This window comes from Nicotiana tabacum, chromosome 10 (genome assembly GCF_000715075.1).
Source record: "Nicotiana tabacum cultivar K326 chromosome 10, ASM71507v2, whole genome shotgun sequence".
Taxonomy (NCBI): domain Eukaryota; kingdom Viridiplantae; phylum Streptophyta; class Magnoliopsida; order Solanales; family Solanaceae; genus Nicotiana; species Nicotiana tabacum.
In genome coordinates this window covers 159146166-159218254 of record NC_134089.1, presented here as the reverse complement: position 1 = coordinate 159218254, position 72089 = coordinate 159146166, and the positions used below count along the sequence as shown (strand labels likewise).

The window sequence follows — 72089 nt, the reverse complement described above, 5'->3', positions numbered from 1 at the left end:
TGCATTTTCTTGATATTTCAGAATACTCTATACCTGACTAATAATGTCATAGGACTTAACTAATAGCCAACTTCATGCCATATTCCCTATCTTAACAATTCAATCATAACTATACTTTAATGAAAATTTAGAAATTAACCTTGTTACAACACTTATACAGTCTTCAATAAAGGACATTTATCTTACAGTCATCCTGTCAACATATACTACTTATTTGATCAAGAAACAAAACTGAATTTTTAGCTAAAGAGCTCAAATGAATAGAAAGTAATATTACAACTCAAACTTTATTTATTGTCATGTTGAAACCCATCACAACATAAGTTTAAAAGATGTGTACCTGGCAATGAAGGAAGAAGGAGTTAAAATTTCAGCAGTAGCAGCAGTAACAAATTCAGCAGAATAGCAGTAGTTCCACAGATTTGAGCAATAATACGACCCGAGAAAACCAGATGCACAGTACATTATTTTTTAAAGACACTTCAGATTTTAACTGAACAGTGGAATCAAATAAATTTGAACAGATTCAACGAAAGAATAATATTTCAGATTTCAATTTCTTTTCAGTTTCAAATTCCCATTTTTCTGATTTTCTGTTTCTGCTGTTGTATCTGTGTGTGTGTGTGTGGCTGTTCTCTTTTGTCTCTTTTCTGTTTCTTTTTTCCTCTTCAGATTTTCATTTTTTGATTTTCTGCTTGACTTTCCATATTCAAATCTGACTTTTCACTCTCTTAAAATCTGCTAAATCAGATTTTCTTTTGAACTCCTGATTTTCTTCTTAAAATCTGCTAAAATCTGCCTTTTTTCCTCTCTTAAAATCTGCCTTAAATTCTGTCTAAAAGCTCTCTTTTTTCCTTGTTTTTCTTTCTAAAAGAGCTCTCTTCTTTCTCTCTCAAAGACTGATCTTTTTCTCTCTTCCAATCTGCCCTTAAATCAATCCCAATCCCCCTCTATTTATACAGGGCTGTCCTGTACCCTTCTAGTGCTGCCTGGACCCTTTTCTCCTTTTAAAAATCAGAAAATTTTCCATTAAAACTGCTTTTGAATACTTTAAATCTAAGTGCTCTTATCCTGATTTTTCAGCAGCCCATTACCCTTTGTTTCCCATTAGTATCTTAAATTATAGCCAACCAACATTCCACTTTCAGTCCACTATTCTATCACATTACCCTCACTATTCTGTCCCAAAAAATGTCCCAGATTTCCTACTGTAATTACTGTTATTACTTCCTTAAATTCAGAATCTAACAATACAGATTTTAAAATCTATTTAAGAAGCTATAACCAATCCTAAAGTTTTATACTGAATCCTAACTAAGAATGTAACCTTCTAACACAGTTACATCTAATCAACATTTGTAAAATCACACTGAATTCAGAACTAACATCATAACAACATATTACTGAAATTATTATAACAATTCAGACTGGACTTAACATTGAACCAAGATCAAACACACACAGGAGCATTGTCAATATACTGACAATGCCCTGTTCAGAAAACAATACATACACATCATACATTTGAATTTACTGATTTGTAAACAAACATGATTTAATTGACGAGTATTAATCAGTTGATTATTTACAACATTTGTCCATAATCAGTTTAAAACAATAGAAGCAGATTGTTTCAATCAGCATTATCATAAATGAGAATTCATAATATAACTAATCGACGAACTTAATCGAGTCGATTACTTACATTGTGAATAATCACAACCAACAGAAACAGTTTCATATTTTGATCATATAGACGGGCATGATACAAAGATGACAGAATTAATCAAAACAAAAATATGAAAAATTAACAAGTTATTAAAACAAACGAAAATACATACAGAATACACAAACAGAAATAGAAAAGTACCGCTGAATTTTAATCAGACTCGAACTCAACTTGGCTTCGGATTTTGTTTGAAATCAAACAGACCTTAGTCGAAGTATTTTCCACTGAAAATACTTCGACTAAGGTCGATTAAACCTCAATCTTTATTCAATCTGGACAGAATCCAAAAGTCTGGTATTTTTAGGGTTCTTGAAAGTTCGATTTGGGACTTAACCATTTCTGGTCAGATTCGAGGAGAACCAAATACGACACAAGGGTGAGGGAAGTCTAGGGGTTATTTGGTGTCACTTTGGAATAGGTCTGGGTAAGTTCTTGTTTGGTCCGAATCTTCAAAAGAAGATTCGAAGAGTTCTGAGAGGATTCGAACCAAACAAACAACAGATTTATACTTAGGGTGGTTAGGGGAAGCTATGGTGTTATTTTGGAAGCCATTGGAAAGGTTGGAGTTTTCAGACCCACCTTCGATTTAGTATTCGAAGAGTTGGGGTCTGATTCGAAGGGAACTAAGGTCAGATCTGTGTAGAGGATGTTTAGGGGGTTCTAGGGTGTTATCTTGGTGACCGACGGCGTTGTTGCCGCCGGGTTTCAGGCGGTGGGATCCTAGGGCAGCTAGGGTTAGGGGTGGGTCTGAGGAAGATGATGATGAACAGTGGAGAGGGGGGTTTAGTTACGGGGCCGGGGTAGGGGCTTGGGACTTATATAGGGGTGGGGTGGATTGATATTGTCCGTTGGATTAGGCAGGATGGACGGCTAAGATCTATTCACTTAACCAAACGATGTCGTTTGGTTTAAGTTAGGGGACGGGTTGAACCGGGTATTAGATCGGGTAAGGGTCTCGGGTTAGGGTGATGAAATCTTGGCCGTTGGATGGCTTTGATCCAACGGTCTTGATAAAATGTGACCAAACGTCGTCGTTTGGTCTTGGCTTTGAATTGGACCGGACAGGCTGTTTGGATTGGGCTGTGGGGGGGGGGGGTAATTTGATTTGGGCCTGGATTTTAATCCAGGTCCGATTTTTATTTTACAACTTATTATTATTATTATCTTTTTTATTCTATTTTATTATTTATCATTAAAAAATCCTAACAAAATTTATAAAATAATTTTTAACCTTACACAAAATATTAATCACTTCATAACAACTATTCAACATATAGATAAAACATTAATCACACTGTGAAATATAAAAAATAGAACAAAAATGCATATTTTGGTGATTTTATTTAAATTATCTTTCAAATACATAATTAAATCCTATATGCATGCAACATGTATTTTATTTTAATTTTCATTTTATTATGACAAAGTAAACATTTACGGACATAACACAAATATTTAACACCACGCAAATTCAAGAATTACACAGTAAAAGAAATTTATTTTATTTTTTGATTTATTTTGGAGTAGTTTTCGTAAGGCAAAAATTACGTGCTCACAGCTGCCCCTCTTTGTGCGGAAACTCGAAGAGTTTTCGTGCAAAGATAAAGTGAGCGGACACGAGCGATTTTTGCCCGTTCAAATACTCCGTGGGAAGCATTTTTTGAAAGATTTGATCGAACCTCTGCTTCAAAGGTTTCCTAAATATCCTTGGCTATAAAGGAATCAAGTCAATGTAGTTCGGGAAGTTTTGGGTAGCTGGGACTACCATGGGACTGTGATGTTACTGCTGCTTCGTGCTGTTTTTACTGCTTGCTGACCTCCTTATTACACCTTACTTCAAAGGTAATACAAAAATCTAAACTAGACTATGATACATGAATTATAAAAATCTTATCTAAATCATGCCCTTGCGTTTCTTGTTGTCTTGATATCTTGGTGACTCTTGGGCATTTGACTTATTTCGTTTTCCTTTTCATTGCGTCCCGTATTTTTTCATCTGTTTGGGACTCTTGTTGTTTCTTGCTGGGGATTTTGTTGGATTCCTCTGCTTTATTGATTCTAAGTGTGCTCCTTTTTCATATGAGCGGGCTTTTGATTTCAACACTTCAATTGCATTCCCTCGTTCTCCAGGTGGGTGCCTTGACTGCTTCTTTTCTTTCTTCATCCTCGTTCTCCAGGTGGACGCCTGACTTCTTTTTAACTTCTTCATCCTCATTCTCCAGGTGGACGCCTGACTTCTTTTTAACTTCTTCATCTTCATTCTCCAGGTGGACGCCTGACTTCTTTAATTCTTATCCTCGTTCTCCAAGTGGACGCCTGACTTCTTCAATTCTCCATCCTCATTCTTCAGGTGGACGCCTGATTTCTTCAATTCTTCATCCTCATTCTCCAGGTGGACGCCTGACTTCTTTAATTCTTATTCTCGTTCTCCAGGTGGACGCCTGACTTCTTTAATTCTTATCCTCGTTCTCCAGGTGGACGCCTGACTTCTTTAATTCCTATCCTCGTTCTCCAGGTGGACGCCTGATTTCTTTTTAATTTCTTATCCTCATTCTCCAGGTGGACGCCTGATTTCTTCTTTTCTCATCCTCATTCTCCAGGTGGACGCCTGACTTCTTTAATTCTTCATCCTCATTCTCCAGGTGGACGCCTGACTTCTTTAATTCTCATCCTCATTCTCTAGGTGGACGCCTGACTTCTTTAATTCTCATCCTCATTCTCCAGGTGGACGCCTGACTTCTTCTTTTCTCATCCTCATTCTCCAGGTGGACGCCTGACTTCTTTAATTTTCTCATCCTCATTCTCCAGGTGGACGCCTGACTTCTTTAATTCTCATCCTCATTCTCCAGGTGGACACCTGACTTCTTCTTTTCTCATCCTCATTCTCCAGGTGGACGCCTGACTTCTTTTTTCTCATCCTCATTCTCCAGGTGGACGCCTGACTTCTTTAATTCTTCATCCTCATTCTCCAGGTGGACGCCTGACTTCTTTAATTCTCATCCTCATTCTCCAGGTGGACGCTTGACTTCTTTAATTCTCATCCTCATTCTCCAGGTGGACGCCTGACTTCTTCTTTTCTCATCCTCATTCTCCAGGTGGACGCCTGACTTCTTTAATTCTCATCCTCATTCTCCAGGTGGACGCCTGACTTCTTCTTTTCTCATCCTCATTCTCCAGGTGGACGCCTGACTTCTTCAATTCTCATCCTCATTCTCCAGGTGGACGCCTGACTTCTTTAATTCTCATCCTCATTCTCCAGGTGGACGCCTGACTTTTTCTTCTTTACCAGGTATTTCCTGACACAAATATTGTCTTTGCCCCTGTTTTAAATCAAAGAAAACTTCGTTAGTTTAAAGCAACTGGGGTATTCTTGCCGATGGTGAGGATTCTTTTCGTCTCTTTTTTTATTGCCTTGGAATGGTTGAAAAAGACCGTTTTGTCCTTGTAATTGATCCTTGACTATAGGATTTCCCTCTGTATGTTTTCCTTCAAATCCTTTTAGCCGTGATCATATGTCTCTCCTGACATTGTTGATCCACTTTTGATTTCACTTTTCTTTCTCCCATATCTTATTATTTTTATCTCCCGCCTTTCATGGCCTTATTTTGCATCATGTAACCTTGATTCTTGGTAGTATACCTTGACACTCCTTCTTATTTGTTTGGAATAAAACTTATCTCAAAGCTTTAGAAAAGTAAGATTATTAGTGACGAAACGCGCTGATTTCGACAATTATAGAATGAAAAGAAAAATCCAAATTTGGATGACTGTCGGAGAAGGAATAAAACTTATCTGATTGGAGTTATTGACGCCAATGATCAGGGTATGCATTTCGGATTAATCAACCCAGTCTTTTAATCAATCTCCTCTCAATTGTCTTATTTTTGTTTTCCCCAAAATTTCCATAATCCAACTTCATTTTTCATTTCACAAACCTGTTGGACTTGCAATATCTCAAAGAGTTTTCACCGATAAACCTTCCTCATTTGTTCATTTCTCACTTCCTTTTCACCTTATGGTGCCTACGAAAGTTTTCACCAATAAGACTCTCTCATTTTTACTTTTCTCTCAACTCCCATCGCCTTATGGTGCCCGTGTGGGTTTTCACCTATAAGACTCTCTCATTTTTTCTTTCCTTTCTTGTTTATACCAGAGTGTTATGAACCATCTTCATTTGCTTGACTCAACATTTTTCTAAAATTGGTCGAAAGGTCTTTTTGGTATGTGGTGGGAAATGGAAAAAAGGTATTAAAAGCTAAATAGCTTTGATATGGGTTTAAAATTACAATTCTTGGAATCTTTTTTTTTCTTATTTCCAATACAATTCTTTGCCCCAGTTTCTTGATTTGGGGTCTCTTGATGTTTCTTTTTGTGCACATTGTGTATGTTGTGCACCCTATGACCGAGCCGTGAGGCGCCTACGTATCCTTCTTTGAGGAATCAGGTCAAACGTAGTTCACTAAATAATAGTGATAGTGATTTTTTATTATTATTATTATTATTATTATTATTGTTACTTCAATTTGATTTTCATCGATTCCAAGAGAGGGTAGGAACGAAACAAATATGGCTCAAAAGGGGAAGCAAAGGGTATAGTGTTTGGATAGCAGAATAAATTGCCTTTGTCATTCCAATCTTCGAAATAATGCTAAATACAAACATTCAAAAGTTATGCGTAATATCTCTTTACCGCGTCAGAATTGATCGCCATGTCCATGCATTTGCCTTCAATATCTGTTAAGCATAGTGCACCATTCGACAATACTCTGGTCACAATGAATGGTCCTTGCCAATTCGGGGCAAATTTGCCTTTCGCCTCAACCTGATGTGGAAGAACACGTTTCAGCACATGCTGACCCACTTTAAACTTTCGTGGACGCACCTTTTTGTTGTATGCTCTTTCTATTCTTCTTTGATATAATTGACCATGACATACTGCGGCCAATCGTTTTTCATCAATCAAGTTTAACTGTTCCAGATGGGTTTTGACCCATTCATCATCATCAATCTTTGCTTCGGCGATGATCCGAAGGGAAGGAATCTCAACTTCTGCAGGAATTACTGCTTCAGTGCCATATACCAACAAATAAGGAGTTGCTCCTACTGAAGTGCGAACAGTAGTGCGATATCCCAATAATGCAAATGGTAATTTTTCATGCCATTGTTTTGAACCTTCTACCATTTTCCGAAGTATCTTCTTTATGTTTTTGTTGGCTGCCTCTACTGCTCCATTCTCCTTGGGCCGATATGGGGTAGAATTGTGATGTGTAATCTTAAACTGTTGACATACTTCCTTCATTAAATTGCTGTTAAGATTAGCACCGTTATCTGTGATGATCACCTTCGGGATTCCGAATCGACATATGATATTTGAGTGGACAAAATCGACCACAGCTTTCTTGGTCACTGATTTAAATGTTTTGGCCTCAACCCATTTGGTAAAATAATCAATGGCTACCAGAATGAACCTGTGCCCATTGGATGCTGCCGGCTCAATTGGTCCAATCACATCCATGCCCCAAGCAACGAAGGGCCATGGTGCCGACATTGTGTGCAATTCGGATGGTGGAGAATGAATCAAATCTCCGTGTATTTGGCATTGATGACACTTGCGCACAAAACTGATACAATCTCGCTCCATGGTAAGCCAATAGTAACCAGCACGGAGGATCTTCTTTGCTAATACATATCCACTCATGTGGGGTCCGCAAACTCCCGAATGTATTTCAGACATGACAGCTGTAGCTTGTCTGGCATCTATGCATCTTAATAATCCAAGATCTGGTGTTCTTTTATACAAAACTCCTCCGCTTAAGAAGAATCCATTTGCCAATCGTCTAATGGTCCTCTTTTGATCTCATGTGGCTTGTGCGAGATATATCCCCATCCTGATATACTCCTTGATGTCGTGGAACCATGGTTCACCATCAAATTCTTCTTCGACCATATTGCAATAAGCGTGCTGATCGTGGACTTGAATATGTATTGGATCTACATAAACTTTGTCCGGATGATGCAACATTGATGCCAGGGTAGCCAATGCATCGGCAACCTCATTATGTATTCTTGGAATATGTTGGAACTCCACTGATTGAAACCGCTGACAAAGATCATGTAGACATTGTCGGTATGGTATGAGCTTCAAGTCTCGAGTTTCCCATTCTCCTTGAATTTGATGGACCAAAAGATCCGAATCTCCCATGACCAAGATTTCTTGGATACCCATATCTGCGGCTAGCCTTAACCCCAAAATGCAAGCTTCATATTCAGCCATATTATTGGTGTAATAAAATCGCAATTGAGCCGTAACAGGATAGTGATGCCCTGTTTCAGAAATGATTATGGCTCCTATCCCGACTCCTTTCATGTTAGCGGCTCCATCAAAGAAAAGTTTCCAGCCAGGTTTTTCAATTCGCTCCACCTCGTCGATATGCATTGTTTCTTCATCAGGAAAATAGGTTTTCAACGGCTCGTATTCCTCATCGACCGGGTTTTCGGCTAAATGATCGGCCAGTGCTTGAGCCTTCATTGCAGTTCGAGTCACATAGATGATGTCAAATTCTGTGAGCAATATCTGCTACTTTGCAAGTCTTCCCGTTGGCATAGGCTTTTGAAAAATGTATTCCAATGGATCCAACAGAGAAATGAGGTAAGTAGTGTAGGATGACAAATAGTGTTTCAATTTTTGAGCTACCCATGTTAGGGCGCAACATGTCTTTTCCAGATGAGTATACTTAACCTCATAAACTGTGAACTTCTTGCTAAGGTAGTAGATGGCCTGTTCTTTTCTGCCAGTGAGGTCATGTTGCCCCAATACACAACCAAATGAATTTTCCAAAACTGTTAAGTAAAGAATCAAAGGTCTTCCTGGCTCTGGCGGGACCAACACGGGTGGGTTCGACGAATACCCTTTTATTTTATCGAACGCTTCTTGACACTCATCGGTCCATTTGACCGCAACATCCTTTTTCAACAATTTGAAAATTGGCTCACAAGTTGTTGTGAGCTGAGCAATAAACCTGCTGATATAATTTAACCTTCCCAACAAACTCATTACTTCAGTTTTGTTCCTGGGAGGTGGCAATTCTTGGATGGCTTTGATTTTTGATGGGTCTAGCTCGATGCCTCGTCGACTGACTATGAATCCTAGCAACTTTCCAGATGGAACTCCAAATGCACATTTGGCAGGGTTAAGCTTGAGGTTGTACCTGCGAAGTCTTAAGAAGAACTTCCTCAAATCCCCAACGTGGTTGGCCTGATGTTTTGATTTTATGATCACATCGTCCACGTATACTTCAATCTCCTTGTGTATCATATCATGAAACACTGTGGTCATTGCTCTCATATAGGTTGCTCCAGCGTTCTTTAAACCGAATGGCATTACCCGGTAGCAATAAGTTCCCCATGGTGTGATGAATGCCGTCTTTTCTGCGTCTTCTTCATCCATTAGAATTTGGTGATACCCGGCATAACAATCCACGAAAGATCCTATATCATGCTTGGCACAATTGTCGATCAAAATATGGATATTGAGTAATGGGAAATTATCCTTTGGACTTGCTTTGTTGAGATTGCGGTAGTCGACGCATACTCTAATTTTGCCGTCTTTCTTTGGTACAGGAACGATATTAGCCAACCAAACAGGATATCGAGTGACTCGAATGACCTTTGCTTCCAATTGTTTGGTGATTTCTTCCTTAATTCTCACACTCATGTCAGTCTTGAATTTTCTCAGCCTTTGCTTGACAGGAGGCACCGTTGGATCGGTGGGCAATTTGTGAACCACTAAATCAGTGCTCAGGCCCGGCATGTCGTCATACGACCATGCAAAAACATCTTTGAATTCTATGAGTGCTTTAATTAACTCCTCTCGGATTTTTGGTTCGAGATGGACACTTATTTTAGTTTCCCGGACATTAGTCGTGTCCCCTATATTGATGTCCTCGGTATCACTCAAGTTAGGTTTGATTTTTTCCTCAAAGTGAATTAACTCTTTACTAATCTCTTCAAAAACCTCATCTTCATCATATTCTGATTCATAATCACAATATATTTCTTGAATTATTACTTCGGAACCAGATTGATTTTTAAGACTGGGCTGAGGATTCCTCATGCATGCCATATCACTAGAGCCAGCGTAAAAAGAACTGTACAGAAAAAAGAAAAAGAAAAGAAAACTATCAGGAATGACAATAAAAAGGAAACTGCTTTTTATTGGATGATGAAAGATAACAAGGTTTGCACACTTCAAACAAACTGTAAGATAAGCTTTGGGATTACAACCCTGAAGTAACCCAAACAAACTTGAAAGAAAATCAAAATAAACTACCAAGACTCCTTTCGAATGGGGAGAGGAGTGGCTTTCCAATTATTAAGCTTTGTTTCTGGCCCAACGAATTGAACTTCCGCATTGCTACACCCTTCTTCGCTTTCCAACATATTCACATCATCAAACAACTTCTCGAATCTTTCAATCAACTCCTCCTCAGGATTGACCTGGGATTTAGGAATTGTTGTTATCGGGTGATTTCTAGCACAGGTCTTGACAAAATATTTTGACAGATGTGGGACTGGTTTTGGAAGATCCCATGCCTTATGTTTCAACTTTCTGGCCTTTATCACGTCATTTACGGTGGGTATGAACCCCAAACCGAATGTTCCCCAGTTCTCGGGGAGAGATACTGGTTGTATAATTCCTTGCAAAGATAAGCCCAGGCCTTTGCCGGGTATAAAACCATTCTTTAACATTTCATAAGCTATCATGACTGATGCAGAGGATATCTTTGGATTCAGAAGGTATTTCCCCTCTGGAAGTTTCTCTACCGACATTGTGTCGGATACTTGGTATACCCATGGTCCCTGGTCATTTTCTGTTCCCTCGACCGGTACAATGGTACTGCTGCGAGCATTTAAACTTTCTTCCCCATGCACAACTATTTCTTGATGATCCCATTCAAACTTGACAACCTGATGTAGTGTTGACAGGACTGCTTTAGTAGCATGGATCCATGGTCGGCCCAACAACAAGTTGTAAGAGACAGTTATGTCCAACACTTGAAATTCCATTGTGAATTCAACTGGCCCTATTGTTAGTTCCAACACTATGTCGCCAAATGAATCTCTGCTTCCACCGTCAAACCCCCGTATGCAGATACTATTCTTCTGGATCCTCTCCTCTTTAATTTTTAATTTGCTTAAAGTGGAGAGAGGGCAGATATTTGCACTTGACCCATTGTCAACCAATACCCGGGTTACTACGGAGTTTTCACATTTCACGGTGAGGTAAAGAGCTCTGTTGTGCTCAGTACCTTCCACAGGTAATTCATCATCAGCAAATGTAATTCTGTTTGTCTCAAAGATTCTGTTGGCTATTTCTCCTAAATGATTTACGGAGATCTTTTCAGGAACATGAGCCTCATTCAGGATTTTCATCAAAGCCAGACGGTGCTCCTCTGAATGAATCAGTAATGACAACAATGAAATTTGAGCGGGCGTCTTCTTTAATTGATCCAAAACAGAATAATCATGGAGTTTCATTTTTCTTAAAAACTCTTCTGCCTCTTCTTCCGTCACAGCTCTCTTTATTGGTGTTGGATTGTTTTTAGTTTTTCTTAACTCTTCGGGCATAAAACATCTTTCCGAACGAGTCAAGCCTTGCACCTCACACACTTCTTCCTTGACTTCTTTTCCTTTGTACATTACAGTCACCCGTTCGTAGTTCCATGGGATGGCTTTGTTATTGATGAACGGCAGCTGGATTACAGGTGCGATAATAACCCGATCTGTACGGGCTCCTTCCACGAATACAATGGGTTTGTTAGCAACCCCTGGTACTATCACTTTCGGCCTTTCTTGTTTTGCGGCAACTTTGCTCGATGATCCCTCCTCGATTATCATAGATGGTCCATCACCATTTCTGTTCTGCTTAGGTACCGGCTTCTCCTATGTTAACTGCTTATCTGATTTGGCTTCATGAGACTTGATCGTCATGACAGTTTGTGACGGCTTCTTTGTCTCCCCATCAGCTTGTATGATTTCTATCATATTAGCCTCTTGATGGGCTGGCATTGGATTTCTATTGATTTTTGGGGCTTCGGGTGTTTGAACCTCGATTTTATTAGTATCAATCAGCTCTTGTATTGCATTTTTTAAATGCCAGCATTTCTCCGTATCATGGCCTGGTGCACCGGAGCAATATTCACAGCTAATGGTGTAATCCAGATTCTTTGGAGGAGGATTGGGTAGCTTGGATTGTATTGGTCTCAGCATGTCTAGCTGTCTCAGCCTGTGGAACAGACTAGTGTAAGACTCTCCCAATGGAGTGTAAGTTTTCTTTTTCTGTTCTCTTTCCCCCTGAACACTGGCCTCGGCCTGAAACCTGGTCCGGGATAGGCTCGTGGGTAAGTACTTGGTGTGGCAGGAGCACGCCAATTGGTGTGAACAGGTGGCTGATTTTATGCTTGAGCATGGTTAATGGAGAAATGAGGCTCCGAAGGGTGATAGTAGTGTTGGGATGAATCATGGTGGTAAGCTGATTGGCGAGGTCATTGTTGATTATAGTAAAGCGGTGAACCTCTGGGTCCCGACCAAATTCCTGAATCAACTACCGCTACTTCCTCCCTCTTCTTTCTTCCGATTCCTCCTACCCCGCCTTGAATAGCTTGAGTAGTTGCCTTAATTGCTGAATAACTCATAATTTTATTTGTTTTGAGACCTTCTTCCACCATACCTCCCATCTTCACTACTTCGTTGAATGATTTTCCAACCGCTGAAACCAGATGGGCATAGTAAGTTGGCTCCAAGGCTTGGAGGAAGTAGTCTACCATTTCGCTCTCCTTTATAGGAGGATCCACTCTTGCTGCCTGTTCTCTCCACCGAAAACCATACTCTCTGAAACTTTCATTGTGTTTCTTCTCAAATTTTGTCAAAGATAATCGATCTGGGATGATTTCCAGATTGTATTGGAAATGGTATGCGAATGCCTGTGCCAGGTCATCCCAGGTGTACCATCTCCCATGGTCCTGGCGTGTATACCACTCCAAAGCTGATCCGCTTAAACTTTGACTGAAGTAAGCCATCAATAATTCATCCTTTCCCCCAGCTCCTCGCATCTTGCTACAGAAACCCCTTAAGTGGGCTACTGGGTCGTCGTGCCCGTTGTATAGGTCAAATTTGGGCATCTTGAAGCCAACTGGTAATTGTACATTGGGGAATAAGCACAAATCTTTGTATGCTACACTGACTTGCCCACCTAATCCTCGCATGTCTCTGAACGATTGTTCTAAACTCTTGACCTTCCTGAACATCTCTTCTTGTTCAGCATTTTTGGCTGGCTTTTCAATTTCGGTTGGGAGATCAACACGAGGAGCAGTTGAATTAATTTCGGAGTCTTTAAGGGTGGTTTCCGGGGGGGTAATATTGGTTGTCCTGGGCCTGGAATGTAGGTTCACTAGGAGATTTGTGAAATGTAGCAGGGGGAGGTGCTACGAAAACAGGAGTCATAAGTGGAGGAAAGTATGGAACTGGTTTTGGAGGTGGAGACTGTGGTGTCTGAGAGGTGGTGCCTCGGTAGTGCTGGTAAATGGGGAAGTTTGGGGATAATTCAGTGGTAATATTATCCTGAGTTTGGGTCATTGATGGAGCAGGGTTATTTGGGTAAGATGGGGGTAACTGTCCTGTAGACCAGGCTTGGTACATCTCAGCCATTTGCTGCTTGAGTTTAAACATCTCTTCTTTCATTTTCCCGACATCCATCTCCTCTAGCTCCATACCTGTGTCAACATCTGGGATAGACATACTTTCGGGTATTGGTCCTTTTGATCTTGTGTGATAGTGATAATATGCCAGTATACTCTTTAGAGAAACTAACTGCTTGAATTCTGGCAATGAACAAACTTGTTAGTTTTGAGAGTTTAACACATATATAATCACACGTTGAGATGCAATGCTCCTAGACAAATAATCTCTTTCTATTATGCATTTGCTCGGCTGCTTGTGTCGTCCCAGCTTTCTTGAAATTTTTATTGTTATTCACTTCTATTTATTATATATATCTTTTATCGTGGTGGTCGAATCTTATAGAGATTGCCTACGTATCATGCCCTTACATGAATCAGACCTTGCGTAGTTCGGACTAAAGGCAATCACTTTTATTCATTATACAAAGATGGAATTACATTTGAAAACTTTAAGAAAATGGCTTGAAACACACACACTTAAATCAAAATAAAAGATACAATTCTTAACATCTCACAACGTGCCCCACTTTCCACTTGTGTTATATATTATTAGACTATTTGCTCAATGTGGGGCTTGACATGGATGACCTTCCAGCGTACGATACATCCTTTCCAACTCCATTGCTAGATGACGAGCAAAAGTGGGTGCATGCTCTGTAAACCTTTCATAATCCATTCCTTGGCAATTTACGTAACTTTGAGAAGTGTAGATTGCCAGGTCGTGGATTTGTGCCCTGAAATCTTGGAGACGTTGGTCTTGGTTCTGCAATTGCTGCTGACGAGTGGTGGCTATATCTCTGACACGGTTTTCACGATCTAGAGCTGATTCTAACAGAGCTCGGAGTCTGGCCTGCTCTAATCTTGCTTGCGCTCTTTCCCTGTCGAGGTCTGCTTGTTGATGTTCTCTGTTGCATCTTCTTACCTCTTCTAGTTGTGCACAAAGCTGGTTTTCTGATTGTATCCAATGGTCTTTTTCCTTCTTGAATTGTGCCCTGTCTTTTTCGGATTGCCTATCTTGGCGTTCCTTATTAGACATGGCTTCTTCGTTTAATTGTTGGATCCTTTCTTTTGCTTTGCTCAACGCCCTTTCGTTTTCTGCAAGAATAGAATCATAATCTTGCATTCTTTCAAAAAGATTGGCGATGGTTTTTTGATCCTTCCAGCTCCTCTTTGGTGTTTCAGAAACTCTTTTCATTTTTTGGGATCGAGCATGAAGATTTTCACTTTCACAAGCTAGACACTTCTTCTCGCCTTCGGCTTCTTGTGCTTGCAAATCTTTCTCCAAACTGAGGCTTCTTAGATTTTCTTTTAGATCATGGATAGTTGCTTTGTACCCTTTTTCCTTTTCTCCCCAGATCAACCGCTCTTGGATCTTATCATTAAAGTTTTGAATATGGGGTCTTTTTGTTGGCCTTCTTAGCTCAGGTTCTGGTACATCATCCACGCGAGACCGTTTCTCGAACCACCTTGCATATCCAGGATTTATCTCACCCTTTGTAGTGTCTGGGACTTGAGTATCACTTTTCAAGTATCGACATCCATTCCACATCTGCTGAAGTAGAGCCTCGGGAATAGTGGCTTCTGGGTGTGTCACACCTTCTTTTTCCGCACCCGAGGGGGCGCAGGGGGAGTTTTTTTCAATTAAAGGACAATCGAAACGGGATTTGCTTATTTATTTCAGAGTCACCACTTGGGAGATTTAGGGTGTCCCAAGTCACCAATTTTAATCCCGAATCGAGGAAAAAGAATGACTCTATATTACAGTCTGCGTACCAGAAATCCGGATAAGGAATTCTGTTAACCCGGGAGAAGGTGTTAGGCATTCCCGAGTTCCGTGGTTCTAGCACGGTCGCTCAACTGTTATATTCGGCTTGATTATCTGATTTTATACAAATATGAACTTATGTGCAAATTTTAACTTTTTACCGCTTTCATAATTATTATCATTATTTTTACAAGGAATTGCAACGTCGTGAAAACATATCTCAAACCACGTCACATCAATGTACACGTGGTTGTTGACATATCTCGACTCGGTTGAGATTTGGATTTGGGTCACATAAATGTGCACCCGAGTTAAGGAAAATAAATTATTAAAGGCGCACTTAAAGCAACTAGCGTATTGTTATTTTGAGGAAGGCCATGAAATTCGCTAAACGGCCCGTCCCGAATTCTAAGTATTTTAATATATATACATTTAGAGGGCCCCGCACTTTGTACATTTTTGTTTGTCGAGGCTCGTCTCATTCCTTAAAAAAAAAAAATTGCAACGTCATGGAAATGCATCTCAGACCACGTCACAGTCAATGTACCCGTGATTAGAGACACATTTCGATTTCGTTGAGATTTGGATTTGGGTCACATAAATGTGCACCCGAGTTTAGGGAGATAACATTATTAAAGGCGCGCCTAAAGCAACTAGCGCATTATTATTTTTGGGTAGGGCCGTGAAATTTGCTAAACGACCCATCCCGGAATCTAAGTATTTAATACATATATTTTGTGAGGGCCCCGCAATTTGTCCCTTTTATTTGGCGAGGCTCGTCTCATTTTTTTATTTATTTATTTATTATCATTATTTTTTTTCTAAAAAAAAGGATGCCATTTTTACGTCTTTAACAATACTAAACCTTACGGCTTCTTTACAACCAAAATCTCATAACTTGTCAAAAAATTAATAAAATGAGTTTAGTGAACGAGTGTTTCGGAAGTAGTCACAACCAGTACTAATGCTAATTTTGTCCGAATGAACTAAGCAAAGGACCCCGAACAAATTAACGTCAAACTTGTGTCCTAGAACAACTAGTCAAACTTAATTAAATGACATCAAATAAACAAGAATCATATAACTCAAAATGAGCAAAAATGCATACAATGAAAACATAAGCAGAAAATTATCATACCAATTTCTATATTGCATTTTCGAACATTTGACGTAACATTTTCTTATCTAATACTTGAGGTCTACTAACCTTTGAACCACGGCAAACTCAGGGCGACAAACACGATCCCGACGGGACTCAAGCGGGACTTCACTGAACAAGAAACAACAACGAAAACCCCGGAACAAACTCGGCGAACCGGACCTCGACTCAACTTTTGGACTTTGGACTGGAACTCGACTTCAACTCGACCTCACTGACGGACTGTTTGGTCGATGACTGTAGGATCAACGGGCAGTGTTTAATGGCCGGAGGCGTCGCTGGACCTGGGGACGATGAACAGTAGTGGTCGTCGGGGCAGTGGTCGAGGGCTGGATTATGGTGGTTTGGACAGTAGGGTGATGGTGTTTCGACGTGAGGGAGTCGATGGGGAGCTGGTCGCGACTGGTTTTTTTTTTGGGTAGGGTTGTTGCTGGTGGTTTGTTGGCTTGGGACGTGAGGTCGAGGAGCTGGGTAGTGATGATGGTGAAGGTGAGAGGAGGAGGGTGGTCTGTTGGAGCAGGTGGTCGACGAGCAGGTGGGTTTGGACGTGAGGTTGTTGACGGAGTGAGTAGGGTTTGTTTATGGTGGTTTCACGGTGGGAACGAGGGTGATGGTGGTGATGGGAGCTGAAGGTTTATTGATGGAGGTTCGTTGGAAGCTTGGTGGTCAGTGGTCGACGATGGCGGAGCTCGCAACGGCAACAATGGCGGATTCAAGGAGGAGGAAGGCGATGGTCGTCACTGTCGCGACTGGTTTTAGTTACGACGGGGTGAGGGCTGCTGACGGGTTGACGACGATGGTTATGTTTCGGCAAGGGGGAAGTGGGGAATGGAGTTTGGGAGGAGGAGGGTGATGGTTTGGTCGTGGGACAGTAGGGTTTCGTCTTCTTCTTCTCAAAGAAGAAGATGAACAGTATACCTTGCCAAAATTTTCAAAATCCTCCCTTCCCCATCTTTCTGTCCGTGTATATTAGCCCATTTGTCCAGAAAAATGAGCCCCACGCGTGGTTGGGTTCAAGGTTTATGTCCCCCACGCGTGGTGGGGTTCCCCATGTGTCCTGGACACGGTTTATTATGGGTTAGGTCCGAAATTAGGCCTAAAACCGGGTAGTTTGAACCCGAATATTATTCTTTTGCCCGGACCCGAGAAATAGGAACATGTTGCTTAATTAGTCCTATGTAAGCAAAATAGCTACCAAAAATAAGACTAGTATTTAAACAAAACTATATCCTTTTAAATATTTTTTCAAGATTTAAAATAGCTACAAAATATTAATAAAACTATTTTTTGTAATTTTCGTTTTTAAATATTAAGATAAAATATGAGGTAATATATTTGTATTTTTCAAAGTTAAAAATGACTATAAAACCTTAATAGAACTTTATTTTTTGTAATTTTCGAAATTATATAAAGTACAAAAATAAAGTGCAATTTTCTATTTTCAAGTTTATGAGAGATACATAAACTAAAATTTATATATATATTTTTTTTGAAATTTTTCTTTTTGCAACGAAATAAAGTAAAAATAGTTAAAATAGCTATACTAGACCCAATTTCACATATTCACGCTAAAAATGTGAAAATTCTCGGGGAGGGTCAAAAATCACGTGTTTACAGCTGCCCCTCTTTGACTGGAAACACGAAGAGTTTTCCGACAAAGAACGACTAGACGTGTTTTTGACCCGACCATTACTTGGACGGACTACACCAAGGAAAGGGAGGGAATGTGACCGAGCCCTGGTATCTGAGCTGCCTACATATCCTTGGTTATACAGGAATCAGGCCACGTGTAGTTCGGGATGAGAGAGATAGTGAAGTGTACCGAGGTGAAGAGCCGATCGAGGTGCCGTTCCGTTGAGGTTCCGGTCCGCGGTCCTGTCATTACAACAAAAATGAAAACTGAAAAAGACTAACTAAGCCTATCAGCTACTAGTTACAAGGATTCCTATCTCTTAAGTCTTCTGAAACTTGGTCTTGAGTCTTGAATGGTGCTTCATACAGACTTTGGATTTGAACCTTGATACTTGTTAGTTGTAGGCGCTAGTTCTTGAGCAGATTACATCCGTTCTCCACTTCCGTGCTTCGGATTCATTCATTTTTTTTTCTTTTTCTTTTTTTTTTCTCTTTTTTCTTCTTGTTTTTGTTTTTGTGACCAGCTTCTGTTGATCATCCCAGACTATTGATTCGCGTTCTTGAGGCGAGCTTCTATCTTGGATTGAATGCTGGGGATTTCTGTTGTAATCCTTCTGCTTTCCAGTGGGTCACTGCTTGATCTTTGACAGGCGGACTCCTGACTTCTTCGATCTTTGACATACCACAAACTCCGTTCTACAGGCGGGTCCCTGACAATCAAAACAAACAAAACAAACAGAATTTCCTAACCCAGTTTGCACTGGGGAGGTTTGTGAGTCGTTAGCAAAATCGTAGCCCACTGATACTACTGATGCAGTGCTGAGAGTGAACTAAACACTAGATTAGGATGTATTCCCTTGTTATACAGGTGGGCGCCTAACTTCAATGCTTGAAATGTAAGGACTGAAATGTATTCCTCTATTCTATGGGCGGGCTCCCAACTTCAACACTTGTAATGAAAAAGACTGAAATGTATTCCTCTCGTTATACAGGTGGGTGCCTGGCAAGAAATTTAAAGACTGGAATGTATGCCTCTGTTCTTTGGGCGGGCTCCCAATTTCAACACCTGAAAAGTAAAGACTGAATGTATTCCTCTCGTTATACAGGTGGGCGCCTGGATTTAGGAAAATGACTCTTTTTTCAAAATGTTTTTTTTAGCATCTTAGGAGAAAGATTCATCGGACTAAGATTTTGATCCTAGGAGAAGGTTCGTCAGACTAGGTCTTTATCTTAGGAGAAAAATTCATCGGACTAAGATTTTGATCCTAGGAGAAGGTTCATCAGACTAGGTCATTTTTGTTGGTATCTTAGGAGAAAGATTCATCAGACTAAGATTTTGATCCTAGGAGAAGGTTCATCAGACTAGGTCATTTTTGTTGGTATCTTAGGAGAAAGATTCATCAGACTAAGATTTTGATCCTAGGAGAAGGTTCATCAGACTAGGTCTCTATCTTAGGAGAAAAATTCGTTAGACTAAGATTTTGATCCTAGGAGAAGGTTCATCAGACTAGGTCTTTTCTTTTTGGTATCTTAGGAGAAATATTCATCAGACTAAGATTTTGATCCTAGGAGAAGGTTCGTCAGACTAGGTCTCTATCTTAGGAGAAAAATTCGTCAGACTAAGATTTTGATCCTAGGAGAAGGTTCATCAGACTAGGTCATTTTTTGTTTCTTGGTTATCTTAGGAGAAAGATTCATCAGACTAAGATTTTGATCCTAGGAGAGGGTTCATCAGACTAGGTCTTTATCTTAGGAGAAAAATTCATCGGACTAAGATTTTGATCCTAGGAGAAGGTTCATCAGACTAGGTCATTTTTGTTGGTATCTTAGGAGAAAGATTCATCAGACTAAGATTTTGATCCTAGGAGAAGGTTCATCAGACTAGGTCATTTTTGTTGGTATCTTAGGAGAAAGATTCATCAGACTAAGATTTTGATCCTAGGAGAAGGTTCGTCAGACTAGGTCTCTATCTTAGGAGAAAAATTCATCGGGCTAAGGTTTTGATCCTAGGAGAAGGTTCATCAGACTAGGTCTTGCTTTTATTTTATTTATTATTTTTTTTTTAACAACAACTTAGGAGGAAATGCATCTCCTATGGGTAACATAAACTTAGGAGGAAATGCATCTCCTATGGGTAAAAACAAAACTTAGGAGGAAATGCGTCTCCTATGGGTAAAACTAAACTTAGGAGGAAATGCATCTCCTATGGGTGAAACTAAAACAAACCTAGGAGGAAATGCGTCTCCTATGGGTAAAACTAAACTTAGGAGGAAATGCATCTCCTATGGGTAAAAACTAAACTTAGGAGGAAATGCATCTCCTATGGGTGAAACTAAACTTAGGAGGAAATGCATCTCCTATGGGTAAAAACTAAACCTAGGAGGAAATGCATCTCCTATGGGTAAAATAAACTTAGGAGGAAATGCATCTCCTATGGGTGAAAGTAAACTTAGGAGGAAATGCATCTCCTATGAGGCGAAACTAAAACAATCTTAGGAGGAAATGCATCTCCTATGGGTAAAACTAAAACTTAGGAGGAAATGCATCTCCTATGGGTGCAACTAAAACGAACTTAGGAGGAAATGCATCTCCTATGGGTAGAACTCTAACGATTTCAAACTAGGAAGTGCGTCTCCTATTAATGAAACCTTCGCTTTCTCTTCTTTTTTTTTGAATTATTTACTTACCTGTCTTGTCTTCCCTCGAAACTGTTGGGGATTATTTAGACGGGGATGACTTTCCTTTTCTTTTTCTTTTGTTTTTTTTTTATCTTTTTATTCTTTTTGTTTTTCTTTTTATTATTATTTTTTTATTCCTTTTTTGTTTTGTTTTTGCATATCTTCTTCCTTCAAAGACTACCTCCCTTGATTTACTTACCTGTTGGGGGGTAAAATGTTATCAGCTGGGGGTACCTGACTTCCAGAAAATTTTCTAAATGGAAGGAAAATTTTCTGCCCCAGTTTGATAATATCCCTTGTGGCATGCGTTTCTGCATCAATGCCATTTCCTTTACCTGTTTCAAATCAAACAAAATTTGTTAGTTTAAAACATGGTGGTTGGCTGTGATACTCCTATTGGGATTGCTTTCCCTTTCTCCTTTATTGCGCTGTGCTCCACGACTTGTTGGGGATGATATTATGTGCTGGGGATAATCCCTTCCTGCTGGGGATATCCCTCTTCTTTTGTGGCATAGCTTGGAAACTGGCATTTCCCCGACCTTTTAGTCTAGTATGGATTTCGCCGAATCATGCTCACTGCTCTCCTTGATTTGTTCACGGGCCTTGTCTTTGAGGTTTATAACCTTGGTTTTGGCAAGGATATCCCTCTTGACGCTCGTCAATCCTTTTGTCAATTCCCTTTTGCTGGGGATATCTTTATTGACACTGGCCTCGCGCTTGTTCCTTGCTGACTATACCATTTGGATGTACTAGTCAGATCTCATCTTGAAAAGCTGATGGCATATTTGAAGTCATTTCATACTTGTTCTGGCCCGACAGACTCTATTGGGGAATTTTTCTATGAAAGGAGAAAGATAAAAGAAACAAAATAAAAGACAAAGGAAACGAATGACTCTTTTACAAAAGAAACTATAAATAAAAATCTATCAAACGCAGATACCGACTCTAATGGCCATGACATGCGTATGTGGCCTATCCTCTGCCGTCAATCATCTTTTAAGATCTTCAATTGGCGACTCCCCCTCTGATTCTTAATCTTATTCGACTTGTAGTGCCCGAAGGGTTTTTACTATCAAGTCTCTCTCATTTTTGGGTTCTTCTCTCAGCTTTCATCGCCTTATGGTGCCTGTGAAGGTTTTCACCAATAAGACTCTCTCGTTTTATATCTCTCTCCAGCTGGGGATTTGGAGTGTTGCTGGTATGACTCTTTCTGTTGGAGATTAGAGTCCTTTCTGCTGTGGAACAGAATGTTATGTTTGCCGGTAAGACTCTTCATTTGTCTGACTTGGCATTTTTTGAAAATTGATCAGAAGGTCTTTCTTTGGACCGTAACGTGGGTTTTGGATAGGGCTAGAAAAAAAGGGTATAAAAGGCTCATTAATTTTGGGTTATTAGTTACAACCTTCGGAATTAGATTTATTTACAACAAACGCAACCTTTGCCCCAGTTCCTTACTTGGGGATATTTTAATTGATTTTCTTTTCATTTTCCAAAACTATGACCGAGCCGTGAAGCTCCTACGTATCCTATTTGAGGAATCAGGTCAAACGTAGTTCCCAATTCCTCTTTTTCATTTGATTTTCTCTCTTTTTTCGTTATCATTTTTCTTTTCTTTTCTCATTTCTCCTTTCTTTTTGTCGTTCATTTTTTCTTTCTCTCTTTTTTTCTTTTATTCTTCTTTTCCCGTTTTGTTGTTTTCTTTTCCTTCTTTTCTCTTAACTGTCATGCTTGCGTATTCCATTCGTTGCTACTAATTCCGAACGAGGGGTATGAAAGAAAATAAATAAGGCTCAAAAGGGGTAACGAAGGAAAAAGTGTTTGGGTAGCAGAACAAAATGCCTTCGTCATTCCAGTCTTCAAAACATGCCAAGCGCAAACAACACAATTTAAACTTGTAGTCCCTCCTGATGGTGCTGGACTTGACAATTATGTTAAACGTCTGTTTGTTCAGTTGTCACTTCTAAAGCACCGTTGGGTGACACTCTCTTTCTCATTATTATGAACGAACCTCATGCCAATTTGGCGAATCTTGCTTTTAAACGGTTTTCTTTTTGTTTAACTTGCCCCAGTTCCACATGACTCGAGCTCTGAATAATCTCAAACCGTCCTTATTTTCTTTAAATGGTTTGATCGCCTTTCTGTGGTTTTATGATTAACTTTAAAGACTAGGCCCAAACTGTGTGCGCATGTCATGTCCCTAGAATCGGCATGGAATCAAAAATGATAAAAGGACTAAACAAAAAGATGACTGGAGATAAATAGAAGACCGGATTTTGTATTAGATTACCGGTGAAATGGCTTGAAAAAAAAATAAAAACAACCCGGAATAAAAATCCTAAACAACCTGGACAAAACTTAAACAAACCGCTATGACAAAATGGAAAGATAAGAAGGTTTGACACAGGACAAAAATCCAAATTACAACCTTAATAATCCGGACAACAGAAATGACAACAAAAATAAGCCACCACAAGCTTCTCTCTTTCTAACCAAGGAACGGAGCGTCCTCCCACTTTATCAAACTTGGCATCTTAGCCACTGAGCTTTGCATTAGTATTGTCAAGACCATTGCCAGCTTCAATATCATCAACCTCCGTCAATAAGTTCCCGATGGGATTTGAGTGCTTCTGCTATCAGGCCCAATCCTCGCAGAGTGTGTATCATGAGATGCAAGTGAAGGACTCTGAGTGTCATTGTCCGGCTTACCACAAACCAACCACCTTAACTTTATTTGCGAAACAAACAGGTTAGAATGGACTCAGTCGGTCCTCATTATTAACAACATCTTTTTTCTTTTCTCTTTTTGATTTTTTTTCTTTTGATGTTTTTTTTTCTTTTTTTTCGCTTTTTCTTTTTCATTCTTTTTTTCATTTCTTTTTTCATTTCTTTTTTTTTTATTTTTTTTTCATTCCTTTTTTTCATTTCTTTTTTTGCTGTGGTCGAATCTTATGGAGATTGCCTACGTATCATGACCCCGCATGAATCAGACCTTGCGTAGTTCGGCCCAATAAAAGATAAGCAACAGTAAACATTTTTCCATTTTCATATTAGAACAAACTGAGTTTCAAAGGTTTGAAGATGACCTACAAACTGGAAACTCAAGCAACCCACATTATTCTAATCAAGAGATTTATAAACTCAAAAACAAAAGGCTAGCTCCCTTTCTCTGTTCGACAAATGCAACCAAACAGTTATTTTTGCAAATGTGGCCCCTTCCAATTTTCACATGAATTTTGAGGCCGGGGAGGATTATTTTGACACTTTAAAACTTGTCCATTCTTTTACGAAAATAACCTTTCGACAACTGAAAGATACACTAAGGCTATTTCGGCAAGAACGGTTTAAGACGCGGCCGAAGCTGGCTCGGCTTATTATGACAAAATTCAAACGGTATTCACCTGACCGTCGACTCTTTTTTTTTCAAATTATAATAAAAACTTGGTATTGCAAAACACGGCCCTTCAGCGTCTCGGGGACGAAGCTTTTTAAGGCTGTGTGGGTCCATATCTCAAAATGACCCAAAGGTGGCTGTTTATGCCAAGTCAGCCTTCCGGCGTCCCTTTCGGGAACATTCGGCTATTTATGACAAAACAGCATCACCTGACTTATTTATAACTCTTTTTTCATCGTTTTTCAAATTAGAAAAGTCAATATTGCAAACACGGCCTTTCAACGTCTCGGGGACGAAGATTTTTAGGCTGTGGGGGTCAACTGGACCAAGTCTTAAAAATGACCCAAAAGTGGCTGTTTATGCAAAGTCAGCCTTCCGGCGTCCCTTTCGGGAACATTCGGCTATGTCTTGATAAAACAGCGTCACCCGACTTCTTTATGAAATTTGACATATATATTTTTGCTATTTTTTTGTAAAAGGGGAAGTTGGACATCACCCGACTTATTTATGAAAAAAATCTTGACATGTTTTTTTTTTTATTATTATTATTATTTGTTTTTTGGCTTTTTTAGCAAAAGGTGGGGTTGGACCCGATGAGGGTTGCCTACGTATCTCACATCCAGTGAGAATCAAACCCGCGTAGTTCGGGCAAATAAACTATTTTTGAGAAGACCCTTTTTCCATTTTCTATTCTTTTTTTCTTTTTTTTATATATATAGCAAACAAACAAACTATTATCTTTCATTCATAACGAACAAACTAACTAACGTAAAACATAAAACATTCCTTCTTTTTTTTTCATTTGTTTTTCTTATTCTAAAGAAAAAGAAAGATGTTCTTTTTTTTGGAATTTTTACCTTAAATAAAAGAAATGCTTTAAAAAAAATATTTTTTGAATTTTGTTTTGAATTTTTTTTCCCGATTATATGTATATTTATTTTGGAACAAATAATAGAATCACGTTCAACGTCCGACTCTTTTTATTTTTTTTATTTTTTATTTTTGGCATTTTCATAGACAAATAAAATAAAAATAGAACATTTTAAAAACCAGACTCTTTTTCATTTCCATTTAATGGCAAAAAACTATTTTCTTTTCTATATTTTCTGAAAAAAAACAAGACAGAACAATGATCATTTTTTTTTCTATTTTTCCTATAACAAGCCAATAAGACATTTCTTTTCATTTTTCTCAAAATTTCGGCAGAGTTTCGATACTACTTTGACATTGGTTTTTTTTCTTTCTAAAAATAAGTAGTTATATCTCTACACTGCCATTTCCTCATCTTTTCACGATTTTCTAATTTGTGGATGATGATGAAAACATACACAATCTTTCTTTTGAATTTTCGATGTTTTTTTTTTTGCTTTTTTTTTTATATATACTTATATTTTTTTTTTATATTTATTATATTTTCAAAATGGGGCGTGGGGGACATAGGGAATTTCAAGACTTCTCGGATTCCACAAATGTGCCTTTTCCCAAAAATGAAGCGTGGGGGACATGTGGATTCCAAGACTTCTTGGATTCCACAAATGTTCCCCATGTGCTTTTCCCAAAAATGAAGCATGGGGGACATGTGGAATACCAAGGCTTCTTGAATTCCACAATGTTCCCCATGTGCTTAATTAATATAATAGCATGCTTATCAACAATCGTGCAACTTTCTTATTTAACGTGATCAGCATGATAAGGAGTGTCATTTGTCCGCAAATATCATTGGTCCGCCAAATGACCCATTCACCTTTGAATAAATACAACATGTAGCACTTAGGATGCCAAAAGATGGTCTATTATTTCCAGGTTGCTTGTCCTAGACGGACCCAACCCCTGTGTTGAGTCCCCTAAGTCAAATGCAACGTGATGCAAATAAGCGTTCCTACTAGGGATCCGGCATGAAGCTGAGTTATTCTAAGTTGATAACCTGGGTATTTGTTCTAGACCTGGCTTACCCGAGCGGACAACTCGAGCCAAGGATGGGAGCTGTGTACCGGTAACCAAAGGGCCATCCGGTTTTGCAACTCCTCCGAATCCTCGTTCTATTTTGGTATATGACACTAACAGAAAGAAGCCACGACCAGCGTGCACTCCTCAAGAGGGAAGAGAGGGGTTTCGGCACAGCTTATATATACAGTCCAAATAATATCAAAGCGGTAAAAGCAACATTTAGCACCTTAGGCTCAAACATGTAAAAAAATCAGATAATAAATAAAGCTAAATAATAACAATTATTTCAAGCTCGAATTCTTAACCCTGAACCAGTGGTTCTGGGTCATTTGTCCCCAGCAGAGTCGTCAGAGCTGTCACACCTCCTTTTTCCGCACCCGAGGGGGCGCAGGGGGAGTTTTTTCCAATTAAAGGACAATCGAAACGGGATTTGCTTATTTATTTCAGAGTCGCCACTTGGGAGATTTAGGGTGTCCCAAGTCACCAATTTTAATCCCAAATCGAGGAAAAAGAATGACTCTATATTACAGTCTGCGTACCAGAAATCCGGATAAGGAATTCTGTTAACCCGGGAGAAGGTGTTAGGCATTCCCGAGTTCCGTGGTTCTAGCACGGTCGCTCAACTGTTATATTCGGCTTGATTATCTGATTTTATACAAATATGAACTTATGTGCAAATTTTAACTTTTTACCGCTTTCATAATTATTATCATTATTTTTACAAGGAATTGCAACGTCGTGAAAACATATCTCAAACCACGTCACATCAATGTACACGTGGTTGTTGACATATCTCGACTCGGTTGAGATTTGGATTTGGGTCACATAAATGTGCACCCGAGTTAAGGAAAATAAATTATTAAAGGCGCACTTAAAGCAACTAGCGTATTGTTATTTTGAGGAAGGCCATGAAATTCGCTAAACGGCCCGTCCCGAATTCTAAGTATTTTAATATATATACATTTAGAGGGCCCCGCACTTTGTACATTTTTGTTTGTCGAGGCTCGTCTCATTCCTTAAAAAAAAAAAATTGCAACGTCATGGAAATGCATCTCAGACCACGTCACAGTCAATGTACCCGTGATTAGAGACACATTTCGATTTCGTTGAGATTTGGATTTGGGTCACATAAATGTGCACCCGAGTTTAGGGAGATAACATTATTAAAGGCGCGCCTAAAGCAACTAGCGCATTATTATTTTTGGGTAGGGCCGTGAAATTTGCTAAACGACCCATCCCGGAATCTAAGTATTTAATACATATATTTTGTGAGGGCCCCGCAATTTGTCCCTTTTATTTGGCGAGGCTCGTCTCATTTTTTTATTTATTTATTTATTATCATTATTTTTTTTCTAAAAAAAAGGATGCCATTTTTACGTCTTTAACAATACTAAACCTTACGGCTTCTTTACAACCAAAATCTCATAACTTGTCAAAAAATTAATAAAATGAGTTTAGTGAACGAGTGTTTCGGAAGTAGTCACAACCAGTACTAATGCTAATTTTGTCCGAATGAACTAAGCAAAGGACCCCGAACAAATTAACGTCAAACTTGTGTCCTAGAACAACTAGTCAAACTTAATTAAATGACATCAAATAAAAAGAATCATATAACGCAAAATGAGCAAAAATGCATACAATGAAAACATAAGCAGAAAATTATCATACCAATTTCTATATTGCATTTTCGAACATTTGACGTAACATTTTCTTATCTAATACTTGAGGTCTACTAACCTTTGAACCACGGCAAACTCAGGGCGACAAACACGATCCCGACGGGACTCAAGCGGGACTTCACTGAACAAGGAACAACAACGAAAACCCTGGAACAAACTCGGCGAACCGGACCTCGACTCAACTTTTGGACTTTGGACTGGAACTCGACTTCAACTCGACCTCACTGACGGACTGTTTGGTCGACGACTGTGGGATCAACGGGCAGTGTTTAATGGCCGGAGGCGTCGCTGGAAATGGGGACGACAAACAGCAGTGGTCGTCGGGGCAGTGGTCGAGGGCTGGATTATGGTGGTTTGGACAGTAGGGTGATGGTGTTTCGACGTGAGGGAGTCGATGGGGGAGCTGGTCGCGACTGGTTTTTTTTTTGGGTAGGGTTGTTGCTGGTGGTTTGTTGGCTTGGGACGTGAGGTCGAGGAGCTGGGTAGTGATGATGGTGAAGGTGAGAGGAGGAGGGTGGTCTGTTGGAGCAGGTGGTCGACGAGCAGGTGGGTTTGGACGTGAGGTTGTTGACGGAGTGAGTAGGGTTTGTTTATGGTGGTTTCACGGTGGGAACGAGGGTGATGGTGGTGATGGGAGCTGAAGGTTTGTTGATGGAGGTTCGTTGGAAGCTTGGTGGTCAGTGGTCGACGACGGCGGAGCTCGCAACGGCAACAATGGCGGATTCAAGGAGGAGGAAGGCGATGGTCGTCACTGTCGCGACTGGTTTTAGTTACGACGGGGTGAGGGCTGCTGACAGGTTGACGACGATGGTTATGTTCCGGCGAGGGGGAAGTGGGGAATGGAGTTTGGGAGGAGGAGGGTGATGGTTTGGTCGTGGGACAGTAGGGTTTCGTCTTCTTCTTCTCAAAGAAGAAGATGAACAGTATACCTTGCCAAAATTTTCAAAATCCTCCCTTCCCCATCTTTCTGTCCGTGTATATTAGCCCATTTGTCCAGAAAAATGAGCCCCACGCGTGGTGGGGTTCAAGTTTTATGTCCCCCACGCGTGGTGGGGTTCCCCATGTGTCCTGGACACGGTTTATTATGGGTTAGGTCCGAAATTAGGCCTAAAACCGGGTAGTTTGAACCCGAATATTATTCTTTTGCCCGGACCCGAGAAATAGGAACACGTTGCTTAATTAGTCCTATGTAAGCAAAATAGCTACCAAAAATAAGACTAGTATTTAAACAAAACTATATCCTTTTAAATATTTTTTCAACATTTAAAATAGCTACAAAATATTAATAAAACTATTTTTTTGTAATTTTCGTTTTTAAATGTTAAGATAAAATATGAGGTAATATATTTGTATTTTTCAAAGTTAAAAATGACTATAAAACCTTAATAGAACTTTATTTTTTGTAATTTTCGAAATTATATAAAGTACAAAAATAAAGTGCAATTTTCTATTTTCAAGTTTATGAGAGATACATAAACTAAAATTTATATATATATTTTTTTTGAAATTTTTCTTTTTGCAACGAAATAAAGTAAAAATAGTTAAAATAGCTATACTAGACCCAATTTCACATATTCACGCTAAAAATGTGAAAATTCTCAGGGAGGGTCAAAAATCACGTGCTTACAGGGTGTAATTCGATTACTTGCATACTCAAATCTTCATCCTCAGGAACTACTTGATATCTCCCTAGTTGTCTTAGGACTCTTAGTGGCGCATACGGCTGAATGCTTCTCAATCCCAATAGTAGTAGATAACTATTTGAGGTTGACATGTGTATTACTTCCCTCATCGGGAGCCATCCCAAAGTCCATTCAATCTGATTTGCCGTTAAAGCCTTTAGATGAGATACCCATGCTTCTATCCCTTCTGGAGCCTGATAATTTTTTGTTCTTTCCTCATAGCTCTCGATGCAATTATCATTGTTTGACCCATACTGTATGATCTTGGGCTATTGTTGGAGATGCTCCATTACCCACATTTGCAACAAAATTTTGCATCCTTCGAAGACTTTTGTTCCTGATTTACATAAAGTCAAAGCCCGATAAATGTCTGATAGAATGATGGGGACAAGGGTGTGATTTTCTTTGGTGGTGAGGATTTGCACAACTTTTGCGGTGCGAATATCAATTGTTCGCTCTTTGTTTGGGAAGATCATGATTCCTAGAAAAGCCACCATGAAGGCAAAGCGACGGTGAATCTGCCAAGTGTCTTTGTTTTGCTTGTTAGTAAGGCCTTTCTCATGAATTTCGAACCCATTTGACTTTTCGAACCTTGAATACAAAAAGTTGAAGGAACAACATCCATTGATGACATTGTTTTTCCTGATTTGACTACTGATGTTCAGAAGACCGAAGAATCGATGTGCCGAGGGAGCCTTTGTGAATATCAAGCTTTGATTTCTTAGACTTCCGTCAAAACCAGCATATCCAGCTATCTCCTCTAATGTAGGAGTAAGCTCGAAGTCGGAGAAACAAAAAACATTGTGAACAGGGTCCCAAAAAGTCACTAACGCCGCAATTAGATCATCACGGGGTTTAACTTTCATAATATCCGTGAGATTTCCCAAATGCTTGACGACCCATTTTTGACCATCTTCGCCTAAATCTTACCACCACATTTGGAGCTGAAATAGAAACTCTTCTGTATTTGTGGATGGGGGGTTTTGCGTGGTGCTCATTTTGTATCTGAAATTTAATTTAATAAAGTTAACACTCATTTTAAAAATAAAAATAAAAATTATTTTCAAAATTTTATATTTTTTTTATTAAACGCTTTTTATTTCAAGATTTCAAAACTATTTTTTTTTTGAAATTTTTAAAACAACCTATTTTATTCCTCTCTTCTCACCATGATTTCATTTAAGCTGGTCAACAAGCATGTTCGAGGCAAATGAATGCACAAGTAGCAAGTAGGATGCATCATGATGGTCTTTTCATTTTGGGTTCACCTGTCCTAGACAGACCCAACCCCTGTGTTGAGTCTCCAAGGCCAAATGCATATGATGCAAATATTCGTTCCTACTAGGGATCCGGTACATGGCTGAGTTATTCTAAGTGTAAAACCTGAGGTTGATTGTTCTAAACCTGGCTTACCCAAACGGACAGTTTGAGCCGAAGCAGGGGCAACGTACCGGGAGCACGAAAGTCTGCCCGGCCTAATTACTTGTCCCAACTCCGTCTTATTTGGTATGACTTTAACAGAAAGGTGGGTCACGCGCACGTGTACACCATAAATTCAGAAGACTCAGAAAGAAGGGGGTTTCGTAGTAGTTGTATATATTCACAATTCAAATAATATTAAAGCGGTAAAAAAAACATTTAGCATGTTAAGCATATAAACAGTTGAAAATCATATAGTAAATAAAGCCAATTATCGCATTTATTTAAAGCTCGAATTCTTTAAACCCTGAACCAGTGGTTCTGGGTTATAACATTTTTGTCCCCAGCAGAGTCGCCAGAGATGTCGCACCTCCTTTTTACCGCGCTCGCGGGGCGCGTGGGGAGTTTTCTCCAATTGAAGGACAGTCGAAACGGGATTTATTTAATTATTTCAGAGTCTCCACCTGGGAATTTTAAGGCGTCCCAAGTCACCAATTTTTTAATCCCTGAATCTAGGAGAATATGACTCTGTTTGTTATTCTGCGAACCAGAAATCCTGAGTAAGGAATTCTGTTAATCCGGAAGAAGGTGTTAGGCATTTCCGAATTCCGTGGTTCTAGCACGGTCGCTTAACTATTTTTATTATTGGCTTAATTATCTTGATTTTTACTAAATACGTTTTTATTGCATGATTTTACTACCGCTTTTTACTTATTGTTTACAATTATATGGACGAATTACGCGTACGTATATTCGTATTATATACTTTTTATAATTACCGGGGATCGTGTCACGCGTACGTGTACACAATAAAATTGTCCATGTTATAGTTTTTATAAAAAAATATATGTTCGAAATTTAAAATAAAATCAGGAACATCATCACCCTTTTTATTTAGACAATGAACTGCACACCTCGGATTATATGAAATTATTTTGACATCCGCGGAGAAATCCTTTTTATTAAAATATTCGCTCGAAATTACGCATACGCATAATCCGAATTTGTTTTTTTTTTTAATATAGTTAGGGTGCGCGAACGCATCCCTGATTGCGCAAAATCTTTGTTAATAGTATTATGGCCTTTTCCCTCGAATTGTTTATTATATCATGAGAAATCTCCATTTAAGATACCCTTGAATTCTTGAAAAAGAATTTGCAATTTATTAAATGTTGCCCGTCGATTATAATTTCCGGATATAAATTATATTCAGCCAGACTATTCAAATTCAAAGAAAAGAGTAAAAATATGATTAACACTATTTTCGGCAAATACAACATATATATCCATATGCCCAATAATGAATTGTATATGAAACTAAAAATGATTTATAAAGGGAAGAATATTTTTCAAGAACTTTTATTATTTCTATTTAGTGCAAGTTTTATTTCTACTTATCCTTGATATAAAGTGTTGCGATTCGTGTTTATATATCTCATCTCATTCTCATATACTTGTTTTAATCTAATAGGCGAAATTAATTTATTTACGATAGTAGATAGGCATCAAATTGATAAGAAAGGGAATTATAAACCGATTAATAATATTGCCTTACATGCAATATAGATGTACGTCTAAAACATTCATAGCATTTTAACATCATAATCAACTCATCATCCATTAATGGTTATATATATACCTGTTATCATGCCATATATGAACGTATAACTCACATCATTCAATCCATAACTAAATCAGGTATTAGAATAAACTAGCAATATGGTTTTTGACATTTTTATACTACTCTTTATTCAACTAACAACATCAAACCTTTATTCACAACCAAACAATCAGGCGTACACTAACCATGCATTTTCTTGATATTTCAGAATACTCTATACCTGACTAATAATGTCATAGGACTTAACTAATAGTCAACTTCATGCCATATTCCCTATCTTAACAATTCAATCATAACTATACTTTAATGAAAATTTAGAAATTAACCTTGTTACAACACTTATACAGTCTTCAATAAAGGACATTTATCTTACAGTCATCTTGTCAACATATACTACTTATTTGATCAAGAAACAAAACTGAATTTTTAGCTAAAGAGCTCAAATGAATAGAAAGTAATATTACAACTCAAACTTTATTTATTGTCATGTTGAAACCCATCACAACATAAGTTTAAAAGATGTGTACCTGGCAATGAAGGAAGAAGGAGTTAAAATTTCAGCAGTAGCAGCAGTAACAAATTCAGCAGAATAGCAGTAGTTCCACAAATTTGAGCAATAATACGACCAGAGGAAACCAGATGCACAGTACAGTATTTTTTAAAGACACTTCAGATTTTAACTGAACAGTGGAATCAAATAAATTTGAACAGATTCAACGAAAGAATAATATTTCAGATTTCAATTTCTTTTCAGTTTCAAATTCCCATTTTTCTGATTTTCTGTTTCTGCTGTTGTATCTGTGTGTGTGTGTGTGACTGTTCTCTTTTGTCTCTTTTCTGTTTCTTTTTTCCTCTTCAGATTTTCATTTTTTGATTTTCTGCTTGACTTTCCATATTCAAATCTGACTTTTCACTCTCTTAAAATCTGCTAAATCAGATTTTCTTTTGAACTCCTGATTTTCTTCTTAAAATCTGCTAAAATCTGCCTTTTTCCTCTCTTAAAATCAGCCTTAAATTCTATCTAAAAGCTCTTTTTTTTCCTTGTTTTTCTTTCTGAAAGAGCTCTCTTCTTTCTCTCTCAAAGACTGATCTTTTTCTCTCTTCCAATCTGCCCTTAAATCAATCCCAATCCCCCTCTATTTATACAGGGCTGTCCTGTACCCTTCTAGTGCTGCCTGGACCCTTTTCTCCTATTAAAAATCAGAAAATTTTCCATTAAAACTGCTTTTGAATACTTTAAATCTAAGTGCTCTTATCCTGATTTTTCAGCAGCCCATTACCCTTTGTTTCCCATTAGTATCTTAAATTATAGCCAACCAACATTCCACTTTCAGTCCACTATTCTATCACATTACCCTCACTATTCTGTCCCAAAAAATGTCCCAGATTTCCTACTGTAATTACTGTTATTACTGCCTTAAATTCAGAATCTAACAATACAGATTTTAAAATCTATTTAAGAAGCTATAACCAATCCTAAAGTTTTATACTGAATCCTAACTAAGAATGTAACCTTCTAACACAATTACATCTAATAAACATTTGTAAAATCACACTGAATTCAGAACTAACATCATAACAACATATTACTGAAATTATTATAACAATTCAGACTGGACTTAACATTGAACCAAGATCAAACACACACAGGAGCATTGTCAATATACTGACAATGCCCTGTTCAGAAAACAATACATACACATCATACATTTGAATTTACTGATTTGTAAACAAACATGATTTAATTGACGAGTATTAATCAGTTTATTATTTACAACATTTGTCCATAATCAGTTTAAAGCAATAGAAGCAGATTGTTTCAATCAGCATTATCATAAATGAGAATTCATAATATAACTAATCGACGAACTTAATCGAGTCGATTACTTACATTGTGAATAATCACAACCAACAGAAACAGTTTCATATTTTGATCATATAGACGGGCATGAGACAAAGATGACAGAATTAATCAAAACAAAAATATGAAAAATTAACAAGTTATTATAACAAACGAAAATACATACAGAATACACAAACAGAAATAGAAAAGTACCTCTGAATTTTAATCAGACTCGAACTCAACTTGGCTTCGGATTTTGTTTGAAATCAAACAGACCTTAGTCGAAGTATTTTCCACTGAAAATACTTCGACTAAGGTCGATTAAACCTCAATCTTTATTCAATATGGACAGAATCCAAAAGTCTGGTATTTTTAGGGTTCTTGAAAGTTCGATTTGGGACTTAACCATTTCTGGTCAGATTCGAGGAGAACCAAATACGACACAAGGGTGAGGGAAGCCTAGGGGTTATTTGGTGTCACTTTGGAACAGGTCTGGGTAAGTTCTTGTTTGGTCCGAATCTTTAAAAGAAGATTCGAAGAGTTCTGAGAGGATTCGAACCAAACAAACAACAGATCTATACTTAGGGTGGTTAGGGGAAGCTATGGTGTTATTTTGGAAGCCATTGGAAAGGTTGGAGTTTTCAGACCCACCTTCGATTTAGTATTCGAAGAGTTGGAGTCTGATTCGAAGGAAACTAAGGTCAGATCTGTGTAGAGGATGTTCAGGGGGTTCTAGGGTGTTATCTTGGTGACCAGCGACGTTGTTGCCGCCGGGTTTCAGGCGGTGGGATCCTAGGGCGGCTAGGGTTAGGGGTGGGTCTGAGGAAGATGATGATGAACAGTGGAGAGGGGGGGTTTAGTTAGGGGGGCCGGGGTAAGGATTTGGGATTATATAGGGGAATGGTGGATTGATATTGTCTGTTGGATTAGGCAGGATGGACGGCTAAGATCTATTCACTTAACCAAATGACGTCGTTTGGTTTAAGTTAGGGGGACGGGTTGAACCGGGTATTAGATCGGGTAAGGGTCTCAGGTTAGGGTGATGAAATCTTGGCCGTTGGATGGCTTTGATCCAACGGTCTTGATAAAATGTGACCAAACGTCGTCGTTTGGTCTTGGCTTTGAATTGGACCGGACAGGCTGTTTGGATTGAGCTGTGGGGGGTGATTTGATTTGGGCCTGGATTTAAATCCAGTTCCGATTTTTATTTTACAACTTATTATTATTTTCTTTTTTTTATTCTATTTTATTATTTATCATTAAAAAATCCTAACAAAATTTATAAAACAATTTTTAACCTTACACAAAATATTAATCACTTCATAACAACTATTCAACATACAGATAAAACATTAATCACACAGTGGAATATAAAAAATAGAACAAAAATGCATATTTTGGTGATTTTATTTAAATTATCTTTCAAATACATAATTAAATCCTATATGCATGCAACATGTATTTTATTTTAATTTTTATTTTATTATGACAAAGTAAACATTTACGGACATAACACAAATATTTAACACCACGCAAATTCAAGAATTACACAGTAAAAGAAATTTATTTTATTTTTTGATTTATTTTGGAGTAGTTTTCGTAAGGCAAAAATTACGTGCTCACATTCATCACGGCCCGCGGCGATGGAATTGCAGCGGAGCCACCCTCTGAAGAGTTCACTCCAGGAGGATGCCCGATCTGTGCTGATTTCAAGATCGAAAGACTTCCTCGGTGCCAGGTTGATGTGAGACAGTCTCGAGATATATATGTACTATCACTGATGATCTCCTCCCTAAGGTCAAAGAGGAATGTAACTAGACTAATAAATACGTGGTGGTGCCCTCGCCTGAGAAATCAATCATTACCCACGTGGAGGGTTTTTTAAGTGTTTACACTTGCTCCTTCACGTTAAGTTCCTTAGACCCGATCATCACTGCCTTCTGCAAAAGGTACTAAGTGACCCTTGGTCAGATTCACCCTTCTTTCTAGAGGATAGTGATTCTTCTTTATTTTATGTAAACAAAATCGAGGGATGTGCCTTTACCATAGATCATCTTATGCGCTTGTACAATTCCCGCTTATATCAAGGGGGATTAATCAAACTTGCTCATCGGGATACCAGGGCCCCATTCTCGAGTATAGATAAGGATCGGGACCGAGTCTGGATGGGCCGATTTGTTCGAGTGAGGACCTCGGACTTGATCCCTGCCAAAGGTATGCCATTTCCCGAGAAATGGAATATGAAGCGTAAGTGTAACTTCTTCTTAAAGACCTTATTTATTGTTTCTTCCCTTTCCTTCCTTCTTATCGGTGTTTTTGTGATGTAGCCAGTGTCTCGGATGCCGGATCCAGTTCCTGAACTCAAAGGGTGGTCGAGGGCCTGGTGTCATAGAGGCTATATTCCGAGTGTGCATGGCGAAAATTGTCTACGGGTCGGTGGGAGGCCCGTAATCATGGTAAGTTTTCTTTTTTGGTGCAATAATGTTTGATTTCCTCCTTGCATTGTCGAATTCTTATCGCTTCCGTTTTCTTATATAGGTATTCCCAAAAATATTGCTATGAGGCCTCCACCGGGTGATGAAGATGTGCCTCTCGAGTACCCTGCTCTGAGGCAGGGTGATGAAAAGAAGAGAAAAAGGGCCCCGAGTTACCCAAACTCAGAAAAGAAAAAACAAAAGAAGAGTTCATGCAAGCCCAAGGAAAGCACTGACGCTCTATCCTCGGACGCAGTCTACCGGTTAAGGGACGAGCCCGAAGAAGAAGGAGAAGAAGAGAAATCTAAGTTGTTGGTCCGTGTGCGGGTAAGTGTCATGATACTAGGGCCCTCCAAACTGGCGGATGCCGAAATTAAACTGTCTCGACATGAGGAGGTCGATGAAGGAAGTCTAGTCAGTGTTCCCGAACCAGAAGGGGGCAAGGCCACGATGCCCCTAGCTAGAGAGATCGAGAGGGAGACCGAGGCTGATATTCCTCCGGCAGAGAAAAATGTCCTGAAAGATGCACTTGGGGTGATTGACATTACCTTATCTCCTCAGTTCTCATATACCACGACCCATGAGGCCGGTATGTTAGAAAGTTGTTCATACGAGAGGCCTCAAGGGGCGACAGATATCCACACCTTTTTAGATGAGTTAGAGTCTACTGCCTCAGAGGGTGTCACTAGGATAACAGATTTACTAGTACCAAAGAAGATACCATCACCGGGAGCTTCCTCGAGCCCAAAGTTAGTGGACCGGTTCCCGACCCTGAGTGTCGACCCTGACCGAAGATGGTCAATAATTTTATCTATCTTGAAGAATTCTCAGGTTTTCTCTACCCCTGTGGGGGTCACTAGCTACCTTCAGTATTTGGTGACCGAAGAAGATCAGGCAGTGATGGACAAGGTGGAAATCCCCTGCCTATTCAATAAAGCTCAACAAGCATTAAATTGGGTAACTTTGTATGTTTTTCTCCTCATGTATTTTAAATTTAAAGTTGTAAATAACCATAACACCTTCCTTTATATTTGCAAGCTTCGGTGCTGCACCATGAGACTTTCCTCTTATACCGGGAGGAATTAATTCATCATGAGGCCAAGGTTCGGGATCTCACTGAGAAGAGGGACACCTACAAGCTTCTCAGTGAGAAGCTTTAGGCCAAGTGAGAAATGGATCGGATGGAGCATACCGAGATGGCCGAGCAGGTAGTTCTAGTACTTCGCGATAGTGAAGATGAAAAGGATATAGTAGCTAACGATCCGATCCTTCATGTCCGATAGAGGCTTGAACAGATCGGGCAGCTCAAGGCACAGGTGGATACGATACAAGCCGAGGCTGAGAAATTTAAGAAAAATATGGACATCCTAGCCTCGAAAAAGGAAGCTTCCCAAGCACAATTAAAGTCGGCCGAGACCCAGCTCCAGGATACAAAAGAGGATATCGGTATAGGTTAAGAAAATTGAGGAGCTTCAATCCCAATTAGACTCGGCTATTTCTGATTAAGGGAATTTGGCCAAGGAACTCGAGGCAGCCAAATCAGAGATGGTTGTGGCCAAGACCGAGGCTGGCGCTAAAGTGGTTCAGTACAAGGCTGACGCCGAGGCGATTCAGGCGCAGGCTAAAAGTATGGGGGAGCATGCAAGGTGGCAAGCTCGAAGGGAAGCCCTCGAGGGGCCCATGCTTATAACTTTGATATACTGGCTGAAATCGAGGATGCCAAAGCAGAAGAAGCCAGAGCCCGGAAACTAGCCTTTCCCGAGGAAATTTTTGAGAACTTAAGTGAGTCTAAAGGTGGGGAAGATCCCGAGGATAAAGATGCTCCCTCCGATGAAGATTATGCCACTTAGGCCTTTATATGTTTTTATTTTTTATTTTTTGCATCTTTTTGAGGCCGTTTTGGCCATTGTAGATTTTTGTATTAGGCCATTCTGGCCTTTGTAAAAATATTATTGGGTAAATATATATAAGGCTTTCTTTCCCTTTCGGCTTTCAAATTTTTCCTTTCCTTCATTACTTGTATTCACAAACGCCGGAATGTCTTAGCATAAAATAATTTAGGTTGTGAAAGTTCGAATAAACCCTGCCTTTACATTATTCTGTTTTGAGGCATTTTGGGGGTTCAGTGTTATCAGAAACATTCTCCCAAAATAGGTAACTCAGATTTTCCAAGAGTAGCCTTTAGAACCGGTTATGAAAAAATTCTTTTTGAAAGCCTATCTTTTGTTACGGTTCTCGGACGTCTCCGAGCCGTGCAAATATGGTCGTAGCCTTTTAGTTCGGGCAATCACCAGTGGGCTTACTTTCTCGAGTTATCCAGCCTTGCCAGAGATAACAGTCCTTGAGTGGGTATGGTCGTGGCCTTTAAAATTCGGGGGTTACCTAAGAGGTCTTATGCCTCCGATGTTTAATAGCTCGATCTGTACGAGTTTGTTTTCGGATGACAGTCTCCAAGTGAGGGAGTAATCATTCGAACTCTGGTTATAATCTTCCCTCGAGCTCATGTACTTAGTAGATCGAAAGTATGAAATTCTTTAAGGGGTGTATAAAGGAAATTTTTCTAAAACATAAGATAATTGCAAGGAAAGTACTTCTCTTTATTCTTATGCAAAACGGTTATACATGCATATATGTTTTATGCCAGGGATCGAGCAATCTATGTGGGCACAGTTCGTTTGACCGTTTAGCCCTTACAACAAATCCTACCTATTGAGACCCTTCTATTATGAAGTAATATCCTCGCAAAAGTCGATATATAAGGGTAATGCCCCCCAGTATTCGAGGTTGATTATAGAGGAACCTCAAGTACTATTAATGTTGTCTTCGACACTGATTCGTAATCAGCCTTTGGTTCTAAGTTAGCACGATCCAATATTGCCTCGTTAAAAACCTTGCTGAAAAACCCATTTGGGAAAAAACCGGTTCAAGGGAAAAAGAGTTAACGTGTGCTTTCAGACCTAAAGACTTCGTGCCGCTCATTGTTGACCACCTGCAATTATTAGTCTAAAAATAAAAGGAAATGAAATGGAGTCGTACCTTAGCAGTAATATCGTTTTAGGTGAGTTACATTCCAATTGCTTGGTAGTTGTTCTCCGTTCATCAATCCGAGCTTATAGGATCCTTTCCGTGTAACCTCGAGAATATGATATGGCCCTTCCCAGTTCGGACCCAATTTCCCTTTGTTCGGGTTCCGGGTGTTTATTGTGACCTTCCTTAGTACTACGTCCCCGACATTGAAGTATCGAAGATTGGCCCATCGATTTGTAATACCTCTTGATCCATTATTTTTGGGCGGCCAATTGAACGAGGGCAGCTTCACGTCTTTCATCCAATAGCTCCAGGCTCGTATTCATGGCTTCGTCATTTGATTCCTTTATTGTATATTAGAATCGGGTACTTGGCTCTCCGACTTTGATTGGTATTAGAGCTTCGTGGCCATAAAACAATGAGAATGGGGTAGTCCCGGTACTGGAGTTCGAAGTTGTGCGATATGCCCAAAGAACTTCGGTCAAGATCTCATTCCATTTTCATTTGGTGTCGGTAAACCTTTTCTTAAGGTTTTGGATTATGGTTTTGTTCATCAATTCGGCTTGTCCATTACCACTAGGGTGATAAGGTGTTGATAAGATCCTTTTGATCTTATGATCTTCGAGAAACTTGGTCACTTTGCTGCCGATAATCTATTTTCCGTTGTCGCATACAATTTTGGATGGCATCCCCAATAGACATATGATGTGCTCCCAAATGAATTCGATGACTTTCTTCTCTCTGACCTTCTTGTATGCATGTGCTTCAACCCACGTAGAAAAATAGTCGGTCATATTTAACCCACTTACCCGGTCCCATGGAAGTGGGCCGACGATGTCCATTCCCCACTTCATGAATGGCCATGGTGATAAGACCGAATGCAACAGTTCCCCAGGTTGGTGAATCATCAGAGCATATCTTTGGCACTTGTCACATTTCTGTATAAACTCTTTCGGTCCTATTCCATGTCGATCTAGTTATAGCCAGCTCTGATCACCTTTTGAACCAATGATTCAGCGCCTGAATGATTTTCGTAGGTGCCCTCGTGAACTTCCCTTAGAACATATTTGGTTTATTTCGTGTCCCAGACATATATTGCTAGTGGGCCATCGAACATTCTTCTGAATAAGGTTCTATCCTGGGACAAGTTGAATCAGGCTGCCTTTGTGCGTAGGGCCCTCGATTCCTTTAGATTTGAAGGAAGTTTCCTGGTCTTCAAATACTCTATGTATTTATTTCTCCAATCCCAAGTTAAGATTGTGGAGTTTATTTCAGCGTGACCTTCTTCTACTACCGACCTCATGAGTTGTACGACTGCCCCCAAATTGAGCTCGTTGTCTTTGACCGACGACCCTAAGTTTGCAAGGGCATCAGCCTCACTATTTTGATCTCGAGGCACGTGCTGCAAAGTCCATTCCTTGAACCGATTCAATGTTACCTGTAACTTGTCTAGGTACCTCTGTATTCATTTTTCTCTAACTCCGAACATTTCGTTAACTTGGTTTACTACAATGTGGGAGCCACACTTAGCTTTGATCACCTCCACCCCCAAGCCTTTGGCCAATTCGATATCTGCAATCATGGCCTCATATTCGACCTCATTGTTAGTCAATTTTATAGTTCTAATAGATTGTCTAATTATATTACCTGGGGGTGGCTTTAGTACGATGCCAAGTCTGGACTCCTTTAAATTCGAGGCACCGTCCATAAAGAGGGTCTAGATTCTAGAAGACGTTCTTGTGTTTACCAACAACTCTCTTTCAACTTCGGGTATTAGGGTCGGGGTAAAGTCGGCCACGAAATCTGCCAAAAATTGAGAATTAATGGCTATTCAGGGTTGATATTTAATATCGTACCTGCTAATTTCTACGGCTCATTTGGCCAATCATCCCAAGAGTTCGGGTTTATGCATTATATTCCGTAAAAAGTAGGTTGTCACAACACATATAGAATGACACTAAAAATATTATTTCAGTTTTCTACAAGCACTTAGCAAAGTGAGTACCAATTTTTCTCGATGAGGATATCTAGTTTCGGCCTCACCTAAGGTTCTACTAACATAATAAATTGGAAATTATGTACCTTTTTCTTCCCGAACTAGGACTCCACTTACCTATATTTTCGATACTGCTAGATACAAGTATAGTCATTAGTCTGCCCTCAGCGTGTGAAGCAATGACGGGCTCGATAAATACCACTTAAGTTCTTCTAAGGCCCATTGGCATTCCGGGGTCTACGTGAAGTTGTTTTTCTTCTTTAGTAACGAGAAAAATCGATAGCTTTTATCGGAAGACCTCAATATGAATCGCCCTAAGGTGGCAATGCGCCCGGTTAGCTTTTGTACAACCTTGACGTTGTCCACTACCGTGATATCCTTGATAGCTTTGATCTTGTCGGGGTTGATCTTGATTTCTCGGTTGGAAGCCATGAACCTGAGGAATTTAACTGATCCGACTCTGAACACACACTTTTCTGGATTCAGCTTCATGTTATACTTCTTCAATATACTGAAGGTTTCCTGCAAATGCTTTAAATGGTCTTTTGTTCGCAGGGACATAACTAATACATTGTCAATGTAAATGTCCATTGATTTTCCTATTTGTTCTTCAAACATTCAGTTTAGGCATTGGTAAATGGCGCCAACATTTATAATCCAAATGGCATTACGTTATAGCAGTATGTTCCATACTTAGTGATGAAAGATGTATTTTCTTGATCATCCGGGTTCATCCGTATTTGGTTGTATCCGGAGTAGGCATCGAGAAAACTGAGGATCTCATGGCCGACCGTGGCATCGATCATGCAATCGATGTTAGGCAAAGAGAAAGAGTCTTTGGGGCATGCCTTATTTAAAACTTTATAATCCACACACATTCTTAGTTTGTTCCTTTTTTTAGGAACTGCTACTACGTTTGCTAACCATTCCGGGTATTTGACCTCCCAAATGAACCCTGTTTTAAGGAGTTTAGTTACCTCGTCCTTGATGAAGGCATGCTTGATCTCGGATTGGGTTTTTTTTTGTTTTACTGGATGGAACTTCGGGTCTAAGCTCAACTTGTGAGTAGTGATCCCCGGTGGGATCCTTGTCATATCGAGATGGAACCATGCAAAACAATCCATGTTAGCTATAAGAAATTGAATGAGTTATTTTTTGAGCTCGGGAATTAACTCCTTGCCTAGGTATACCTTTTGATCGGGTAGATGTTCAATCAGAACAACCTGCTCTATCTCTTCGACCGTTGATTTGGTAGCATCGAAACCATCAGGAGCTATACATGATTGAGGAACCCCGTAATCATCATCTTCATCAGTCCCCTGCTTGTTCGGTTGGGTCAAGGCTGGCATTGGTAATTGCTATTTGGATTCCTATTTTGCTTTTGAACCTGACTCATTTGTCAATGAGAGTATTGATATCGAAATTACTTCATCGACGGCAAATATCTTCTTTGCAGCGGGTTGCTCCCCGTAGACCGCCTTGATCCCTTCTGGTGTTGGAAATTTTAATACCTGGTAAAGGGTCGAGGGTACTACCCTCATGTTGTGGATCCATGGAACATGGAATTGTACCTCATGTCTCCTTCGATCACATAATACTTAGTCTCCTGGGTGGTACCAGCTACGTTCACTGGTAACATTATTTCTCCTTTAGTAGTTTCGCAAGCCATGTTGAATTCATTTAGCACTCGGGTCGCATGCCCGATTTGGTCCTATAGGCCGAGTTGTTCTACGACCCTCGGTTGAATGATGTTGACCGAGCTACCTGGATCAATTAACATAAGTTTAACTCGAGTTTTATTCATGAGTATAGAAATTACCAGTGCATTATTATGGGGCTGCATGATTCTTTCTGCATCCTCGTCATTGAAAGATAAATTTCCTTCTGGTATATAATCTCGGGTCCATTTTTCCCTTGGGATTGATACTTTGGTGCATTTTAACATCGGACATTGAGGAACATCAACCCCTCCGATGATCATATGGATGACGTGTTAGGGTTCATCTTGCTCGTTTTGTTTATTGGAATCTCTGTTTCTAAAATGATTCTTGGATCGGTCACTCAAAAATTTCTGAAGATGCCCATTGTTGAATAAAGAGGCTACTTCTTCTCTTAATTGTCGACAATCCTCCGTTCTGTGGCCATATGTGCCATGATATTTGCATATCTGGTTGGGATCCCTTTGGCTGGATCGGTTTGTAAAGGACGAGGCCACTAGGCATCTTTGATGTGTCCGATAGCCGATACGATGGCAGCCATATCAACATTAAAGTTTTATTCTGATAATCGTGGTGCTTCTTTAGGTCCGATAGATCTGTCGAAGCCGTTTTTGCTCATGAGCCCTCGATAACTCTGGCCTCGATCACTTTTCCTTTCATTTTATGCAGAATTTTGCCTAGATCCACTGTTCCTACAATCTCCATTATACGGCTGGTATCTTTCTCTATATAACCTTAGTTCTCAGTCAATGTCTCTCTTGATTCTATCGACGGGTATGATAGGATAAACGGACCCGGAAGGAGCCCTAAGTTGATCGTCTTTGACCCTGATCTTCGATTGGTACCATTAATGTAATCGGCCCAAGTAACAACAAGGTACTCTATTAGATTCTGCTTCAACTGCTGCGAAGCCACCGAGCTTCAAACATTGAGTCCTTGGGTAAAAGCTTGAACATCCTAATCATCAGCGACCGGTGGTAGGTCTATCTGTTCCATTTGGAATCGAAACACAAATTCTCTGAGCATTTCATTGTCCTTCTGCCTTACCTTGAAAAGGTCTGATTTTATGGTTTCGACCTTGATGGCCCCGGTGTGTTCCTTTACGAAAGAATCTGCAAGCATAGTAAATAAGTCAATGGAATTAGGTGGTAAATTATGGTACCATATCATAGATCCCTTTGACAGGGTATCTTCGAATTTCTTTAGCAGGACAGATTCGATCTCGTCATCCTCTAGATCATTCCCTTTGATAGCACATGTGTAAGAGGTGACATGCTCGTTTGGATCGGTTGTTCCATTGTATTTAGGAATCTTAGGCATGCGGAACTTCTTGGGGATCGGCTTGGGAGCCGCGCTCCGGGGAAAAGGTTTTTGCACGAACTTTTTTGAGTCCAATCCCTTCAATATAGGCGGTGCCCCCGGGATTTGATCGACCCTGGAGTTGTAAGTTTCCACCTTCTTGTCGTTTGCCTCAATAGTTTTTTCCCCGACTTAATTCATTTTGTCAGTTCGTCTAGCATCTTCATGATTGTAGGATTGGAGTCCGATTCTTTCTAGTTTGATTTCCTTGAAATCGATTCGGCCCTGTGAACAACTTCCTAGGATGGCTCGGGCTCGATCCTACTTAGTGGAGTGGATGATTCTGGTTTTGGATCTGGGCTATCGCTGCCTGTTGAACCTGCAACATTTGAAGATCACACGTAGGCTAATCCCGCCATCTTCGCCATCATAAGTGCTTTAAGCAGCTGATCGAACTTCCCCACGGATGTTGCCTTCGGGATCGACGACCCAGTTTGCCTTAATGGTTACATATGAGCTGATTTGATCTGCAGCCGGAACTCTATCGAAGCCAACCGGGGGTATGTTATTCCCTGGTGCCATGCTATCATTTTCTCCGTGGTGGCCGAAATCATTGTCAACGTGCAGAGGTGCTGACTGAGAATTTTGACATTTTGGTCCTGGAATCAAAGATACTCCAAAGAACAAGTGTAAAATAATGTGTGTTATTAAAGTTTATATCAGGTAATCATTATTATCCTTGGCCCCACAGTGGGCGCTAACTGTTTTTCCTAAAAATTGGATAACAATTGAATTTATACGCGGTTTTAAAGATACGTGATATAACTTGATACAAATTAAGAAGACAAATTAATATTGAAATTAACGATAATAAAATAAATGCAAACCACAAAATTGAGTAGCCTTACCTTCTGAGTTTGATCACCCTCGGGCCAAAAAATATCTCAACTAGAGTTAGAACTGGAAAAAAAAAGATGATAAGAACTAAAGATGGTCAGTATAATGCTTTTTTTTGCGTATTACAATGTGTCCTACAAATGATCATAACCCTCCTTTATATAGTGGGGGTGTTCTACTTTTGGTACAATTATATACAAGGTAAAAGAAATCTCATGCTTTGCTAATTAATCAGCATCTTCGTGATACGTGCCGAGATTTTCGCCGTGATCCTCGACTGATTGTGGATATTTCGGCTTTTCATTATTTGGCTTGGTAAGTTTCCATCGATCTTGCTCGGTCTCTGGGTCACGAGCTCGACGATCTAACTTTGTGCCTTAGTTCGATATAACCCGAGCTCGAGCTTTGACCTACCATATTTCAGCTAGGGCTGTTCATTCAGATCAGATATCCGAAATTCGAACCGATCCATTCAATTTCGGATTTCAGATTTCGGATTGGATCAAATTTTGGATTGTGTTTATTAAAATTTCGGATTTCGGATCGGATTCGGACTGGTATATTTTAATCCGATCCGATCCGAAATTCAAAATTATTAGGTAATGTATAAATACTACACTTTTATTTCGGATAGCCAGACTTCCTTTGCATCTTCCTCCAAGTTATTACCTTTACAATTGCTAGATTTAGCTATATTGACATCATAGTACTCTCATAATTGCATAAACATGAATTTTTCTTAATGTATTGCCTTTTTTACAAAGAAAATATACATATTAGTTTGCAACTTTGAGGCATAATACGATCCGAAATCCGATCCGATCCAAACTTTAAAATCCGATCCAATCTGATATAATTCGGATCGGATTCGGATTGCATTTTCTAGAATCCGAAATCCGAAATTCTAATTCAAAATGTGCTAAATCCGATCCGATCCTTTGTCTGTCACGCCCCGGTCTCGATTAATCATACAAAAATGCAGGGTAAGGCTGCGTACAATAGACCCTTGTGGTCTGGCCCTTCTCCGGATCCCGCACATATCGGGAGCTTAGTGTACCGGGCTGCCCTCTAACCCCACTTAACATTATACATTGTCAAAAAGAAAAAAATTCATTAACATGTAAAAGTAAGTGTTATTTTAACCAAATTAATTTGTCAAAAATATGACGCTTTACTAAATATTAAAACACCACAATTTTGTTTTCAAATCTATTTCTTGCTTCAATAAATGATTTAAATTTTTTGAGGAGAGATAAATGGTAATTTGAAGAAATATAAAGGAAATATCAAAAGTACCTTCAGTCAATGAGGGTAACATGAGAAAATTAATTGACATTGACGGAGTATCAAAGATAACCTCAAAACTTATAGTCTTATATGTCATGATATTTTGGTGGGTATAAATGCAAATCATATAAAAAGAAGAGAGGGTGACTAACAAAGGTTGTGGTGGAGTGAAAAGTACTCTTTAATCATTAACCAGCGGTCTCGAGTTCGAGCCCTAGCTATAGAATTTGGATTTACTCGGGCCCCAATACAGGTACCGGACACCAAGTGGGAAATCAAAAAAAAAAAAACTGAGAGGGTAACTAGTACACGCTTCAAAGGACAAGAGTAACTTAAATAGCGAAAAAGAAATAGTATAAGTATTCTGTTTACAGTTAACAAACTTTAATTTCAGCCAAAGTTGTAGTAATAAAAATGTATAGCTCTAGTATGCAGATATTAATTAATAAAATGAAAAATTGCAGGTGATAAGAGCGTTGGGAATGGGGAAGGTAATCCAATCTAAGGACGCCAAGTTTTCAGAGGGAGATATAGTACTTAGCCATATTTGCCCTCAAATTTGCTTCAGAAGATTACTCCTGCAATTGGGATTGCGTTGCCCGATTATCTTAGTTGCTTAGGTATATACCTAATACCTCTCCTCCTCCAATTCTTAAACTTAAATCAAGATCACGTAATTATGTGTTTTTTTTCTTCACCGTGCTATAGGAATGCCTGGTATAACTGCGTGGGTGGGCATAGAAAAGATAGGAAATGCTAAAGCGGGATCGAATGTGTACATATCGGCTACAGTGGGAGGAGTTGGAATTATAGCTGGACAACTGGCCAAAGTAAAAGGGTGTCGAGTTGTTGGAAGTGTTGGTTCGGATGATAAGGCATTATTTATTTTACATCCCAAATTATTTACTATATGCCCTTAAAACTTACACTATATAATATGAGACTTTTTCTCTTCCAATTACAAAATTTAGGTTAAGATTTTACAACTCGCTAGAATGATTTCAGAAGCTGCTTTGTACAAGCTATCTTGATATAACTTGGTTCTGTAATGTACTCAAATCGAATTAAGGAAATCAAATACAGAAATGGAAATAGAGTGTTTTTTTGGGACAATTTTCTGATATATTGATTAAAAAAAAACTAACTATTACAACGGAATGAGAAATGACTACTCCTAACTAGTCTCCATAGCTGAAGAAGAGAGTGAGGAAAGAGGAAGAGGAAATACTTCTGTTGAACGATGCCTCCTTCTCTTTGATGCAGTTGGTTATAACAACCAACAACTATGTGGCTAAATCGTGGCCCTTGGGGTTCATTAAAGCTTAAACTAATCCTAGTCGTCCATTTGAATTTCTGTTATTCCTTCCTAATTTCTGTTATTGCTCTTCTTCATTTCGAATCCAGCTGCAACCTTCATGTTAGATCATAACAGGTTCCTTAAAGTTTTATAGTCTTTTATAGAGGAGATAAATTAATTTGACTTGTAATTGATATGGATATTCGTTTTTTATTTATGTGTAGGTGAAGCTATTGAAAGAAGAATGTGGTTACGATGATGCTTCTAATTATCGTGTAGAGATAAATTATGATGCTGCATTAACCAAGTAAATTTCTTTGTTTCTTCAAAAAATTTAGGTTTTTGGTAGTACTAATTACTAGCTAGTAAATCTTTTTATTTTCCTTGGACTACTTTTCTAGCGATTGACATGCACACTATTATTGTATTACCTTTTACATATATTTCCCAAATGGGATTGATGTTTATTTTGACAATGTTGGTGGTAAAATGCTTGAGGCTGTTCTTAATCATGTTAACCACGGAGCTCGTATTGCACTTTGTGGGATGATATCCGAGTATAACAAGGTATCCTTCAATGTTTTAATCCATGTATAATATGTGTATAATCATATATAATTCATATATACTAATTAGAAAAAATAAACAATAAACCTGACTGACTATTTGTGTAAAAATATCTAACTTTTGTACAAACTTGGGTCTTTTTTCTTGACGTAGACAACCTACAAGGATAATTCCGTACACAAAGTATCTCGCGTTCATGCAACATCTATGGAAAGACCGCACCCCAAGAATGTGATGCAGACAGCCTACAAGGACAAGCATATAGTGATTGCTTTCACGGCTCGAATCCATGACCTATAGGTCACACAGAGACAACTCTACTATTGCTCCAAGTCTCCCCTTATTCCTTTCAAGCTATTGAAAAATAAAAATAAAAGCTCTAATCACCAATATTTTTTTATTATTATTTTGCAGGTTTGGACAGAAAGAGAAGGGGTTCGGAACCTATTGAACATGGTGGGTAAAGAAGTTATGATGAAAGGGTTTATGGTGAGTTCATATTATAACCACTTTGAGGAATTCATAAAAGAGATGGGAGTTTACTTGAAAGAGGGCAAAATAAACTCCATACACAAAATCTACAATGGTATTGAGAGCTTTTTGGAGAGTTTAGCATCTCTATTTTCTAGCTCCAATGTTGGAAAAGTAATTCTTCAACTAACTCCTTAAACTACTTCTCCCTATGCCCTTCCTATTATCTTTGGAATAAATATGTGTTTATTTATGCTTGTTAGCTATGTTTGTTCTTATGAGGAAATTGTTACAATCCATCTGTACGAGCAGGGGCGGATTTATAGCTTAGACTATGGGTTACGTGAACTCATGATCTCTCTATCCAACTAGATATTTTTGTATATATTTTTTATAATTGGTCTAATATTATCTACGGGCTCCATTCTTCAAAAAGATTGAATAGTGCATTTGGTTGAATACTGAGTTATTACCCAAAGAAACATGGATTTATTCCTACTTTATACTTTCTTTTCTCCTTTCTTTAGTAGTGCACTCATATTCTAGAAATCCTAGATCCTGATTTATTTCAACCAGCTATGCAGAGTTGTTTATGTTTATATATATATATATATATATATATATATATATATATATATATATGTGTGTGTGTGTGTGTTAATTTGCATAGATTAAAAAAAAGATTGATGGTTGTGACATGTGTTGAATCTCTAAGTCTTCTCTTTAGAATGCTCTAAATGGTGCGTATAAAGGAAATAGATTTAGACTAAAAAATGTAAACGAGCAAAATTATGCTTTAATAAAGTGACTCGGGATGACCTTAAGACAAGACATTGAAACGAAGGTATGAAGGTACGGCAATGCAGCCTAGTCCAGGCTGAGGAGGATTGAGACTGCGAAAGATGCAACAAAAGTAAATGACTTTTACCAGTTTCTTGAGTGAGAGGTTGGATCCAAAACCCGAACTCTAGTTTTTTAATTTACCTTTTGTCTAAAATATCAATTTTGATACGGCAATTATTTTTGTTATGTTCCCTCAAAGATTCATACTTAAAATCCAGATTCTTCACTCACTAGTTTCCAATGATATATAATATGAAGGCAAATAAACATGATATTGACTAAATCAGACTGTAACAACATCAACTAAGTTTAACAGTCTAAACTAAAATTAAGACCTTTGGCTCCTTCCTAAAGTAGTCCAATCAGTTGGCAATTTCTAGTGGATTAACACACATAACAATAAAGTTGGAGCAACAGTAAAGTTTCTCCGTGTGGCCAATAGGTCACGGGTTCAAACCATGGAATCAGCCATTGATGCTTGTATAAGGTTAGCTCTGTCTATATCACATTACTCGGGTTGCAGCCCTTCCTCGGGCCCTGTGCGAATGCGGAATGTTTTGTGCACCGGGCTGTCCTTTTTAAGACGCATAACAGGATAACAAACCAAAGGATAAACCATGGCAGCAGAAAATCCAGCTCAATATTAAGTGTTTCTCCACCTTTAATTTTCCAATCAAAACATTGGATCATTGCACAAGTGTCCTATGCAATATTGGTGTTGCAAGTCCAGCACCAGGGCATCCTCTCCTTCCTCCACCAAATGGCACATAACAAAAGTTTTGGCCTTCTTTAATGGCCTCCAATTCATCAGGCTCGATCGCAAGGTTCTCGTTTAAGTTAAGATATCTCTTTGGTACAAAATCATCTGCATCAGCCCATGCATTTGAGTCCCTATTAACCGCGTAAAGGTTGACTACAAGCCTAGAATCTTTAAGTATTTTGTAGCCATTGATCTCACAATCTTCCCTGCATTTTCGGAACACTAAGGGCAACGAAGGATGTAACCTTAGAGTTTCCTTGACAACAACTTGTAGATAAGGAAGATTTTATATATCTAAATCCTCAACCAATCTGTTTTTACCCCAACTATTCTGTCAATCTCTTGTTGCAGCTTCTTTATGGTTTTTGGATGGTTTAGCAACTCCGCGAGCGCCCATTTCAAAGCAACACTTGTTGTATAAGTTCCTCCCAAGAACATATCCTATTAAATAAGGCTAAAAAAGAAGGGGAAGTTACATATTTGGCCGCTCGATCAAAAATATTTGTATCTCCTAGCCAATATACATTTGTTATACACTAAATATACATAATATATACATTTTCCAACTATTATTTTGGAAACTGCCTTTCAAACAGGACCTTGAGAGGTAAGCTATAGAAGTACCGCTAGTTAGGGAGCGAGCTCCTACTTCACTGTCTGATGAAAATGGTGGGGGGCTTATTTAAGATTCAATTCATAAGGTTAATTTTATGTTATCGCGAGGCTTTGGGCGGACGAGTATTTAAGTTAATTTCTATAAATAAATAAAAGAACCATCAACTGAACCTATCATTTTTAGATAGAGCATAGGTATATATATGTGAAAAGTCACTAAAATTTCAACAATTATTAAAATTTCAAACATAAAGGTTGAACGCGTCAAATTTAAGTCGTGGATCCATCTTTCTAAGGAGATGATTCTTACCAAGAAAAGACCCTTGATGCCATTTCTAGTGAGCTTTATCTCAGTATTTTTATCCTCTGCAATTCCCAGAAGAATATCCATCATATCTTTCTTCTCTTTACTTCTAGCGCGCCTTTCCTCTTCGTGTTTCTTGATTATCCAATCCATAAACTTATCAAACCTAAGCAACAACGCTTTAACCTTTCTTCCAACTCCAAGAAGACCATATTTCTTCAATTGGACCAAACACTTCACCTAAGCTCAACTGACCTGAAAGTAATGTTATTCCCTTAGAGATTTCTCTTATCTCCGCGCTCTCATTGACATTAGTTGAGGTTCTTGTGCTCATGATTATTTATCATAGCCATAAGTTGATTTCCAACATCACAATCCTCCCCTTGTTCTGAACACTTAGCAAAAAATTCCAATAATTTCATCATTTCCTCCTTCCTAACATCAGCAAATTTAGTAATCTGTTGAGGGGAGAGAATCTCTGTCATGCAAAATTTCTTCATAAAAATCCAATACTTGCTATAGTCCAAAGTGGAAAACAAGGTGTCTTTGTAAATTTAGTACTCTTAAGAGCCAAATTCTGGCCTAGTAGCAAAATTGATATCATTGGTCATACAAATTTCTTTTGCTATGGCGTCGTTCGACACTATATATGATGATGATGCACCAGCATGGATCAACATGAATGGTCCATAGTGCAATGCTAATTTCTGAAACGACTGGTGTAACACTGAACCAAGAAGATACATATGACCGATGATTGGTAGGGGTGACAATTTGAGCCCAAACCCATTCAATCCGCCTAACCAACCAAGAGATTAATGGGCTGGGCTATAAATATTTTAGCTAATGGGTCATTTTGGGTTGAGCCCAAGTTAATCCATTAGTTTTTATAACTCATTCTGACCTATTAAGTATCCCGAATACAACACATGAAACTCACTCAAAACAAAAGGATCTCAACCCAACTTATCTAGAAATTTACTTAGTTGCCTCAATTTCACTTTTTTTTTTTGGATTTTTAATTTTCTATCTTTTGTTTTTCTGCATAACCCTACCCCCTCCGCCTCAAAAAAAAATTTACTTTTTTTTCTTCGTATTTTCAATTTTCTGCACCACCACTCCCCCTCTCCCGGCCACGCAAACCCCCTTAAAACGTTTTTTTGTATTTTCAATTTTCTGTTTTTTTTGTTTTTCTACACTACCCTACACCCTACCCCTCCGTGCAAACCCCCTCAAAATTTTGTTTTTACTTTTTTTTTTTTTGTATTTTGTAATTTATTTATTCCATCCTTCCTGATTTTCTATATTTCTTGATCAACCAATTAGATGAAGAGGAGTAGGGTTGGCAAACGGGCCGGTCAGATCAGATATAAGTGGGTCAGAAACAAATAATGTAAGAACGGATAAAATATTCGATCTGAGCCATATTTAATAATTGATAAAAAAAATGGGTTAATTAACCATATTATCCATGGCTTCTTAAATATAAATATTTTTTGGTAGAATTCCTAGTCTTCCAAACTTGAAGAGTCCCAATTTGAGTCTTTGCAAATATAAAAGTTAAACCTATTCGTTATCTATTTTTTAAGTGGATAATATGAATCTTTTCCGATTCATATTACACTCATTTTTAAAAAGTTCATTATCTAATTAATTTTTTAGTGAATAATAATGGATAACTGTGGTTTTTAATCCATTTTGTCAACCACTAAAGAGGAGTTAGAAATGGAAGTGATCATTTATGCACGTTTTATTTTTTAATATGAGTAGGAAAGGTTAGTATAGATTCTATGGAGGAAGCAGACCTAGAAACAGATAAAGGTACATGTCTTAGAATTGACGTTGCATTCCCACATAAGTTAAGGGGAGGTAATACAGCCATCTTACTACTAAATCACTACCTTAATCTTCGAGATTTTTTCGATGATCTATATTACCCGGATAAAGTAGCAGATCAAAATCCTAAAGCAAGGGTGGAAGGATCATCTGACCCTAGCATGATCCTCTATCGGAACAAGCTGATAGAGAAGGTTGGACTTATCGAGGGAGGAAGTGAGGTTTTCAACCGAATCGGGCATCCTCCACAATCCATTTTACATAACACTCTCAGCCGTCCAAGAAGACCACATATCTTTCTCTTTATACGCAATATTTTGAAAGGCAAAAAAAGCAATCGGCTATATGAATTCTCACTGCCAATCATCCTGTCTTATGTAGAAAAAGACTTGTATCTATTCAGCGGATACATCAAACTACTTGAAATGTCTAATTCTAACCTTAACTTATTATAACTTATCCACAGTTGATTAAGAAGTACTTCCCGCACGATTCAAAGAAAGAAAGCTAAACTTAAATTATATTTTTTCTCCGGTACATATTGTATAGGTCAAAATTTGCCCTAAGAGAATTTAGCACAATGAGAAATTAAGAAAAACGATGTGACCGAGGTCAACTAGTAAACAGTGAAACTCGTAGCCGGAAAGTTAACAATGGTCGAGGTCGAGCACCAATGACAGAGTACTAACAGCTAATTTTTGTAATAAGATATCAAAGAGAATATTACATTGAATATTCTCTGCACTTGTACTATTATAGTTGACTAGGGATATGTCCCATATAAATAGAAAAGGAGATAAGGGAATAAGGCTTGTAATATTCATTTGGATAAGAACACTTTTTTGAGAAGAAGACTTTCTCTCTAGAAAAGATATAGATTCTATATTTTTACTAAGATTCCATCATCCATTGTCTCATACATTTCCATCAGATCCGAAAATAGTTCCAATATCCTAAGATTTGTTTGTCATTTATCACTGTCAGAGAGAAGAATTATCCACCTCATTCAATATTGGGTGAAATATTCTTCATTTATACAAATACCATTTATTGCAATTTATTGCTTGATGCTCCTCTATTATTGCTTAAATCTTTTAGAATATTAAATGCACACTGCTTTTAATTCTTCACAAGTGCTATCCCACATTTTCATACCAACTAATTCTAAATCTAGAGATATTATTATTAACTGGATTTAACTCTTTATTATACAAGATTTAATAATTTAACCTAAGGTTTACACTTTCGTCAAACAATTTGGCGCCGTCTGTGGGGATTCCCTAGTTAAATTTTTAGTTTCTTCAAGATTTATAACTATTATGGGTTGCTCATAAAAAAACACGGAACAAAGCTCCCTTTTCCTTGTACACACAGATCTGACATGACAGGTAACAGAGAAGAAAGAATGAGAGCAGTGGTAGACCTCACCATCAATTTTTTAAACTCCATCAATGAGGTTCTAAAATAGAAGGCGAGGACATGATGCCTAATGCCTCTCCCAGGCGAGGTGGGTCGCCTCTCCCTCAAGACAGTATTGCAACGTCCTACGGTAAAGGAGCTTCCACGTCCACAACGGAAGAGACACCACCAGCAGTGAAAAATCTCCTTGAGACTTGGCTAGCTAACACACTAACTAGCATCCTCAACAAGCCCGCCCAGGAGACAGTACGAGAAAATGCAAGGACTTGCATTGCACTGATAACGGTCGAGCAGCATGGCCCTTTCCCTCCGATAACAGATATTACTCACACTATTAATAATGCTGGCGACGACACCCTCACAACCATTTTGAAAAATATGGAGGAAATGGAAAACGAGAACAAGGTGCTTCGGGACCAAATGAGAGAGCACCAAGAAAGAGTCGACCAAATATCGGGTGCCTAGAAACTCTTTCCAAAATGAGATGTTGGTTGTCGAACAACCATACAGTGATAAAGCCGCCCTACATGTCATACCAAAGACCTTTAAAATGTCGTCCTATCTGAAAATATATGATGGTACGACTGATCCTGAAGATCATGCGACTCACTATGTCACCGCTGTAAAAGGCAATGACCTCGCCAAAGAACAAATATCCTCCATCTTGTTGAAAAAGTTCGGAGAGACCCTCACTGAAAGAGCATTAACTTGGTATTCACAGCTGCAGGCGCATTCCAACAAAACATTCGAAGAGATGTCCGAAAAGTTCATAACGGCCCATGCTAGGGCCAAAAAAGCAGAGGCAAGAAAGAACGATATATTCGACATCAAATAATTGCCCGTAGAGGGATTGAGGGACTTCCGAGCTCAATTCAACCGAGTAAGGATGGACTTACCAAATGTATCGGAAGGAATGTCCGTAGTAGCTTTCCAAAACGGGCAGAGCAGGAATGGCTCAAGGGCAACCTGAAAGTTATTAAGTCGGCTTATGAAATATCCTCCAACCACATGGGATCAAATACTTAATGCCTACTATGCCGAGGTCCATGTAGACGAGGATGACCTAAATGGGCCAACCCATCAACTGACCTCGGTACAGGCCGAGTCAAAAAAGGATCTAAGAAATGATGTCAAGAGGGACCTCTCAACTCCACGACCTAACCCAGAACGGCATTAGCTGTATATCAGAAGCGCCATCATGGCCCCTACCGCCACGAAAAGGACCCGCCTAGACCAAGGACAAGGACTCACCAGAACTAGAGAGGTATTCCCTCTTTGTTATCTGCTCACAATTTTTTTTTGTCACCCTAAAAAATAGTCTACGCATTGGAAAAAATCGGACCAAAAGTAAAGTGGCCACAGAAGATGAGGTTAGATCCAAGCACCAGAAAGTCAGATGCCCTCTACGAGTTCCACCAAGAGAGAGTTCACATAATTAAGGATTGCATTACCCTAAGACAGGAGGTTGTAAACTTGCTTCGCCAAGGATACCTCAAAGAATTACTGAGCGACCGAGGGAGGACAAATATTGCCCGAGGACGTGAACAACACCAGGGACCTCCGAAACTACCCTCACCGACCCTCACCATTCAAATGATCATCGAAGGCGGTGACAATGCTTCAATCAACAGCGTGAATTTCACCACAACACACAAGCTTAAATGGGGATCACTCACGAACAGTATGACAAACTCGAAGAAAGTATCATCTTCGATAAGTCAGATACCCACAGTTTGGTTTTCCCTCATTATGATGCCCTTGTTATCACTTTACAAATATTATATACATATGTGAGATGCATTATGGTGGATGATGGAAGTAGTACATGCATTATCCACTCTCGAGTACTTGCACAAATGAAACTCGAGGATAAGATTGTGCCATGTTGCATCACGCTGACAAGTTTTAACATTGCAGTTGAACGAATATCTGGGGAAATCACACTCCCCGTTCTGGCCAGCGGCGTCACTCTGGAAACCACGTTCCATATTATGGACTAGGACACAGCGTAAAACGCCATAATAAACCGGCCCTGGATACACGCCATGAGGGCCATCCCCTCCAGCTCGTACCAAGTTATCAAATTTCCAACCCCTTGGGGAATATTTAGCATACGAGGAGAATAACGCACATCTCGAGGATGCTACCGCATTATCCTGGATTGTACAACAACCCAACAAACAAAGATCAAAGCAAAAAGAGGCATAGAAATTAACAGGGCTTAGGTCGAGCTGCGATAAAAGAGAAGACGTCATCAGAGATCCCAAAATAGTAGAGGCCGTAGAATCAATCATAGAAGACCTCGACACCGTCCAACTTGATGACAACAACCACAACAAGAAAGCCTACATCAGCTACAAGCTTCAAGAACTAGGTAAATTCCATCAATTCATAACTGATAACGCGGACTTGTTTGCTTTTTGCCATACAAATATGCAAGGTATCCCAAAGGAGATTGCTATACACAAGTTGAATGTCGATCCATTCCACCCCCCGGTAAGGCAGGTTAAGCGGAAGTTCAATTCCTCTATAAATAATGCAGTGCGCGAGGAGGTCAAAAAACTATTGGAAAATGGCTTCATCAGGGAGTTGAAATACCCCCAATGGGTCACCAATGTGGTCATGGTGAAAAAGAAAAATGGGAAGTGGCAAATGTGCGTATACTTTACAGATTTAAACAAAGCATTCCCCAAAGATTCATTCACATTACCTCACATCGACCAGCTCATTGATGTAACGGCCAGGCATGAATTGCTAAGTTTCTTATACACCTACTCGGGCAACAATTAGATCCTCATGGAAAAAGATGATCGGGAGAAAACGACCTTCATCACCCATCAAGGAAAATACTCCTATAGAGTTATGCCTTTCAGACTGAAAAACGCAGGGGCGACATACCAAAGGTTGGTGACAAAAATGTTCAAGGATCGACTCAACAAGACTATGGAAGTCTACATAGATGACATGTTCGTCAAGTCCAAAAGGAGAGAAGATCACATCGGTCACTTGAAAGAAGCCTTCGATATACTCAGGCGAAACGGAATAAAACTCAACCCCGAAAAGTGTGTACTCAGTGTGACCTCAGGAAAATTCTTGGGTTTCTTGGAGAGGCAGCGGGGCATTGAGGTCAACCCCGACCAAATTAAAGCCATAGAAGGAACACCCGAGCACTTAATTGCCAAAAAACAAGTTTAGAGGCTGACCGACCATGTCACCGCCCTGTCAAGATTCATTTCGCGATCATCCGACAGATGCCACAAGTTCTTCGATGTACTCAAAAAGGATAACGACCTCCAGTGGACCTCTAAGTGCGCCCAATCACTGAGGCAATTAAAAGCTTACTTGTCATCACCACCACTGCTTTCCAAATCGGAACCCGGGGAGTGCCTCCTCATCTACCTCGTTGTATCCGAAATAGCGGTGAGTATGGTCCTGGTCCGCGAAGATAAAGGTACGCAATCTCCTATCTACTACATTAGTAAAACATTACTTGACGCTGAGACAAGTTAGCCCCACCTCGAAAAATTAGCCCTGGCCTTGTTCAAAGCCTCACGAAAACTTAGACCCTACTTCCAGTGCCAACCCATCTCGGTAGTCACCACTCTCCCCTTGAGAAGTATCCTTCATAAGCCCGAGCTATCAGGCGGGTTAGCCAAATGGGCCATAGAATTAAGCGAACATGATATCATATATCAACCGCGAATAGTGATAAAATCACAAGTTCTTGCCGACTTTGTCGCCGACTTCAACGCAAAAATAATGCCCAAAGTTGAAAAAGAAGCCACCATTGCTTCTCCACAAATACAATATCTATGGATTTTGTACATTGACAACGCTTCCAATGCGTTAGGATCCAGATTGGAACTTGTACTCGAAGTCTCGACAGGTGAAGTAACTCACCAATCCATAAGGTACCCAGACATGACTAACAATGAGGCCAAGTATTCGGCCGTTATTGCAGGGGCGAGATGGGTTAGACTACGCTGCGATTCTCAGCTCGTCATCAACCAAGTCGTAGGGACTTTCGAGATCAAAGAGCAAAGGTTATAAAAATGCCATACCGAAATCTGTAAATTGCTTCCCGGGTTTGATGAATGTCAGCTCGACCAGATTCCTCGGGCACAAAACATCGAAGTAGACCGCCTCGCCATATTAGTGGCAACCACCAAAAACATAACCGGAAAAGGAAAGGTGGTCACCCTCCTCCACTCATCGATAAATCAAATCAAGGTAAGGACCTTAAATTTAACTTGGGACTGGCGCAACCGTATTGTTAGATACTTGCAGGATGGTGTACTCTAGATGATAAAAAAGAAGCCAAGAAGCTTCGGATGCAAGTAGCCAGGTACAGTATCATTCATAATGACCTATACAAAAGGACATATGGGGGTCGCCTAGCGAAATACCAAGGCCCGAATCAAACATGGCGTATCATCAAAGAAGTCCATGAAGGACACTACGGAGCTCATTTTGGTAATCGAGCTCTAGTAAGATGTCTCATACGGGCAGGATACTACTGGCCCACCATGAAAAAAGAGGCCGCAAAATTCGTGAAAAAATGCGAGTAATGCCTAAAATATGCCCCAATGATCCACCAAGCAAGCGAGCACCTCCACTCCGTTACTTCCCATTGGTCGTTCATCAAATGAGGAATGGCATCGTCGGCCCCCTCCCCACGGGGCAAGGTAACGTACCATTTCTTTTGGTTTTGACTGACTATTTTTCTAAATGGGTAGAAGTAGGAGCATTCGCCCAAATACGCGAACAAGAAGTGATCACCTTCATATAGAAAAACATCGTGTGTCGCTTCGGCCTCCCCATAGAGATCAGTTGCGACAACAGACCCCAATTTACAGGAAAAAAGGTCACCGATTTTTTTGAGAAGAAAGGCATATCAAAAGGATACTCTTAACATCATATCACCCCGCAGGCAACAAATAAGCAGAATCCTCCAATAAATCAATACTGAACATCATGCAGAAAAAGCTCGAGGACGCCAAGGGACTATGGCGGGAGTTACTACCAGAGGTACTTTGGGCCTACCAGAAAATGCCGAAGACAAGCACGGGAGAGACGCCCTACTCATTACTCTATGGGACGATGTAGTAATACTAGTCAAAGTCGGAGTCGAAGCAGGCCAAGGAACGACGAAGTCGAAGAACAGAGATATATGGCCTCCATAAGGATGATCGCCCAAAAGCAACATGCAGAATGCTATTACAACAAAAAAGGCTAAGTTCAGACCACTCAAGGTCAGGGACAACGTGCTCAAAGCTAAAACACAAGCCCCGCGAGAAGGCAAATTAGAACAAATTGAGACAGCCCATACAAAATCATGGCAACAACAAACAAAGGATCATTCCAACTAGAAACGATGGAAGGAAAACTGCTACCAAATAATTGGAATGTCGCCCACTCAAGTTTTTCAACATTTAAGAAAGAGTGTTCTCCAAGTCGCACTCTTTTTCCCTCACTTGAGTTTTTTCCCAATTGAGTTTTCTCGAGGAGGTTTTTAATAAGGCGACAATAGGGACACTTCAAGTTGGAAGTACGAACGGATGGAGGTACAGGATGGTCAGTTCATTACCCAACCTCTCAATACTACTCCAGGTCGACCAATGAAGGAACTAAATAGACTGGGACTGGGATGCCAACTGACACTAAACAGGCGGACTGGAATGCCAGCTCGAAAAACATGTAAATTTCTCTAATATATGTGAATAAAGCACAAAATGCATGAAGTTCGCCCATATTTTTGCCAAAACCATGTTGCCTCAATACCTACTCAGCCTCAGGCCATAATTAAACAAAAGTTGCATTCAAGCTCGCTCGAATTAGCTTAAGTACGAATTATATTCGACCTCGTTCGAATTAACACCCATCTAGCCCCCAGCCATAACTAAACAAAAGTAATATTCAGCCTCGCTCTAATTAACTAAACAAAAGTAACATTCGACCTCGTTCGAATTAACTAAGTAAAAGTACACTCGACCTCGCTCAAGTTAACTAAGTAAAAGTGACATTCGACCTCGCTCGAATTAACTAAGTAAAAGTTACATTCAACCTCACTTGAATTAATTAAGTTACATTCGACCTCGCTCGAATTAACTAAGCAAAAGTTTCATTCGACCTCGTTCGGATTAACTTAAGAAAAAGTTACATTCGAACACGTTTGAATTAACTTAAGTATGGGTTACATTCGACCTCATTCGAATTAACTTAAGTACGAGTTACATTCGACCTCGTTCGAATTAACACCCATTTAACCCCCGGCCATATCTAAACAAAAGTTACACTCGACCTCGCTTGAATTAACTAAGTTACATTCGACCTCGCTCGAAATAACTAAGCAAAAGTTACACTCGACCTTTCTCAAATTAACTAACTAAAAGTTACACTCGACCTCGCTCGAATTAACTAAGCAGAGTACATTCGGCCCTCGGCCGTAATTAACTAAGCACAAGTTACATTCGATCTTGTTCGAATTAAAACCTATTGTCATTCGGTTATGATCAAAAGTGAGTTCTATTTCGACATCATTTAATATACATAAAATACGTTTTTCACGATTAAGGTGACCAAATGGCAAAACAAAAGAAAGAGGCATATAAACCTGAGAAAGAAAGAAAAAGTCAGATACAAGCAATGAAAATGGCATTTCATACTAAAAATATGTTCTTTACAAAGGTTAGAACAGATGCCCACAAAAATATGTGCAAAGTTTACAAGCTAATAGAAAGAAAAATAACTACTCGCCGCCTAACCCAGCAGCGCTATCTGCAGCTCCATCTCCACCCGTATCTCTATTATTGCCATCAAGATATCCATCCTCGTACCAGGCGTCCTGCTCTATCCGATCCACGCCCTCATTCTCTTCGCCATCACTGGCCTCTAGTATAGTGAGGTCATAGCCACAAGCGACCTGAGCTATACGAGCCTTAGCACGAGCATCCTCGAAGTCGACCTCAGAAACTTTCCCTGCCATCATCAAATCTCTAAGTATATCCAGTTGGGCCTCAACGTGAATACACTTCTCATACAAATCCACGGAATATCGGGAAAATCAAAAGTGTGAAAAGAGGACGGCTGAGCCAATAATTGTGCCTTCTCAGCCTCGAAAATGACAACTTCGTCACCAAGGCTCGAAACCTCTTTCTCTAGCTCCCCCGTCTGTTCATTGAGCCTCACTTATTTGAGATTGGCCATTTCTAAATCACTCTCCTGCTCAGATCGAAGAACACGGATTACGGCCTCCAAAGCCTCCACTTTTATCGAAGTCGCCTACCGAGCCAATTTAGTCTTCTCTAAATCCGCAGTCTTCTCGGTGACCTCGCCATTCAGAGCATCCACCTTGATCAAGAATTATTCGAGCTCGGCCCGCAGCGAAACCACTTGGGCGTGAAGATCCGCACATTGGGCCTTAATTCCCTTGCTTACCTCGAGCTCTTTTTCTTTGTCTCTCAACACCCATTCGAGGATGCTGCACTTGCTGATGACTCTCATCAACTCGTAATCTTTCTGTGTCACCTCGCTCGGATACCCTAAAAATTGCCACTCTCGCCAAACCACTTGCAGATCTCACGATGCTTATTGTGGTATTCACGGTACTTTTGCTCCATCTTCTGAAAAATAGTTTTGTGCCTCTCCTCTTGGCGATCACTCTCGATCTCCAAAATAATGGTCTAAAAAGAAAAAATAAATAGAGAGAGGAAGAAAACAAAAATCAACCAAAAAATAAAGTGCAAGGCACAGAAATTGAAAAGGTCGTAAAAATTTACCCTAAGGGCGAGGCCAGCTATACCTGTCGATAGGGAAGCATCGTCTAGTGTCTCGAGAGTTTTTCCCTCCACAACAGAGAAAAGAGGACCTAAGGAAAGGACCATGTCCTCCGTGTTTACCAGCAGGTCCCAGTCCATAGGGACCACAATGGTACGAGTGGACCCTTCCAACCTTACTTCAACCCGAGTAAACCCCTCGCTCAGTATCCGCACCTTATTGGCGTCAAGATCGGAGCCCATTTCATAGATATCCTCAACAACACCCTTATCTCTCTCATCGGAGACCGAAGGAACGTCAGCCAGCCTCGAGGACGACGGCTCATCTCGAAGTATGATACCCACAATTTCCACAAGTGGCCCACCAACTCCAACCTCGTCATCATGGAAAGTTACGCCTTCCACGACCCCCCTGATAGTGAGACTTCAGATGGTAGATCTGCATCATCTTCAAGCATGATGGTGGCCAGCTCGCGATCACCCCTTGAAGAATTTACGACTCGGATTATCCCATCGATGATGTCCATCGACCTCCTTTTACGAGAGATCAAACCTCCTCACTTGGTGGCGACTCCTCATCTATTAAATAAAGCAAGGGAGAGGCCGGAGTTTCTAGTATTGATGTAGTCGATGATCGAGCCGACCTAACCGCAATAGGAGGCGGAATGGAAGTAGACAGTCGGACAGGCCTGGCCATGGTCATAGTAGGGCAGACTCCATTGTAGTATTCCTCTTGCAAAATGCAGGAGCATGGGCCCTCGGCCTTCTCGAGGATCCCTAGGCTGAATAAAAAAAAGAAAAGGTTAAAAAGTCTATCCCCACAAAATAATGAGAAGCAAGCGACCAGAAGGCCACGACAATAAAGATTTAAACAGGTAAACTCACCGGTCATAGAAGGCGCATGCCCGAACTTCTTGATGAAGGCCGGCCATTCACGAATCCCCACTGGGTAGGAGAGAATCCGTCTCACCCAATCATGGATATCATCGACCAAGGGAGGGGGTATGGTCTCACATACAAAAAGAGAGCAAAATGTCAATACGAATGAAATTAGCGGAACCAACACATAATACAAAAAGAAGACAGAGAAAATGGGAGAGTTTCTTACGGGCATAGTTCCAAACCTCGGGGAACCCGCTTGCATTGACCACCACGTCCTTTGTTTTGACGTAGAAGTAATTGAGCCAAAACTGGCAGTTTGCCTTGTCGTCCATCTTCACCACTAGACATTTGCTACTCCGGTGGCGAAGATGTAGCATCGTCCCCCTATGAAAGCTAGGGTCAAAGAGGTGTATTAAGTGGCAAAGTGTCACCTCGACCCCGACCAACTCCGCATACTTCGTAATCATGCGGATGAGTTTGTAGATATATGGAGAAAGTTAGGCCTGACAGACGCAGTAATAGCGGCAGAATTCCTTGGCCAATGGGAGGATAGGAAAATAATAACTGACATGGAAATGGTACACGTAGAAAGCACAGTACCCAGGGCGGTGTATTTGCACGACGTCGTGCCTAGCTGGAACTAGGTCTATGTGGGTAGGAATTTTGAATTTATCCCTAAATTCGTCAAGGCCCACCTCTTTCATCAACGACTCCGAAACCTCAGGGTCGTCTTCAGGCACCTTTGAAAAATCAAATCTGTCTTTGTCACTACGAGGAATTATCTCCTCCACCGTAGAAAGGTTTTCGTCTTCAACAACAACTGAAACGCTATCATCATGGGGAAGCATGCGCACTACCAAAGAAACATGTTCAGTTGCCCTACCAAAACTAGAAGATATGTTAAGCATCTTTTCTTGTTTATATAAAGAGAAGATATAAGCACATAAGAGTCATGAGTAGCAGAAGTCACTAGAATCGGTGAAAGTAAGAATGTGGGAGTAAAGGCAACGAGAGCAAGAACTCTGAATAAAGAAGGAAGAAAGAAACACAGGGATTCAATATCTAAGGGTGTAAAGAATAAGGCAAAGGGTTTCATATCCCTATTTATAAGAATTCAGGCACCAATATCGAGAAAGCAAACTCTCAATGCCCAGTGCAAGTATCGAAATGGTAAAGTTACGAAAAATGACACAAGGCATCGAGAAAACGCGCAACAATGATGGATGATGTCATGACATCATTCTGAATCGACGTGACCCAGGTTGCGGCTCACAAAGGGCCACATTGCTACCATGTATGAAATGCTACTATTCGACATGCTCGCTTAAATTTCTCAACCACAACTGACAGTCCGCTCATCGAGGTCATCTAGGTTCGGCATCAATAAGTGGAGAGACTAACTGTATAGGTTAAAATTTGCCCTAAGGGAATTTAGCACAATGAGAAATTAAGGAAATGATGCGGCGAGGTCGACTAGTAAACAGTGAGACTCGTAGCCGGGCAGTTAATGATGGTCGAGGTCGAGCATCAAGGACAGAGTACCACCAACTAGTTTTTTTTAATAAGATATCGAAGAGAATATCCCATTGAATATTCTCTACACTTGTACTATTAGGGTTGATTAAGGATATGTCTCATATAAATAGAAAAGGAGATAAGAGGATAGGGCATGTAATATTCATTTGGATAAGAACACCTTTTGGGAAGACGACTCTCTCTCTAGAAAAGATACAGGTTCTACCTTTTTACTAAGATTCCATCATCCATTGTCTCATACTTTTTCCATCAGATTCGAGAATAGTTCCAATATCCTAAGATTTGTCTGTCATTTATCATTGTCAGAGAGAAGAATCATCCATCTCATTTAATATTGGGTGAAATATTCTCCTTATTTACATAAATACCATGTATTGCTATTTATTGCTTGATGCTCCTCTATCATTGCTTAAATCTTTCGGAATATTAAATGCACACTGCTTTTAATTCTTCACTAGCATTATCCCACACTTTTCATACCAACTAGTTCTAAATCTAGAGATATTATTATTAACTAGGTTTAACCATTTATTACACAAGATTTAATAGTTTAATCGAAGATTTATACTTTTTGGTCAAATACATAATTACATTTTCTTGAATGCTTAGACGTTTTTGTAAACTCCATATGAATTATAATAGTGTCATGTGTTGTTTGTAAACGGGGATGAACCAGTCTAGGTTTAGTAGACGTTTGGACATAAGAATTGTAAAAGTCAAAAAAAAATTGAATTTTTTTTAAGTGAAAATGGTATTTGAATGTAGAGTTGTGTTTGGACCTAAATTTCAATTTGAGTTGTTTTTGAAGTTTTGTGAGTGATTTGAGTAAAAATTTTAAAAAATAACTTTATGCGGTTTTTCAAAATTTTGAAATTTTTTCAAAAGACATCTTCAAGTAAAAATTGGAAATTTTATGAATAAACGCCGATTTCGAAAAAAATAACTTTTTTTTTTTTGGAAAATCTTCCATCAAATTGTATGTCCAAATGGTCACTTAGATTGCTCAAAGCAAAAGGCCAAAACCAATCTAAATTAGATTGCAGAAAGTACAAGACTATGGTAGAAACGACACTAGGTAGCCACTTTAAAGAGGTGTTATTTAATCATTAACGGGTGTGTCTTGAAGTTTAGTTTTTCAGTTTAATTTTTTAGGACAAAAATATCGCGAGTTGTCCTGAAGTTAAGATTACTAGTTTAAAATTTCAAGATAAAAATAAATACAGGTCAATCTCTAAATAATATCCTTGAGAATATTTATCCGTACACAAGATTATGGCAGCTGACCAATAGACCAAAATGTTGTTCAAGGCCCACTAAAGATATCCTGACGCCAGATTTTAAAAAAATTGCTTACCAAATTCTTAACGTTTACCAAAAAATTTCAACATTGTGGCTGAATTCCTGGTGCTTTAAAATTCTGGCGATCGCTAGAATTGCTAACGTTCCTTTCCAGATTCCACGTGTGGGATTGCACTGAATTTATTGTTGTTGCCAGAATTGCCAACGTGCTCAAAGTTAGTCCATGAATAAATGAATCTTCTATGATAAAGTATGGTATAAATCTTATACTACCTTGTCATATACATTTCTAAACATCGAAGCTCTTTTCTAATCAAACATTAGTCCAAATTTTAGATCAATGGGCTAAAGTTGCAGAAGAAACTGAACTGCCAATAAATAGTTTTATGATCGAACTTTAGACCACTAGCTTCAAGTTGTCAACAACTGATTGCCATAATTTTTCATTCTACAACTGAGCTACCTATAAAAAATTTATGACCAAATTTTTAGATAACTAAGTTCTGTGGTAAAATTTTTAAGGTTTTGGACAAGTGTCTTAGCCATTCTAAAAGGCTATGTTAAGTGGCAAAAGAAGTGTAAAAAGTGGCAAACTTGATCCGTCACGTTCTTGTCATGCACAACAAAGTAACATGCAATTACAATTATAAATAGCCATCATTTGGCTGCACAATTCATCCACAATCAGGAGTGATTTTCTACTTAGCCTTCTTCTCTTTCTCTCTTAGCTTCTCTCATTTCCAATTTTTCTTATAAATTTTCTTTGTCCTATTCTCTTTTCAATCTTGTTGGATTATTGTAATATAAATATTTAGCGGATTCTTGTATTTTCTAAATAAATAGAGGTAAGCTTGTTTAATCCTAGAGAAATATTTCACACTGCTGAAATAGTTTCTTAGGACAGTGCCCAGCACGATTCAAGCTAATTCGTGTATCTACTTACAAAGAATATTGAAACAGTATATTATTGAAATTCTTGCTCTCAATTACTACAAGTTCAATTTGTCAGGAACCGATAGCCATAAATTTTTCATTCTCCGACTGTGAAGTGCTTAAGCTATATCTAAAAAACTTCTTAAAACAAGGATAAAATAGAAAGAGTGGCCTTAAAAAGGTTATTTTAGAAAATAAGCCTTTACAAAATATTAGAAAAAGATTTAGCACAGAGTTTTTTTTTGGGAAAATGCATAAGTATCCCCTTGATTTATAGCCGGATTTCCAATTACACACTCTACATTTGCGGGATTTTTATTACCCCTCTGAATTATTTTAAAGTCAAATAAGTTCACCTTTAAAGTACCACAACCGAATTTCCGTTGGGCAGTGAACCACACTCACTTGACACATCAGATTTCATTAAAAAAAAAAAATTTAAAAACCCTTTTTCCCCTTTCATTTCATTTCATTTCTCTTTTCTCTTCCTTATTACTCCAGTTACCACCAACAAACCGAAATAATAAATATTCATTCATATTTTTCTTTTTCTGCCACTACGCTTCTTTAATGGCTATTATGGTAGAAGATTTTCAGATGGTGACTATAATTGGTGATTGTGGATGGCATAAAAATGATGGAAGTTATAATTAGAGGTGAGAGATGATATATAATATGAGTATAAGTGTGTCTGCTAGGTTAGAAGAAGACTTTTTTCAGTTAAAATTTTAATACCTCCATTTTTCCAGGCGTAGAAAGGTTTTTCAATAATAAATTCCCCTCTGAATGTTTTCCCCCAAATCTGAATATATTTTGCTTTGCTTATGAATAGATCTTTTTGAGAATTTAATTTGTGCGTGAAAAGGATAGAAAGAGGAAGAAGAAAAACAAACTAAATGAAAGAAGAATGGTTAGACAAAATCATCGCCGAGTGAATATCTGCCGGAATTATAGAAGAAACGAAAAAATAAGAAAAAACAAAGAAAAAGGAAAAGGAAAAGGGGGGGAAAAGTAAGAAATTATATATCTCACTACAACAACAACAACAACAACCCAGTATAATCTCACTTAGTGGGGTCTGGGGAGGGTAGTGCGTACGCAGACCTTACCCTTACCCTGGGGTAGAGAGACTGTTTCCAAATAGACCCCCGGCATCCTTCCCTCCAAGAACTTCCCACCTTGCTCTTGGGGAGACTCGAACTCACAACCTCTTGGTTGGAAGTGGAATTATATATCTCACTAAAAATGGTAAAAGAAGCAAAAAGAATAATCTGAAAATCATTTTTTCTTGCTTCTCACTCTCGCAAAGAGAGCGAAATACACACATTTTGCCGCATAAGTTTAACGGTGCAAATAATTCTACTTTAATTTAGTTTAGGGGTAATAAAACCCCCTTAAAAATAGAGTATGTAATTGGGAATTCGGCTATAGGCCAGGAAATACTTATGTATTTTTCCAATTTTTTTTTTTTTCACTTAGTTAATTGAGAAGTAACGAAGGTTATCGTAGGGCTTTGGGAACGAAATGGAACTTTTATTTCTTGCCAACTAAACTGTCCTCCTAAAGACATGCATCACTAATTAATGAAGGGATTGTTTATATCTGAATTCTAAATTTTTGCCTTAAAATCAAGGATTTTTTTCACGTTTAATCCGTGCCAGAAACTATTTATATTCGGTAGTCGAAAAATTATATAAAATTTATATAAAACATACAGAATGTATATATATAGAAAAATATACAAAATACATACATGTCTCGACTATTATATAAAAACGACTATACAATGTCATTTTTTCTAAAATTAATAAATAGCTATTGAGAACTAAAAACAGCTTTCTCTATTCATTCCAATATGAAAATTCCTTTTGAACATTGTCGTGTGTTGGCCTTGACAATTCCTTTTTTCCCTTGATTTGGCTGGTTGGTTTCAGTACTGAGAAACCACCAAAATGAATGTCTAAAAAAGTCTATTAGTTGTCAGTGTCGTGCTATGGCCTATAAGTCGTCCCTAATTAATGATACATATATTTTCATACCTAAATTAACACGTTCTCCACGTATTAAAATTGGATACCAAAAATCACAAGAAAGCAGTAATAAAAAAGAAGAAGAAAGTAGAGTTGACGTTGGAGATTCATAGATAAAACATGATTAAGCGGTGTGGTAGGATACCTGAGGTTCCTCATCAGAGATCTTGAATTCGAATTCTCGGAATAAAGATATTCATGGTAGGAAATGCTTCCTCTTAATCGACCATATGCAACGTAAATTTGAATTAGTCCGATGAATTGATTCCAAATATGAGATAATTAAGATGGTAATTCCAAAGCATTTGCTTATATTAAAACAAAGCATTACGACAGTTGTGTGCGACATTAGTTTTTAAGAAATCCTTAATTTGGCAAAAAAAGGGAGAAAGGATAAAATTTGAGTGAGGGGTTGAAGTAGATTTATTTGTCTTTTAACAACTTATTGTCAATTCTTTTATCCTATTGTTTTTATTAACAGAAGTTAAAATTTTACAGACCTTGAACAAAGTTCTATTGCGTGTTTGGTATGCCACCACTTTTCACAATTTGACTAACTTAATTTGAATAGTTTTTTTTATAAGGTAAATTTACTTGATAATGTCTTCCGTTTTTTTTTTCCAATTATTTTCTAAAGAAATAAAAATCACCCGGTTTAATTAGTAGAACAAATTTATTTATACTTTAATTTTCTTTTACTTGAATTTTTTTATTAACAAATTCTTCTTGTATTTTTTTAAACTTTAGGATGGCTTATAGTTAAAGGTCGTAATTTTCTCATGGATAATGACTTAAACAATTTGATGCAATATTTTTTTTTAAGAAAGAGTTAAGAAAAAATCGTTAATTATATCGCTGCCAATCGTTCGACACTGTGACAATTTCATGCCATAAAATACGATTTTCACTTAAACATGAATCTAGAAAATTATACTTTATTGTATGTCGTACCATTTCTTGTTTGGTCAACTATCGCAGTGGTCAATATTCTTTCTTTCTCGCTGCAGTTTTAGGGAAACTTAAAATGATATTTCCTTCGTTCCATGAATAACTATTTTTTTTAGTCCAAAATAAGTGTCCATTTATATAATCAAAAAATAATAATTTATTTTTTAAAATTACTTTTATGTACGTATCTTTAAAAAGTCTTTTACTCCTCATATTAAATTATGCTGCAATATTTAATTAAGGGTAGTTTAGTCACACTAACTATTTTTATCTAGAATTTAGTATTTTCTTAATGACTGTGCCCAAGACAAATTCGTCACTTATTGTGGACCGGATGTTGTAACTTGATAAATAAATAAGCAACTTCAAATAATTCTTTTAAAAAGTCGTTAAGGCTACCACAATACCAATTTGGAATTATAAACTTTTATTTGGAGATAAAGTATTACTACGTCAGATGTGTGTCAATTCAAAGTGCACTATCATTCTTAACCACAAAAACTGAAGATTATTTTAATTGCCCTCAGTCAAAGGTAATGTTGTTCAAATTTGTTGGCCTTCAATTATTCCAAGTGCGTTTGGTAATTGACCATTTGTAATATATATATGTATCGGGAAAAATTGTATTTAAATATAAAGCTGACGTGTCGAGACACGTAGACTGGTCAAATGGTCAAAGAATTACAACTAGCCAAGAGGCACGAGTTGTAACATATACGAGCAAATGGCAGAGGAAGAGGCACGTGCAGTTATTCAAATAACTCAGCGCCCGTACCTATCTAAGTTATTTATGTCCAAGAATCAAAAGGAATGAATCTGACAATAGAAAAGAGTGCAGATACGACATTTAATAGACATTAAATGTGGAATACGTTAGAGAATTTGTATTGAATGTAATGATTATGTAACTTAGCATTCAATGTCTTTAATTACTCATAATAGCCTCATTATGATTTGGGCAAAACCTATATCTCCAAGATATCTATAAATGGGAGATATCTGATCAATTGTAAGGACACGAAACACTATTGGAATAAACTTTGGTTTACTCATTTTTCTCTTGATTACTCTCTTGCTACCTAATTTACTTCCTTTTATACATTCTTTTGATTATCAGTAACCCGTGTTCTTCTAAATTCTAGTTTTGACTAAAATTTTATTTTTTGGTTAAACAAATTGGTTCCGTTACCGGGAATCTGATAATCTGTTTTCTTTTCACTTAACTTTCCTTGTTGCATCAATTATGTCGAACAACAATGACAACACTCAAGGAAACCAAGAGAACCAACAAAATCAGGGAACAGAATATTAACACTCAAGTTCCTACTCCACGAGACTCTCCACGACAATCACGTGAGGGTACTCCTGATGGGTCTCAAATAAACGAGCATGCTCAATTTGAAAATGCTGAAGCTGTTGATGAAGCTTTGCATAAATTAATTGCTGCTCAGGTCAACAAAGCTGTTGAGGCACTTGTTAACTAGTTACCTATTGCAACACCCACACCTACTCCAAATAATAACACTTTGGAAAACCTTTGTTCCGGGCTTGTTAACTCAGGCAGCGGTAGAAACTCCCAGTGAATCACAGGAG

At 38.9% G+C, this 72089-nt stretch overlaps 2 long non-coding RNA genes and 1 pseudogene across 2 annotated transcripts; 2 read left to right on the top strand and 1 right to left on the bottom strand.

The window, feature by feature from the left end:
• Positions 1-47524: 47524 nt before the first annotated feature.
• Positions 47525-48585, top strand: LOC107762382 (uncharacterized). Its single transcript, XR_012696029.1, has 3 exons — positions 47525-47601; positions 47690-47856; positions 48503-48585. It is a non-coding gene; the product is annotated as an uncharacterized LOC107762382 (long non-coding RNA).
• A 130-nt stretch (positions 48586-48715) lies between these two features.
• LOC107762381 (uncharacterized) lies at positions 48716-49731 on the top strand. The gene is made up of 2 exons (XR_012696030.1): positions 48716-48845; positions 49260-49731. It is a non-coding gene; the product is annotated as an uncharacterized LOC107762381 (long non-coding RNA).
• Positions 49732-50521: 790 nt separating this feature from the next.
• LOC142165494 (3,9-dihydroxypterocarpan 6A-monooxygenase-like) lies at positions 50522-62078 on the bottom strand (annotated as a pseudogene).
• Positions 62079-72089: the final 10011 nt, after the last annotated feature.